Source organism: Prionailurus bengalensis, chromosome C2 (genome assembly GCF_016509475.1).
Source record: "Prionailurus bengalensis isolate Pbe53 chromosome C2, Fcat_Pben_1.1_paternal_pri, whole genome shotgun sequence".
Taxonomy (NCBI): Eukaryota; Metazoa; Chordata; class Mammalia; order Carnivora; family Felidae; genus Prionailurus; species Prionailurus bengalensis.
In genome coordinates this window covers 56,816,627-56,888,715 of record NC_057350.1, presented here as the reverse complement: position 1 = coordinate 56,888,715, position 72,089 = coordinate 56,816,627, and the positions used below count along the sequence as shown (strand labels likewise).

At 38.0% G+C, this 72,089-nt stretch overlaps 1 pseudogene; it reads left to right on the top strand.

Moving 5' to 3' along the window:
• The first annotated feature begins 23,105 nt into the window (after positions 1–23,105).
• On the top strand, positions 23,106–55,032 carry LOC122490976 (annotated as a pseudogene).
• Positions 55,033–72,089: the final 17,057 nt, after the last annotated feature.

Here is a 72,089-nt window from a genome sequence, read left to right as displayed (position 1 = left end):
TTAAATTGGGCCCACCTGGTATCTCAAGGTCAGCTGACTAGCAACTTTAATTCCATCTGTGACCTTAATTGCCCTTGCCATATAACCTAGCATCATCACACTTTCTGGGGATTAACATGTAGACATCTTTTGGGAGGGAAGGTAATATTGTACCTATCACAGTAAGTTTTTAAACGTGCTAATTATGTTATCTACTGCTATTAGGCTTAAATTAAATTACTCTAGATATTACGTATAAGGATTACCTCACTCACTCTAAGAATAACATCTGCTCAAACACTGAATACTCTCCTTGTGAGCTGACAGTACCAGAAGCTGCCATCATTGAGAACTTGTGATGTGTCAAGTATCTGATACACTAAGTGATGATTAACAGCTACAGCATGGCCTTCAGAATCATACTGGTCTGGATCTGAATCAGTGCTTTGCCACCTACTAAGTGGATTTGACTTGGAACAAGTTGATTAGCCCCTCTGAATCTTGTTCTATTGAGTGTTAAAGAAACAATACACCTCTTTCACAGTGATGAGTTGGTCACTTTATTAGTTTAATAGCAGATACCAGAATTCCTCATTGAAAGGGTTGTCATTGTTGGGAAAAAATGAGAATATTTGATTATATATAGAATCACCACAAAATTCATTTTAATCTGTCCAAAATTACACCGAAATGACAGATTAAATAATTAGCAGGTTATTAACCCATAACATAGAGAATAAGAGAGAAGGAAACAATGAGAGGAATTATTTCAACAATATTTGAAAAAGAAAAAGTAGATGGAAGAGTGATAAGTGACATGTCAGAATATAGAAAATTAAAGCCTACATCACGTCACAGGACACCAAAACAGAAACCAGCCAGTGAACCTGACAATACACCTGCAAGCTCAGCTTCCAAAATCAGCACTACAAGAACAGGAATGAGTTGGAATGAACATGGAGAAACAGTTAAAGGCCTACACTCATAGCAAGTGGAGATACGGGACTTTCCCACCCAGATTCCCTTTCTTTCTCTGTGCACCCAGGCAACCTCAGCAATGTGAGAGGCAGGATATGTTTTCCTCTGGAGAAATGGGAGTCAATAAGGCCCCTACTGGGAACAACAGACACACTGAAAAAGGGGTGATTCGTGATACTGAAAAGGCAGGAATTATATATAAGTTCACATACTCAACTATAGGTTTCTCAGAACTCCATCCCTATCAGGAATTAAACTACAGAATTTTTGTGTAGAGTAACTAAACTTACACACACTAACATTTGGGTGACACTCAATAAAATAACTGGCTCTATGCTCAAGGCCATGAGATGACAAGTCTATCCACCCTTAAACAGAACTTCTGATTGGAATTTTGGTGACATAATTTTTAATATAAATGAAACACCAAAAATTACCAGTCGTTTGAGAAAAATCTCCAAAGTGAAAGATCAAAACAAACAGAAACAAACAAACAAGAGGATAAAGGCAATGATGAAGAAAATTAACCCCACAGATAAATGTTGAGAAACACTGATCTTTCTATAAAACTAGAAAATGATGCATTGAAAACAGAACTGTCCTACAATTAAAAAAAAGAGCTCCTGAAAATTAAAGATATTATAACAGATTTTTTATTTTTTTTTTTCTCTTTTTTTTTTTTTAATTTTTTTTTCAACGTTTATCTATTTTTGGGACAGAGAGAGACAGAGCATGAACGGGGGAGGGGCAGAGAGAGGGAGACACAGAATGGGAAACAGGCTCCAGGCTCTGAGCCATCAGCCCAGAGCCCGACGCGGGGCTCGAACTCACAGACCGCGAGATCGTGACCTGGCTGAAGTCGGACGCCCAACCGACTACGCCACCCAGGCGCCCCTAACAGATTTTTTTAATCAAAAGTGGAGATGGAAGTTAAAGTTGAGAAATACAGGAAAATAAGCTAAAATGTAAAAATAAGATAAAATATAAAAAAGACATAATAACAAAAAGAGAACTTCACTCTGCTTTCCAGCATCTAACAGAAGTTCCAGAAAACCTGAATATAGAAATTATCAAAAAAATAATATTAGACTTCTCCGAACTGAAAGAAATAATCTTCCAGAAAGAGAGTGTTCAGGAATACCCAGAAAAGTAAGCAAAAAACGTCATTAGAAATTTTATCAAGAGGTAAGAGAAGATTCTAAAAGCTTACAGGATAACACACACACACACACCCACACACACACACACACACACACACTCACTCACACACACATCCTTGTAATATAATAGGCATCACAGGACATCAGCAACACTAGATAATCACAGTGAAATCAAATATCTAACTTCCTATGCAAAATTATTCTTATCTAGTATTCCATACTAATTGTATCAGTCTTAAATGCAAACAAGAAAAGGCACACTGTAGGCTAAGAAAAATTAATTTTCTAAAGTACAGAAGAAAATTCACTGAATCACTGGCAGGCTAGAAAAATAAGCTCAAGATCACAGTCCCAGTACCAAGGTCCAGAACCACAATGCAGAACCACTGTGATAGGGAAACTGTTCTATTTTATCCCTCCACCAACCATGCACTGGGATTCATTGCAACTACTCCTGCCACCAGCACTGATGACACCACCACCCCTGAATACCACAAGCCTCTGAACTTTGACCAGAAAAATGGTTGCTTCCTATAAAACCCAAAGCTACTTGCTTCTGAAAGGAAACTTTGTACTGGTTTATCTCATAACATAACTACACCTATAGTTTCAAAGGAGAATGGCGAAAGGAGTATTCTGGCCTGTACCTTGGAAAGACAGAATTCACAAGGTAAAGAATCATGAAAATACAGGGAGATGTTTGAGTGATACTCAATGGCCACTATTCCAATCAAATGGTAGATGCACACTATTCTAGTTAAACTGTCAATCAAATGTGAAGGTAGCATAAATACATTTTCAGACATGCAAGGATTCAAATAAACTGCTATGTACCCTTTGTCAGAGAGATGCTGGAAGGTGAGCTTCAGCAAAATAAGGGAATAAGCCAATAAACAGGAATACATGGCAGCCTAGACATAGGACCAAACACTGAAGAAGACCGAAGGAAGCTCCAGGCTGGACATCTGTCCATGAGGCCTAGAGGGTAACCGGCTGAAGTTGAAGAAGGTAGAAGAAGGTTGATGGGGTTTTCACATGAAAAAATTTAAGGTAAGGAAATTAATTTGCTATCTTTTATATTTTAACATGTGAAAAAATATTATTGTTGACAGCTTTATTGGAACTTTTTAAAAAATGGAAAATGGAGAATGTAACAAAATAATAAAAATAGTAAAATAATACAGGCACCTGGGTGGTTCAGTCGGTTAAATGTCCGACTTCAGCTTAGGTCATGATCTCATGGTTTGTGAGTTCGAGCCCCACATCGGGCTCTGTGCTGACAGCTCAGAACCTGGAACCTGCTTTGGATGCTGTGTCTCCCTCTCTCTCTGCCCCTCCCCCACTCATGCTCTGTCCCTCTCTTTCTCAAAAATAAATAAACATTACAAAAATTTTTTAATAGTAAATAATAGAGTAACTTTGGGAAAGAAAAAGCAGAGTATACTATTAGTCTCAACAGTAAATTGTATTTCACTACTCAATAATGTGGAAACTGAGCGGTGAGTTAATTAAATATGTGCTAAACTATACCTTGAGAACAGCATGAGGGAACACATATGTATGTGGGGGGTGGGGAGTCTGTGTTAAGAATGATAAATCCTAGGGCGCCTGGGTGGCTCAGTCAGTTGAGCGTCCGACTTCAGCTCAGGTCATGATCTCACGGTTTGTGAGTTTGAGCCCCGTGTGTGACTCTGTGCTGACAGCTCAGAGCCTGGAGCCTGCTTTGACTTCTGTGTCTCCCTCTCTCTCTCTGCCCCTCCCCGCCCCTGCTCACATTCTGCTTTCTCTCTCTCTTAAAAATAAACATTAAAAAAATGTTAAAGAGTGACAAATCCTGAATTACAAAACAGGAAGTCTAAATAACGCTAAGATTGATAAATTAAGAAATACTAGTACAAATATAAATATTTATAAACAGTTGAAAATTGTAGAATAAACCTGTAAAAGAGATGAAGTTGATATATTAGGAGAGCAGGACTTGAGAATGAGGAAGTATAGGAGAGGAGACGACATTTTATTCAAAATACACTCTTTAGACCTATTTGACTTTTAACTATGTGAATGCAGTACATTGATAAATATAGGATTGTTTTCAAAAAAGAAATCTACCTTGGCAACTAATAACATAGAAAGTGGGATCTCAAGAGTCTGAATATCATATACCAAAACTAAAAAAAGGATATTTAGTTTTGCATGATAGAAGACAATGAATTTGAAGTTCCCCGAAAATCCTAAGCAGAAAGTAAGTAAAAAGAAGGAGGTAGGGGAGAGAAATTATTGGCAGTAGCCAGCAAAAAGGTGAAATTTCTCACCACACATTATAGAATTCTTTCATACTACAAAACCATCAGGACTCATAAATGATTGGTGTGAGTAAATCTCTGCAAGGAGACTGAAGAAGAACTTGTCATTCTTTCAAACATAGTTTGTATCCAATGAAGAAAGATCCAGTGGGTTGAGTTAACGCTTAGAGAATACTCCTTGAAAGTCAGTGGAAAACCCAGAAGGATTTTAGATTTACAGATTTGATTTTTCTTGGAACTTAAGCAAGGTACCCAACTAATAACTGATTTATTATGAATCACACATAAAACAATGTATCTGATAAGCTTATCACACTGCTGGCACATAGCAAGCATTTTGTTTAACATAAATGATATATATAATCTCCTGTAATCTTCACAACAACCCTTTAAGGTACGCAATAATAATTCCATGCTTCCCAATGAGAAAAAAAAAACTCAGAGATGATTTTTTCACGATCACACAGACAGTTCATTGTCAAAGGTCTTTGTACAATGACAACAGAATTATCCAGTTCTTCCTCAGGTAGAGGTAGAACCGCACATGCTAAACAGATCATTGGCAACTTACTCTCTGTGTACTATTTTTAAATGAGTATGGCAAAAAGATGAGGAAATATACTCCCTTTTGCTTTGAAACCTCAGATGCTCTAAACTAACCTTAAACAGACTGACTAGGAAAAAACTGAGTAGGAGTGGAAATGATCGTGATAATGTAGAGAAATTTTTAAACATGTCCATATTTTATGTAGGAGAGTTGTTTTGTTTTGTTTTCTAACGACAGCTTTTTGTGGGAGGTAACTTATATCTTTACCCTGTTTTAAGAAACTCACTGCCCAAATCACTTAATATATTAGATCATGAATGTTATTCTGATTCCGTTAAGAACACTAGATCTTCAACTACAGAAATAGAAATTCTGAAATACCAACTAAAATTAACAAATTAAAAAACTGTCATTCAAGTATATTATTTAGAAAGATGCCAGAAAATGTCATTTGGACATGACTCATCAGTACCATCAATCACTGACAGACATGTTGAATAGGTTATACCCTGACAGAATCTTTTAGTGTCTACTGTCCCAATTTACTGAGTTTTTCTACTACATACTGCCAAAGAAAGGAGTCTGTTGGAAACTATTTGCCCTGTGTCTCAGAAATCACTCTTTTCTTCATTTTTTTTTTACAAACCATTCATCTTTGCAATGATGTATTCTAAAACTTTGCATAGGATCAATGTCAACAATCTTTTGGACTCTAAACCACAAATGCTTCCAAGAATTAACCAGGGAATAAAATTGGAGAACACAGCAAAAGCAGGTGGAAACTGTGATAAACTATATGTCCCATAAAAGTATTCAGATTCAATAACTTCTTCTGTACCAGACAACAGATTTTGTGCTAGTTTCATTTGTCCTATTGCTACCCTGTGACTTCTAATTGAAAATGTCCCCATTTGCCATCAACATCATTTTCAAAATCAGAGTTGTTATTGGCCTCTTCAGTTCCCGCTGAGTCCTCAAAGGTCACCTACAAAAATTCAGTGAAACCTCTTCATTCCTTGAAGGTGTGCTAAGCCCCAGTTACGTCCCAGGGGCTATGCTAGTCACCAGGGGAACAGCAGGAAGTCCAACAGACATAGAATCTGGATAGAAAATTAATAACTGATATGACCACACAAATAAATATATGCTTACAGATCATAACATACACTCTTAAACAGGGTGCTATGAGAATATAACAGGAACATTGATCTATTTGAGATTGTCTTAATCTTCAAGGGCATATTTCATCTAGTAGGAGACCTGAGCTCATTTAGATCTGTTAGGTGCTGTCTCATAATACATTCACCCATATAGATTTAAATTCCCCTGTAACCAATGTTTGTTTTACCGTCTTATGGTCTGAAGATCACTCTATTTGACAGAGAAGACAAAAGCAAAACAAAAACTGAGAGTTTCTGCTTCTCCATATTACTCATCAATATTGTAACGTTGGCCTTAATACACATGTGGTTCCTTCACTGATCTTTTGCCTCAAACACAGCTTTTTAAAAACGCATTTCTGACAGTCTGTATGCTTGCTCTAGTCTCAGATCAATTTGGATTTTAAACTTTTGGATACTATTTTTAACAAGCAGCTTAGCTTAGTAAAAAGACAGCTTTGGTTCAGATTTGAATCCTTAAGCACTAACACGTTGTTTTAATATAACAAAATTATTTTGTATCTCTAAGTCTCAGTTTCCTCATTTCAAAAGTGAAAATAATAATTCCTACTCTGCAATTCTATAGTGAGGATCAAATTAGATCACAGAAGCAAAATACCTAGTACAATGCGTGGCACAGAACAAGGAACCACCAAATAATTGATGGCTATTATTTTTACAGGTCCATGCTATACACAGTGTTTGTTCTCACCTACATTGTGGGTTTCTCAGGGATGGAGACTGAGCCTTATACTTTTTTTTTTCTCTCCCATATAATGTCTACGCACAAGGTGCCTAGCAAGTAGAGCAGGTAGGTATGTCAACCATTAATAACACTGGTAGAAACTTAAAAGGAATTCCACAATTGACAATATTCTTTAGTTTAGCAGGGAAGAATAACTTTTATCTTGTGAATACTAAATTACATGCTCCTTTTCCAGTTTAAACACATAGTTTGTTTACAACTAATTGTCACCTTAGTGGCTTCTGCTCCAATGGATGTTCATACACTGTGTTTATATATTTACACTTCTAGTATCATGGCCCTGTTCCCATAGAATACATACCCTGCATGGCAAAAGCTTATCTCCCTACACCAAACAACCCTCTGCCTGGATGTTTTACTACATCAATCAAAGTGTTCAGTTATTTCGATGCCTGCTGAGCAAAGGTAAATTTCCTCAAACACCATTAGAATGAGGTATAGAAGAGAAAATCTAGTCCTACATATTACAGACTGTTTGTCTACGGCAATGAATTCCTAACTCTAGGTGGGTCTATCAAAGAAGAAAGAAGAGAGCTCTTAGTATTATCCAGTTATTAAAGTACTCCTGTAAATATGTGTAACTGTTAAAGGGGAGCCTCACTTTACAAAATAGAAAAGCAAACAGTCTCTATTTTATCAATCAGGTAAGTTCTAACAGTTTGGTCTAGCAAATATTTCTCTTGAGGTGCCAGAAGAAGACTATGTTCCATATACTAACTAAACTAAACTTGTCTGGGGCTCTATCTTAATAATAGAGATGAGTCCATTCATCCCCATCCCCTGCCATACCACTTCTGTGCTGACACCAAGAGCTCTGGGGTAGTGGACCCTGTGGGTGTTCTGCTCATCTCCCTCCAGTCCCTTTCACAGTCCCTGTGTGCCTCACCCAGGACTGCTATGCCCCTTTGCATCTAGAACCATGCCTGGGACTCTCTTTGGGGAATCATACATTGCTAGTTTATACTACTACTATTAGACCTAAAATATTTAAGTGCAATTTTAAATGTTACTTATTAAAAAAAATTATATTTGGGGCGCCTGGGTGGCACAGTCGGTTAAGCGTCCGACTTCAGCCAGGTCACGATCTCGCGGTCCGTGAGTTCGAGCCCCGCGTCCGGCTCTGGGCTGACGGCTCGGAGCCTGGAGCCTGTTTCCGATTCTGTGTCTCCCTCTCTCTCTGCCCCTCCCCCGTTCATGCTCTGTCTCTCTCTGTCCCAAAAATAAATAAAAACGTTGAAAAAAAAATTTAAAAAAAAAAAAAAAATTATATTTTAAATTTAAGTGCTAGATATACATTTAACCTTCTAATCCAGAGACTATCCACACTGGTGCCAGAAAAGAGGCTCCCCTACCCTCATAATAATAGTGACAAGAGCTCCATCAGTGATTTGAACTATCATATGTTCCTACAATATGGCCTTTTGGATCAATGCTACAGATTCCTCAGTAGTACTTGGATCTGAAACCGTAGAAAATCTATACATACAAACATATATACAAATATTTAACACCTCATGTAACTCTAATGTCCACAGCAGTGACCATTTTATAGAAGGAACTCAATACATGTGAGACAAATTAAAGAATAAGTGACCAAATGAGTACACAAATAAAATAATGAATTTAACGGCTTCTGTTGAGTATCTTCTATGTGTCAAGAACTGGACAAGGTTCTAGGGATACCATGATCAACAAAAACATTCATAAACCCCATCCTCATGGAGTTTACGTTCTAGTGAGGCAGAAATACAGATTCCTCACACATGTGCATGCACACACATACACACACACAAACACACACACACAAACATACAAACATGGAGAACCAACCGAGTTCTAGAAGGGGATACTGGTTTATATGGACAAGGAAGATCCGATATGGAATCCACCAGCAAAGACAAGAGTAAGCAAAGCTTCTGCCTAGTTTGGAGCTTGCCCTAGTGGTTCCTGGAGCTATGGACACCAATTCATATACACGTATCAAGGATGGGCAGTATTCCCACAAGTGTATAATCAAAACAGATGGCTTTACAAAGAAATTCTATTTTCAATAAAGTCTTCAAAGTCATTGTATAGTGAATATTCACACAAAGTAAAGAATCTTCTCTAATTAATTTTGATAATTATCTTTATGGTTTACTTAGAATAAGATGAATCTGCAATGTGATTAAATAATAATGTAGCAAACTGTTAGAACCAAGAATGGCAGGAAAGCTCATAATGAGCTTCAGCAAACGTTGGGAGACTTTGGCTCCCTCCCCAAGAGGCATTTCCTCCTCACTCTTTTGAAAGTATGAGAGCTTCTGCACACTGTGGAATAACATGCTAGTATTAGCCTGAATATGTTATTTTATAGAATTATGATAATTTTTCTGAAAGAATAAAAATGGTTTAATTCTATTAACTATTTGTTTACTTTAGTAAAAACAGCATTTAGTATGATGCTATGGGAAATTACTTCAACTCCCCTGCAGCTGCACTGGCAAAGCCTATCAACAATTTTACTCATTCTTAGAGAATTTCCTAAATTCAATAGAGTCAGGATTGCTAAAGTAAAGACACCGTGAGTACCATACACAATAACAGCTCTACTGCTGCAGAAGAAGTGGCTTTGGCAACTCTTAAAAACTTACTGAAAAAAAAATTACGAAGATAGAAAATAGCAAATACCATATGCTAAGGAATGAGCTTTACATCTGAAAGCTGTATATTGTTGCTGCAATAATTTCTTACATTTTAGACAAAGGTTGTTCAGATGCCTTGATCCTAAAGCATGAAAACACTGCCATCAACCTGCTGTCAGTCTTCATGGAGATCTGGGTAACAGCTTATTTTCGACATGTCAAAGATAGGTATTACTCATATCTCTTAAAAAAAGGAGAAGGTACGAGAAAATCTTTAGCCAGCTTTGACATCTTGATTACAGACTGGCTTGTATGGTCCTCTAGTGTCTCTATCACTCACTGAGTCTTCAAACATGAAGACACTATATGTGACAGGCAGTGTGGCATGGTATAGAGAGCACAAGCATCAGATTCAGAAAACTCTGGTTTAAGTTCTGGCTTGGCCACAAAGAAGGTATGCAACATTGAGCACTTAACATTTTGAATATGACTTTCCTCACCTATGAAAGGGAGTAAGAATACATACGTTACACATGGTTAAGAGGGCTAAATGTTATTATGCACGTAAAATTCCTTGCATGGCTGCATGGAAGGTGTTTAATAAATGTTCAAATAAATACATGGTTGCCTTCATCTCACTAAGGAATGAAGAATGGAGATGTGTACAATTGCGGTGACTCCTTGGGGTATAACACTCACCAAATTCTTCCAGCTTCCCTCCTCTTACTTACTTCCAAGTTAGAGAATATTTGGGATCCTCCCCATCTCTGTGGGGATCTGTTTTAACATCAATCCAGCTGTCCAGCTGTTCATAGCCTTTCACATGTGCCATCTACTCTTCCCTTTATAATCCCATGTACCTCCAGATTAATCTCCATAAAGTTCTATTACATTCTTAATTATTCTACACCCCTAGTGACTACCAAATGTCCACAGAAAATATTAAAATACCAAGCTAGGACACTGAAGACCCTCCATTCTCAATGTGCATGTTTTCATGGAATAAAAATAGAAAATCTATCATTAAAATGACTATAAAAATCTAATACCAATTACAAACTACAGTGCAATATGTTATGCTGAAATATATTGAGAATCAGTTATACAAACATATAGCTAGTCAGTACCAGATGTCTTTGAATCCTGCTCTGTTAAAACTGCTAGAATGTCTCTAGCATTTTATTCTTTTTATTATGAGCATTTTGTTCTTTTATAGCAAGTAGAGAGGTTATGCTGGGCTGCACAGCAAGGTGGTCTGAAGAATTTAGTGACTTGTAGAGTCTCAGGTAGGTGGAAAAATACCAATAATAATACCAACTATTCAGTAATGCCTATCTCTGCCTAATTTCCCTAGAAAGACTAACTGAAAAATTCATTGCCAACATCTTACTGAGAAGAGCAATTCCAGAGAATCAGGGATAAAAGAAAAAGGTATAAATGAGGGAAAGAACATATAAGGGAGTACATTATTGAAATGCCCATTGCTTTGTAGCAAGGTCTGTTGATTATTTTGTCTCCCTAGATGGCTTTAAAGAGATGTGAAGGACTAACATGTTTCTAAACAGTCCAGTGAAAAAGGAAAAGGAAGTAATTTATTTGCTGGCTCCTTTTTATCCTGGTGCATGCCCCCTAAATAGTCAATGTTCACACCATGAAGAATTAATTCCCTACATCTTGGTGGGTGGTAGGTAACAACTGAAAGGTTTGCTAAGGATGCCATAGGATCCAAGCCCCTCAACTCGGTGCTTTGAGGCCAGAGTTGGTGAGAGAAGCCAGATCCCTGTTTGAGGTGATGGAGGCAGACTCACTGAGGCCTCATGGAAATGGTAACTAAAATAATGGAATTTTACTAAAACAGGTGGCTAAATTAAATCCATGGTGATGGGCCATAGGATCTCCTCTGTGTCTGTTCAGAATTCATTGGACTTTTTTGTGATAATGTTCATGAATGATAAAGTGGGAGAAACCACGGGAAAAGTCTTCAGACCACTCAGCAGATTCTTGCCTATAAAAGGAAAGAAGGAAGAAAACAGGCTTAGGTCAGGTGAGCCTCAGGCTGTAATGCAGGTCCATAAAGCCCAAGCCAATCTGATAGGATTCACTGTAGAAAAGACTACTCAGTAGAGGAGTTCATAGACAAATGGCCAGATCCTAATACCCCTACCATGTTCAGTGATGTGCTAAGAGTCACTTGGGAAAAATGCCTGAATGCCATGAAAGATCTCAAAAGTTCTATATTTGGATGCATGTCTTACAGCCAAAGAATAAATTCCTTTTTGAAGAGAGAAACAAGCACTGCATCTCGATGACCCCACACCCACAGAGACATTGTTTCAAGAGCCCTGGACTGAGCAAATTGAGAGTCTGATGAGACTGATTCTCTAATTGTAAAATTCAATCCATAGTTTTCTTGTTTCAACTTTATTTTTTAATGTGTATTTATTTTTGAGAGAGAGAGAGACAGATTGCAGACAGACAGAGAATGAGAGGGGGAGGGACAGAGAGGGAGATCAGAATCCAAGGCAGGTTCCAGGCTCCAAGCTGTCAGTATAGACTCCATTGCAGGGCCCAAACCCACGAACTGTGAGATCATGACCTGAGCCAAAGTTGGACGCTTAACTGACTGAACCACCCAGATGCCCCATCTTGTTTTAACTTTCTGATTTGCGAACTGTGAACCCTGTCTGGTATCCAATAAGTATAGTACTTCATAGCAGTAAATGTGGCAGGGGAAAAAATGGCCAAAGTCATTTAGAGGCAATATCAAAACAATATTCAGAGGTATTCACAGATGTCTATAACTGAAGAACCAAAAGTTTCTCATTCTCTTTGGACCAGATCAGTAACACACAGCAGGTGACAGGAAAGTGTTCCAAGATGACCAATGGTGATGATTACAGCAAAAACTGATTGATGGAAAAAGGAAAAAAAAACCATCCATTTGTACAGCCAGTCTGTACAGTAACTGAGAAGGACCAAAGAAGACAGCAAATACTTAGGATATACAACAGGAAGGGGGAAAATACAAGTAGGACAAATGCAAGGGATGTAAGTCTATGCAAAGGAATGAATCTTTATATATAAATAATGAATGTTTGTGCTGAGTAGCAAGAAAAAAAAACTTCCTGATCTAGAAGAATCTTATAAAATTCTATTTAAAAGTGGACTAGAAAGAAGCCCAGGTTACAGTAAACAATTTTGTACCATCCCATAGGGGAGTCAACTTATTGGATTTTTCCCATTTCTCGTTTATCTCCTTGTATGTCTATACCACAACTTTCCAGAGACTTTATTAGTGCTCTTGGCAACTCTAGGCTCAAATGGATAACTAATGATTTCCCTGTGGAAGGATCAAATGTCCCTGGAGAATAGGCTGAACTGGAATTTTTTAGGCAACTACCACATTATCTCCTAACGTGGCAGCTGGTCTGTTGGAAAGAAGTACAGGAAGGCCCCAACCAAAGAAAAAGGTGTGTTCTAAAAGCTGCTGAGTGAAAACTCATAATTCAGTTCCCCGTGGAAAGACTTACAAATAATTAACCATCATTAGAAAAGTACTACCTGGATCGAGCTTGTTTAACCCCTTCTGTACCAAAAGTGCAGTGGTAATAATTTAACTAAGTCTAACTTCCTATTCACTTGTACCATTCCTCAGTACTTGCTTCGAAACAGCACACCTGAATCTTTTGGATAAATTCCTAGTAGCACTATTGCTGGGTCATAGGGTAATTCTATTTTTAATTTTTTGAGGAACTTCCACAGTTTTCCAGAGTGGCTGCAGCGGTTTGTATTACCACCAGCAGTGCAAGAGGGTTCCCCTTTCTCCACATCCTCACCATCTGTTGTTTCCTAAGTTGTTCATTTTAGCCTGACAGGTGTGAGGTGGTATTTCACTGTGGTTTTGATTTGTATTTCTCTGATCATGAGTGATGTTGAGCATCTTTTAAAAGACTCTTAGGACAAGAAGATTAGCTTTCTAAGTGCACAAGGCATAAAGGATCATAGTCAACTTACCAAGGTCTTTGGTTTTAGGGGAAGGTTATAGCTGTCCCAATGGTGAATCTGACTAAGCTTCAAAATGATGAAAGTTCATATTCCAATGACACCCTTCCTTTTCAGATAATTGCTAAAAGTAAAAATAATATGGCAGCTTAATAATGTAGTCTAGATCACAACACCATATAGTACATAGAAAAGAGAAAAAAAAACAAGAGTTCTCAAACCATACAGACCTAGGATAGATTTCCAGTTTACTTATTTCATAGTTTCATGGGCTTGGAAAACTCATTTAGCCTCAATGAATTTTTCTAACTTTATAAGAAAATGTGAGATAACATCCACATACGTTTGTTGGTAAGCATAAATAACCTTATCATATACTGCCTGACACAAAATATGTGCTCAAAAGGAGTAGCTGTTATTATTATTTATTCCCCTCCAGACAAGTTGGCTTACAACACTTGTCTTGCCTTGAAGAGTCGTTTCTATACTGAGTTGACTTTTTTGGCCCAGTAGCCCAGAATCTACAGCTGCCAGTGGCCAAAGGGACAGGCAGCTCCTCCATTTCAGGGTAACAGAACCCATGGAGTAGAAGGGACAATAGTCCCCGTCTTATGTTTGCTCAAGCTTTAGCACCACAGCACCCCCCCCACACACACATACACAAATACATATCTTTATATGCAACTATTCTGCTGCTTCCTCCTTTTCATCCATCACCGTTTCTAACCCAACACTGGTGTGGCCAATTCCAAGACCAACTCTATTCTCAGGGGATCTTTTTATTTGAGGCACCGCTGTGCATTACAAGAGGGGAAGCATTTTAGTACTTGATTACATGCTGCTTTCAACAGAGTCATTTTGTGTAAGCTACAATTAAACATTTACAATTCATTTAAGAGCAGTAAAAGGGACATGGTTTTAAAACATAATTGTGATGTTGGCTTTGCAGAGTGTTTCTTTATATCTAAATATTTGTAATCATGCAGTGTTGATATCTGTGTAGAAGTTACCTCTGGAAGAAGAAAATACTCTATAATCTAATAAGAAGACATTTTGAAGTTTTTGCTATTGCCAAGTTATAAACAATATTTAAAAGATTTTACTATAAGGATTTAGAGTTGTTCATACTTTGAATTGTGATAATTTTGATTTCTATGTGTAAATGGTAACAATCAACATCATATTTTCCTAAAAGGACTTTCACCTTCTGACTATAAACTAATGAAATCTGTATAGCAACAGCTTAGTCACTTTGTGGTTAATTAACTATCTCTCAATATAACAATCTAAAAATCTGCCCTTAAAGTGCAAGATTTAATAGTTTTCACAAATTTTTCTAAATCCATCTGCCAACGAAGTTTCCATACTTCTGATTATGTTCCTCACTTCCACATCTGGCTCTTCAGTGTACTAGACAAGAGATTCTCAAATATTTTCAAGATGGGAAAGAAAGCCAGCATGGTAAGACATAAAGACAACAACAGGGTTAACAGTCAAAAGACATGGGTTCTATTTCCTACTTGCTACATGTTGAATGTTGATGTTCCCCCTAAATTCCATATGTTGGGTATCTCTAATGCCCAATGTGATGATGTGAGGAAGTGGGGCCTTTGGGAAGTTATTAAGTCATGAGGGCAGAGTCCTCATGAATGGGCTTAGTGTATTTATAAAAGAGGCCCTAGAGAGATCCCTTCCTTCTTCAACCATGTGAAAATACAAGAAGACTGTGACCCAGAAGAGACTCTTACCCAACCATGCTGGCACCCTGATCTTGGACTTCCAGCCTCCAGAACTGTGAGAAATGAATTTCTGTTGTCTAGTCTGTGATATTTTGTTATAGCAGTCCAAGTGGACTAAGACACTAGTCTTGAATTTACCAGCTTTTGACCTTAAACTAGACACTTCACCTTTCTGAGCCACTTTTTCTTTATTTAAACTTTAGAATATGGCCATGGTAAACTATGAGATCTATACGAGTTATAAATTCCTGTGACCCAGATTTCCTGACACATTATGTTGAGGTAAAGAATTGTTCCACCCACTGCCTTGTCTTTTTGTCTTGGTTTGCTTGCCATATAGTGGGAACAGATTTATTTGTAAATGACATTTTATAAATGTATATTGTAAGGGTACAAATATAGATTTCACACTTGATAATAGGTATAAATCAGGAACCAGTGTTGAATTCTAGTATTACAGAACCAGTTCCCTAGCTAATACCCATAGGCCAAGGTAATTTAATTTAATAATCATAAAAGAAGATAGTCTTTTTGTTAAATATATAAATAAATGTAATATGAAATGTATTATATTAATATATGTAATACAAATAATAATATTGAAGGTAGAACAATTCAGAAGTTTCCTTTACTCAACCTCAGGTATTAATTAGGTTAAATATTTTCTTTTTTGTTTGTTTCTTTGTTTGTTTGCTTTGTTTTATTTAATTTATTTTAATTTAATTTAATTTTATTTTTTAATTTACATCGAAATTAGTTAGCATATAGTACAACAATGATTTCAGGAGCAGATTCCTTAATTCTCCTTACCCATTTAGCCCATCCCCCTCCCCACCACCCCTCCAGTAACCCTGTTTGTTCTCCGTATTTAAAAGTCTCTTCTGTTTTGTCCCCCTCCCTGTTTTGATATATTATTTTTGTTTACCTTCCCTTATGTTCACCTGTTCTGTGTCTTAAAATCCTCATATGAGTGAAGTCATGTTTGTCCTTCTCTGACTAATTTTTCTTAGCATAATACCCTCTAGTTCCATCCACATAGTTGCAAATGGCAAGATTTCATTCTTTTTTGACTGCCAAGTAATACTCCATTGTATACATATACCACATCTCCTTTATCCATTCATCCATCAGTGGACCTTTGGACTCTTTCCATACTTTGGCTATTGTTGGTAGTGCTGCTATAAACATGGGGGTGCATGTGTCCCTTCGAAACAGCATACCTGTATCCCTTGGATAAATGCCTAGTAGTGCAATTGCTGGGTTGTAGGGTAGTTCTATTTTTAGTTTTTTGAGGAACCTCCATACTGTTTTCCAGAGTGGCTACACCAGCTTGCATTCCCACCAACAATGCAAAAAAGATCCTCTTTCTCTACAGCCTTGCCAACATCTGTTGTTGCCTGAGTTGTTAATGTTAGCCATTCTGACAGGTATAAGGTGGTATCTCATTGTGGTTTTGATTTGTATTTCCCTGATGATGAGTGATGTTGAGCATTTTTTCATGTGTTGGTTTTCCATCTGGATGTCTTCTTTGGAGAAATGTCTATTCATGTCTTTTGCCCATTTATTCACTGGTTTAATTGTTTTTTGGGTGCTGAGTTTGGTAAGTTCTTTATACATTTTGGATACTAACCCTTTATCTGATGTGTCATTTGCAAATATCTTCTCCCATTCTGTCAGTTGCCTTGGGTTAAATATTTTCTTTTAAGAGCTTGAAAGACTCATCAACTAGGACACAAACTGGAATTCTACTGTGAAGTATGTTCATCTTCAAAATTACGTTAATATTTGAAAGTATTTTTGAAATTTATCTGGCATTATTGCTTTCCGATTATTAAATGGACCATACCATATGACATTGCGGACTAGAATGTGCTAACTAGCATTAGGCATGTGTCTGAGACCATCTCAAAACACATTTGGTCAACATCCACCCATCATATTTTAAGATGGCTGTAGCTCACTGCATAAATGAGAAAATAACTATTCTAAGTATTTTTCAACATGGGTGGTAGCCGTTGATGCTGTTATCATAGCAGTAATCAACATGGGCATCTTTACATGGGTGAAAATGAACTTATACTCAGATGTTATAGAAAAAAAATTTAATGGCAATAAGGGGCTTATGTTCATAAATCCTTGTTCTGGTTTTGGTTTTGGTTTTGGTTTGGGTTTAGGTTTGGGTTTGGGTTTCGGTTTGGGTTTCGGTTTCAGAAAAGCCATATCCTAATTCTTAACCTGGTATTAAGACCCTCCAAAAGTATACCTCACACTTTTTCAATTTCATTTCCAAATATTAATCTCCATTCTGTCCCTCCTTATCTCTCTATTGGCCTTTTCTTTCTCCACACTTTTGTTCATGGTGTCTTCACTTCCTTCCTCTTAACCAAATTCTATCCATTATTTAATACCCAGTTTAAATTCTTCCTCTTCTATAAAATGGTACTAAAATATTTTAGCCCAATATTCACCCTCTTCTATTCCATCTGACATTATGACTCTATCTTACTACTTTTAGAATTAATTATTCACTACCTTATGAGAGATCTATTAATATTAAAGCTAGCTTCTTAGAGTTTTATTGTTTTCCTTTGCCTGTAATTACTGGAACTTTTCCGAGTGACTCTTTGTGTGTATGTGTGTATGTGTTTTGACAGGAAATTCAAACAAAACATAAATAAGGGAAGGAAAGAGGTAAAATGAAACTTTTTCATTATGTAATTGTCTATATTTATTTCTTTTTTATTTTTTGTAATGTATCATTGCTTATGTTTTGTTCCCCCACTTTGAATGAGAAAAATATATCTTTTTGGGTTTTTTTGAAGTTCCTGGTAACACATAACACAGCAATTCATCCCTATTGGGCAATCAACACTTTCGTTTAACTTAGCAGATACACAAAAACCAAACTACGATTAACACATACAAGCCTAGTGTTAGAGTTGATATTGGGGGAAAAATGAAAAACAAAAATAATAACAATGAAAATGTACATTGCTTTAGTCTGTCATATTTCTCTTGCCTTAAACCCACGTTCAAAGACCTAGGAAAACCTCTTCTTTAGATAGTCAAATAAATACCAACCAAGTAGACTATGCAAGCACATTTCCAGAAAGAAAAAAAGAAAAAAAAAACAGTTTTAACAGAAAAAGTAACTGACAAACATCAAAATGAGGAGTAGCCAAAAAGCCCACAATGTTCCCATGTCTTTAAATGTCTCACAAGTATCTCCTTGGGTCAGTCCCCAAGGAAGCTGCTTGAGTCTGTCTCCAAGATCTGTTGTACCTCCTTCAGAGAGGCAGCCCTTGGTGTTCAGCTCACATCTTTGCTGATGTCACCCTTGCCTGTACTCTCTCTATCCAAAAATAATCTTTGGATATTCCTGTGTAAGAATACTGATGGAAGAAGATGAACATTCCTGATCAGTGCTTACAGTTCCCCTTCAGATCCCCTATCTCAGACTGCAGATCTTCCATCTTAATGTGTGTCCTGTTTGGAGAGTTATTGCCTCTGCATTAAAATTTTCATTCACAATGAGGTCGTTCTGCTACTTCCTTGCATTGCCTTGTAGTTCAAATTATGCCTGAGCTGCAATAATAACCTAAAACTCTCTGTCCTGGGGTCCTTCCATTCTCTAAGCATTAGGCATTGGTTTCTTAAACTACTGCTAAATCCTGTCCCCCACATTCACAAACACGCTGAAGGGGATGGGGCTGGGGGCCGGCGACTGCATCTCCAGTAACTTTCATTAAGCTCCATATGGGAGCAATCCAATGAGCCTAAGTGAGGTGAGGCACTTTCTTCAGCAACTCCTAGACTGACAATTTTGGACTGTCCCACGACAGCATGGAAGTGCACACACAACATGGGCATCCAAGGGACCAATAAGACAGAAAGAGGTGTTAATTCAGAGTGGCCACAGAAAATATGGCTGGATAGAGAATCCAAATCAGAGACAGGGAGGAAGAGAAAGGATCACTGCTGGCAAGACAGCACCAGGACAGTCTGATGAGGTTTATTTAAAAAAAAAAAAAAAAAAAATATATATATATATATATATATATATATATTATTGGGGCACCTGGGTGGCTCAGTCAGTTGAGCGTCTGACTTTGGCTCAGGTTATGATTTCATGGTTCATGAGTTCAAGCCCCATATTGGGCTCTGTGCTGACAGCTCAGAGCCTGGAGCCTGCTTCGGATTCTGTGTCTCCCTCTCTCTCTGTCCCTCCCCCACTCATGCTCTGTCTCTCTCAAAAATAAACATTAAAAAAATGTTTTAAAAAAACCTTATCAATCATAAAGGTACAGTACTTGAAAGATAAATGCTCACTATTCATATGATGAACTTACAAACAGTAACTATTTGTATGGCACTTTTTTTTTTAAATAGAGTGCGAATGTGTGCAAGCAGGGCGGGGCAGAGGGAGCAAGAGAGATAGAATCTTAAGCAGGCTCCACACTCAGTGGGGAGCCCAACACAGGGCTTGATCTCACAACTGTGAGATCATGACCTGAGCCAAAATCAAGAGTTGGACATTTAACCAACTGAGCCACCCATGTGCCCCTGTATGGCATTTTATAATATGCACTCATGGATTTCTCACAACTTATGAAGTCAAGTGTATTATCATTGCCATGTAACATGAGAAAAGATGGGAGTGCAGTGGGAATGAGTGGCCTGGGCAAGGTCTCACAGAATGCAAGGGGAAAGGGAGGTTACTAATCTATTCTTTCTTCTTGTTCTTCGTAGTGTCAGCTGGACTCCTGCCTCATTCCCAAGAATTTTGGCCCAGTTCTGACATCTAAGCTTCAACCCTTATCCTAGGATCAAGTCCCTACCTTAATGTCTGTGTAGACTCCAGCCTCTAGGATGTCCCCCCAGGGACTGGAGCCTGATCCCTGGATTGCAACCTTAGTGGCTGAGCCTCCTACCCTAGGCAGACCTCCCTGATTCACTCTTTCTACAACTTCCTGGAAGCCACCCCAACTCCCCTGGACATGTTGGTATTCACAGGCCACCCATCTCCTCCCCTCTTGATCCTTTACACCACCCAGTACTGTTTACCTCATCTAACATGTTGTCTCAGAACCTGTGCAGTAGTGTGGAATGTTTTTTTCTTGTTTTTGTATAAGAACAAAGAGTCCCAAGTACTTGCAATGACATGCATCTCTCTGTCTGCCCCAAATGAGAACTGTATGTTCTGTTACCCAGTCTTCTGATGGTAGCTGAGCCATGCCCTGTCTCATCTGGAAATATCGCAATGGTGACATTAAAGCTTTCCTCTTAAAATTCCAGTTCCGAGGCAAGGTCCACTCCGAGCCACTTCAAAGCAATAAAAAAGTGAATCATCGGAGACTTTTTCAATGGCAAAGGTGTTCACCCCATAGTGCAATCCCTTATGATTTTGAACAATTCTTTTCATAACATTATTTCTCTCTGAGTAAATTTAGAATTTGCCTGATAATAATGTGGTAGGTGCTGGAGGATCCTACAAATATCACAGAACAACCTTTAATAAGACATAAAAATTCTCAATATGTGTTGATACTGGTTTCCCCTAAGAACAGATATTTCACAAGAAAAAGGGCAAAGCCGCCAGCTAATCTTTAGATTAGAAGTAGGTACTAGGAGTGTTCCAGCAACTGCACAAAAAGATATCAAAGCTAGCACTTTGTCTTTTGATGAAGTATTGCCCTTTTCCCCAAGTAATATCTAATTATTAATGCTCTGCCCGAGAATAGTAACATCCGTGCCCATGTGCTCATTGTCAGGGGCCTGGAGTACAGAGCAGACACTGGCAAATAATTATAAGAGCTTCTCTATCTCATGAATAAGGAAAAGGTTATTAGCAGGGATATTGTTATTAGGGTGCCATTTCCAGGTGTGCTAAATAAAAGTAGCTCTCAACCCAACAGCCACCTCTTCTAATAAATTGATGTGAGCACAACTGATCAAATGGTGTGGTTAAAAAAGAGATGGGACATCTGAAAACTAAAATCTGAACCTAATTAATTCTATTGCTTACATTGTTATTGGTATGTACTTGCTTTAAAAATATCTCTATGCCTCAGTCTCCTCACCTGCAGAGTAGGTCCATCAGTACTGCTCAATTTCTTTTTATGAGGATCAAAGGAGTAAAAGTGTACATAATGCATTGAACAATATAAAGCGTTATGCAAACATAAGTGGTTACTCTTCTTACTGACATTCTGAGATAGGGTCTACAAAAAAAGCACAGCTAGATAGGGAATTGCTAGCAGTGAGCAGTATAACTATACTCTTCCCAGAAGTCCCAGGGGTAGCACAGGGGTGACACATAATGATTCAGATAACTTCCTGTCCAAAGACACCTCAATCACAACCAGGATCTCTGGGTAGTAGAGATGTGTCACATTTAAAAAATATATATTTAAGCCCCATAAACAATGTCTATCAGAATTAAAGAGCTTGGAGTTTCTTTGTTTTTTTTTAAAGATTTTATTAAGTAATTTCTACACCCAAGGTGGGACTCAAACTTACAACCCCAAAATCAGGAGTTCCATGCTCCACCAACTGTCAGCCAGGCACCCCTGAAATTTGTTTTAATAAAATATAAATATGAGTGAAATTCATGTATTTCTTTTACCTCTTACCAAATAAATGTACCTGAATGGCTAGAGGCAGAAATATTTTTTTCTGTCACAAAGACAGAAGTTTTTACCTTTTTTAACTTCTTACTTTCCTGTTTATTTCATTTGAACCAATAAACACAATAAGCATCTAGACTGAGTAATACATTTGAAGGGAAACCATACATGTAATGCATAGATGTGTATCCAAAGACATTCAAATGATCTAATGAAGCAAAGTCAGCTTGTTAGTTCCTCTCGGTCATCACAGACACCTCTATACAGTCACTTATAGTGGCACCTTTTAACCTCAAAGTTATGAACACTTCCAGATATTGTATCAACTGAAGATTGCAGTCTGCCTGTAAGAAAATAATCAGTGAGGATTCAGTCACTTAATGGGCACCTGTTCTATGCCAGGCAGAGTGCCAATCCTTGAGAAGAGAGAAATGAACAATATAGTCAGGTTTCCTGATTGCACATAATCTCCTAACAGATCAATTCATAAGGTTCATCCTCCATCAGCGCCACCATTGTGTGTGCAGTAAGAGATGGAGACAAGCGTGTGGCACATGGAGGCTGCTTCCAGCATCTTGGCTTTGGTGATTCCAACTATGGCCCCTGTTTCCATCTCTTCTCCAGTTCCTAAAGCTTCCCTTCCAAGATGGTCTGCTTTCTGTGTCTGGAAGATCATGTCTCCAGAGATCTATTTTCCTTTTTTTTCTCATGTAAAAATATCCATGAGTACAAGTGCAAGAGAAAAAGGAACAGGGGAAGGCCTTTCCTGCCTGCTGGGAAAGATGCAGAGGAAATCAGATTTTTTTTTCATTTTTTCCATTCATTAAAACAAGAGTTATTGACCATCTAAGGCATTTCCAGACTTATGGAAATGCTAGAGACACAAAGATGGCAAATCTTTCTGCTGAAAATCTTTCTGCTGGCAAATATTTCCACTTTCTGCTGGAAAGCAAGTCTCAGTTCAGTGGCAGGATGCAGATATATAAATTAATAAGTATACTCCCTCTGGACAAACAGTACAGTTAACGTGTATGAGGATCATGGGATCATGGAGAATAATTTTATGGAATGAAGGGATAAGCCTTACTAGACTTTGCAGGGAAGATGGAAAACGGAAAGCCAACAGGGAGGAGACAGGAGTTCCAGGACAAAAAACATGTGCAAAGAAAGGGACACAGTCATGAAAGTCAATGGCACAACCAGGGCCTCCAAATACTCAACATGGCTGTGTGGGATGGAGAGGCCAGAAAGAGGCTGGGAAGGTGAGTGGAGCCATTACTTGAAAGATTTGAACAGTAGAATAATATGGGGTTTGGACTGTATTATCTGAGGAAAATAATTTAAAGCAAAGAAGTGACTAGTTCAAGCCTTAGTTTGGGTAAGATTCTTCTGAAGATTGTGTGGACAATGTTTGGACTGTAAAATAGAAAACAGATTTGGTTAAGGATTTATTACATGAATAGAAACAATGACAGAGGTGAGAAAATAAAAAGAATAAATGTACTTTCAAGGCATTTCAGAGATAAAATCAACAGTTCCTCAAAGCAAAGTGAATATGGGGAGTGAGCAGGAGGCAGAAGTCAATAACTCACAGATTTCTCTCTAAGACAACTGATTAAGTTGCAACACCATTAACTGAGATAGGAAGAAAAGCATTTCCGGGAAAGGAAGTGGTAAAGAAAAAATAATATGAATTTGGTTAAAAGTTCATCAAGTTTGAAGTACCTAAGACCATCTACCTGCCATTAAAGAGCAGTTAGAATTATAGGTCTGGGGATCTGGAGAATACCAGCTAAAAATATTAACTGTAGCCATCATTCACATAAATATTTCATGATGGAAGCCAGGGGAGTGAATGAAATCATCTAGGAAAATATAAGACAGCAAGAAAAAAAATTTCCAGGGAACCCCAAATGAGCAGCAAGGTGAATGAGGAGTAGGGGGAACTTATTCCATAGTCATAGCCAAGACCAGTGGGGTCATGAGGATATGAGTATTCCATGTCACAAGACCATTCTCCAAGAAGCCAAAAATCCTCCCAAGGAAAAAGGTAAACTGAACAAAAAGCAGGCTGCAGGATGTTATGTTTTCTTTCTTTCTCTAATCGTTTCATCCAAAGAAATTTTAAATGCACATCTATTTCGTTTGTCTTTAAAATACTTATTCTTTGATTCCTTTGTCAAATAGAAACCGCATAGTTCCACGGTACTGATATAAGCCACCATCTAGTGGCCCAATCTGGTAGCTGCATGCTTGTGCACTTGTGGGTGAAGGGAACATTTCTCCAGGTAGTTTCCTGGCAGTTGTAAGGATTATGTTCAGGGAAAAGTAGGTATCAGTCTGTAATGGAGAACATGAAGGAGCAGGTTTTTTCTATTTTTTTTCTGAGTATGAATTATAGAAAATTATAAACAATTTACATATTTTTAATGTTGTTCCTTTGAGCACTATAGGGAACTATGGAATAAGCCACAGCTTCTGCAGGGTTATCAGGCTTTAGATGATATGGCAATACTTGATTAGACTGATGGAAACATGATCAGTAGCCATAACCAGTTTTTAAAATCCAAAATCTTGGGTGCCTGGGTGGCTCAGTCAGTTAGGTGTTTGACTCTTGATATTGTCTCAGGTTACAGGTGACAGATTGAGCTCTTCAATGGGCTCCACGTTTCTTTCTCTCTGCCTTTCTCTCCTCGCTCTCTCTCTCTCAAAAAATAAAATAAACTTTAAAAAAATAAAAATAAAAAAATAAAATCCAAAATCTTTATCACATCCTCCAAATCCTTACAGGATCTAGCCCCTGGCCCTCTCCCTCCAGCCTCATCACTTTCCACTTTGATCCTTCATCATTAAAATGCAGCCATGGTAGCCTCCTTGCTATTATTACTTGAAACTAAATTCATTCCTGCCTCAGGGCCTTTGCACTTACTGTTTCAGCTCTTCCACCAATTCTACCACCTTCTCTTTCTCATCTTAGGTCTCTGTTTAAATACTTCATTCTCAGAGAATGACAACTGTAACTCTAAAACCCTCTCTAAAACCCTCTTCCCCCAGTAATTTTATTCTTGGCACTTACCACTATCTGAATTGTATCATCTGACCTATTTGCTCAAAGATAAAATCTTCAAATCTACAATGCGAATTCCATGAGGAAAGGAATTTTATGTTTAATGTTTGCTAGCACCTAGAGAACTGCTATCACATAAAAGGTGTTCAACAGTTGAGAACTGAATGAATTAACCCAGAGGGTGCCTGGGCAGTGTTTTGGTAAAAGGTGTTGTCGGGCAGATTAAAATCTACCGACAATCATATGATGGCAAGATTGAGGCCAAAGATTATGATCTATAAGCAAGAGGGCCCAGCATATTTTGAATAAATCCTGCATAAAGTTTGATAACCAAATGGGACCATGGTAGAGACAGCAGAGACCATGAACTTGAGACTTAATCAACAGTCAGGAATCAGGGTTCAAATAATAGATTGGGGGCGGGGAGGGTTAGCCTAGAGACTCCAAGCTTCATAGATAACAGGTCTTCAACTCCCTAGAAGCAATTTCCTGATCACTCAAAGACCTGAATAATGTTAACAAGGACTTACGGAATACATACTTTTTAAATTCAATAATGTAGAAACATCCTCTGAAATGAGACGTATGAAGGGCTACTTAAAAATGGGAGTCCTCCACAGAACAGATGAACATAAGGGAAGGGAAGCAAAAATAATATAAAAACAGGGAGGGGACAAAACATAAGACACTCAAATATGGAGAATAAACAAAGGGTTACTGGAGGGGTTGTTGGGGGGGGGTGGGCTAAATGGATAAGGGGCATTAAGGAATCTATGAATCTGAAATCTGAAATCATTGTTGCACTATATGCTAACTAATTTGGGTGTAAATAAAAAAAAAGTATTAAAAAAATGGAGAGTCCTCTGGGATACACTGCCATCATATCTGATTCCATATGTCTGTGGAACTCTGCAACTATATTTTCAATACATCCGGTAAGTCTGATGTGGATACCCTGGAGATATATATTTTTAAAAATATACTTGCTCTTGTCGTTTACTATTCACAAAACACTTTTACACATTATCTTCTGTGAGTCTCACCTATAACTCTGCTGAGAAAGAGGCAGAGCCAGTTTTTATTTTCACTTATTATATTTTTTAAGTTTTTTTTTAATGTTTATTTATTTTTGAGAGAGTGAGAGAGACAAATAGAAACGATCCAAAGAGGGCTCTGCGCTGACAGCAAAGAGCCTAATGTGGGGCTCAAACTCAAAGAAAGATCATAACCTGAGCCAAAGTCAGATGCTTTAACCAACTGAGCCACCCAAGTGCCCCTCACTTACTATATTTTAAAAGCTTTATTATAGAATACTTCAAATACATGTGGAAAATATCATAATGAACGTCCATGTACCTACCACCCAACTTCAACAGTTATCAACTTAGTCAATTCTTTGTTCCATACAAACATGTACAGTATATTAAGTTCTAATCAAATCTCAGAAATATCTGAGATCAGTGTGGATCAGAGGAGAGATTATAATTTTTGTTTTATTTATAGGATCCTGCCTCACAGAGATGATGATTTGTCTAAGATTATATACCTTGTCTTAGAACTAAGGCCAGAACTTAGTTACTTACAGTGTGACAGTGAGGGAGGGGATGCTAAGTATACTAACAGCTCTATCCTTCACTAAACTTTGAGGCGTATGACAATTCTTTCATTTTCTTGTGTGTGTGCATGTGTTTTAAAAGATGGTAGGCAGCTATCTCTTCAGAATGACTTCTGCTTAGTCAAACCTGGGGGCCCCTGCAGGTCTTCGATTCTAGTGCAACTAAATGCTATCCCAACCAACACAAACCCCAGTGTGCTTGGAGACCTTATGTTATGAGCAAATGGCTGTGAAGATGCACCAGAGAAAAGCAGTTAGCCAAGGGCAAGTGAGCTGGAGCTGGCCTTACAACCAACTGCACTGTCAAGAAAACAAATGCAGTTCCCATTTGATAGTGTGGCTGGCAAAACAGAGCTCCGCCTTGGGCTATTGAGACAATGACAAATGAAATGTTGGTTGATCCCCCATTTATTTTATCTTTAAAGTGTTTGCCAATACTGGAACAGCCCTGGTTGTTTTGGACTGCCATGCCTCCAGCAGTACTGCAATTCCCTTCACTGTGCTAGGAGTCCCATATGATCTCAGTTACACTGTTTCCTACCTTTCCCAGTAATGACCCAATTAGGAGACTGTCTAAAAGTGAGTAGGCAAAGATTCAGATTGGCTAAGTTGCAGGTATTACAGTGAATCCATCTGGAAAATATGGCATGGGAGCTCTCAGTGTCCTCCTTAATAAGCACATGGTTAGATTCTGTCAGGGCATTTTTGTAGTTCTAGAATTCCCTTTTTGGTCAGGTCCTCTCAAATGTACAGACGTTTGTAGTGGCCAAAGCAAAGACATATGTGCTCCTTGGTGAAAGTCTTCCCATAAAACAGTCCACAAATGAACACTGCTATGCCAAGAAAAATGAAAGCACTTAGAAGAATATTTAGCACTTCTGATGCAAAGCATTTTGTAATTCTCCATTTGCCAAACCTCTCTTGAGAGGTCAGTAATTTTCTCATTATCCTGCTAAGGAAAATAAGTCGGCTGTTCTTCCCAAAGTAACACATGGTCAATCAATATCTGGAATTAGAACACAACCGTTCTCCATCCAGGGATCATGCTCAGCCAACAAAACATTTGGGTGTAAGAGTATTGTAAGCTTTGGAGGCAACCAAAACGATGAAATCATTCCCTGATGACAGGATATGCATAATATGTGTAAAGTCAAGATAAGACAGGAATTCGCCACCACATTTTAAGCCAGACATTTGTTCATTTGAGCTATATAGGGTTCTTAATAATCATGAATTGAAGGAAATGAAGTGTACTATGTAAAAGAGAGGGGAAAAGAGACTAGAAAATATTATGTCAGAAATTTCAAAGTAAAAATAGATTCTGAAATACATAAAATTAGTTTAGTCATTCTTTAACAGCTCTCCCTGTCTTAGAAAATAGAGGTTTCAGAATACCTCGTGCAAAAACATCTTACTAAAATATGACAATAAATGTCATACCATAAATTTAGTCTCCAAAGAGAATATATCAAATAAATAAAAGCATGCTATTTTGTTGCTCTGATTCAGAATATCAAGATTGTCAGGATATTAAGTCAGAGATATGAAAAAGATTTCTATTCTTATTTGCCATTCAGGTTAAGAAAAATACATATATACCCCTACAACCATCACCACCACCACCACCACACACACACACACACACACACACACACACTAAACAATAACTTTAGAATCATTCCTGACATCACCACACTGTTACCCTTGAATGAGTCTGTATCCTTTCTTTGCCTTGTGTGTTGTCAATCTAATGGATTTCTGCTGTAATTTCACCCATTCAAATCTTATCTTCTATGCAATTTTTAACATTTCATATGCATTTTTATTAGAAACTAACTGAATACGAAACAAAAAATCCAAAAAATAATATTTCAAAAACAATCATACTCTCTTCCTTTTAGCCTAAAAAAAAGTCAAGTCCTCCAAACCCAAATAATACACATTAAATATGCACAGCTTCTTGTACATAAAGTAATTTAAAAATATTTAAACATCATACACAGTTCAAAAATAAATTTAAAAAGTTTTAAAAATCACGTGGCCTCTCTTAGTTGCAGGGTGTGGTAGGACAAGGTTTATTTCATGCGAACCCTCTAATAACTTCTTGTGTTATTCTAAAACAAACTCATATCACCTAATTCATCATTTTCAAAAGATTCATATTATTTTTAGAAGTTACCAAGTTGATTTTGGTGGGGGGGATCTTTTCAGTTATTTGGAGTTGAGAGATAATCTGTGTCTTACTTAATATTTCTTGATGCATAATAACTGGCCCCAATTTAAGCTGGTTATCTCAACAGTATCTAGGTCATCTCATGAGCAATTAACTTAGACCACTCCCTATCAAAAAAAAAAAATCTTGGTTAATGGTTTCCGTCTTAGTAGCCGGGAGTCTCACATCCAGGAATGATCTGTGAGTAGCAAAAATAAGAGATTAATTTTTTTTTTTTTTTGGCCTCTGAAAACTAAGCACTGTCTCCTTCGATATTTGCTCTCTGCTTGCTTAAAGAAGGTGGCTCCATGCATGCTAAACTAAGTGCCATTCTTCTAGATTCTAGAAGACTTAGTTGACATGATCAGGTATGCAAATAAATCCTGGCTCTGCAGCTGCTTTCCTCATTTTCACTAATCTCAATAGAGATTGACTCTGAGGCCTCAGCACCAAACAAAAGGCAATCCAAAGACTGCTGAGGAATTATTTCACAAGGCATATATTCTACAAATATAGGCTGATAATTGCATTCCCTTTGTAAATACACCCTCAAAGTGGCTAGATGTTGTCTGCCGATTTTCTTTTTTTTTTCCAATATGGTCTGTGAAGTTGTTTGATGACAGGGAAATTGCTACGGGAGATTCTAAATCTGTCCCTAGGTATCAATGATGGGTTATAAACACATGAATCACAGGTCCCACTGCTTAAAAACATGTATGAAATAAACTGTCTATCTTCAGTTATCTCTGCTCTAAATTTGCCTAGAGTGAAATCCTCACAACATGGAGAGATCGGGCAGTTCAGAATTTACCCTCCAAAGTGAATATACCAAATTAATAAGAGCTCACTTTGTTCCTTTACGCTGACCTAGAATAGCAAAATTTGTAAGACATGAAGTTAATACAAGGAAGTAAATGAAAAATCCTTCTCTTTTTATTTACCATTTTGTTTCAGAGCAACATACAGGAGTTAAGCAGTCTCTTCGGGGCTGAGCACTAAATAAACACAGCACTTTGTCGTATGCAGTGCCTGCCTAGGCCATGGGCCAAATCACGTTCTCTGAAAATAACTCCCATGAATACAGTGAGGTAGGCTCCTGGCAGCTCTGTTTTACCACATGACCCTGATGTCTCTCATCCCTGCCCATAGCTATCTGGGACAAAGGTGGACATCGATTCAAACTGCTCAGCTTCTCTCTCCTGAGATTCCTGATTTGGCCAATGAGGAAGCCACCCACAGTTCATGGAACTATAACATAGAAACATGTGAGCTGTGAGATGACCTATTTTGCCATGTGATGGACAAGGAGAGACCAGAGCACAAGTAAAGAGAGAAGCAGTCAAAACCCAGAGCTCTGCACTGATCCTGATGGCTTTCCTTTTCCTGCCTCCTGGCTTCTGAAGTCTGGCTTCATACCTGCCTTTAATTTTCACACATTATCCCCGCTTTCTTATAATAACCCTCATTTTTTTTTCTTAATCTAGCTTCAGTTGGTTTCTGATACCCTTACCTATCACAAAGGAGGTCAATGTATATTAAAAAGAAAAAAGTCCTTAAATACATATAAACCACACGGAATTGAACTAGGCCACCTTCACTAAGCCACATCATTTGGGAATTGCAGATTCCTCCTTTATCTCCACCCACAATACTTTTTCACTTTCAGGCAATCCTTCGTTCCCATTTTATATTACAGGGAATAAATTAGGAAATTCGCATTAGATTCTCAGTACTTCACTGTGCACAGAAGAACAGAGTTGGCCTATCTTATTCTTCATGAGGGACGAAGTAAACACAAAGATTTCTATTAGCTGATGAACCTGCTTTGTGTTTATGCTTTCTCTCCCTGTTTTTATTATTTTTCTCAGTCCTTAAATGCTCACTAGAACTCCCACATTGCACATTGATTTGGAGAGAAAGCTTGTTATAGGATGCATTACTATTTTTTCTTAAGTCTAAACAAATAAATTGACCTTCACAATAGGAGATTTTAAAAACCTTTTCTTTCCTTTGGAACATATCTGCGTATCTGTACCATGCTGGCACTCAGTAAATGTTAAAAATCTATCATAGATATTATACTACAGTAATGCTCATTAATAAAAATAAAATCTGAATCAAGAGAAGCAAAAGTGAGATGGCAGAGCTGACCCAAGGGCCCTGGTCCCCTCAGTATCTTGCTCTCCCGACACCTAGGCCAGTGCCTTCTTGTTACCCTCAGGGTGCTGCACTCAGTCTCCTGGAATATGTATTAACACTGCAGCTTCCAGAAAGGCTTCTTCCTGCCCCCTCTCCCATTAAATCTTGCAGTTTCTCAGTTCTAACTATTTTTATTGTTATGCCCCACTTAGCCCATCAATGATTTAAGGACACTTATGAAAGTGTGTTTATAAAACGTATTTTTAAATTAATTGTTAGATCCAAGAAAATACACTTAACTGCAAGAATTACACCTCTCCTGCAATTTCCCCATAGACCAAGGAGAAAAACAGCAACTTTTCTAAAATATCTCATCAGATCTTTAAAAGCAGCTACACAAACCTTCAAATGAAAGAGAACAAAAATGTCTCTTTTAAGCTCTGTGTTATTTTGGGCCTTTATTACTTGAAGCTTAACTTATCTCTCCAAATATTAGAGGCTGGTCTCTCACAAGATCCATCTTCTATTCCTCTGCAACACATTTATCCAAATCTGAGCCATCCAATCCGGTACAATGTCATGGAACCTCTACCATGGCAACCCAGGCTGGACACTCGTATAGTTCGGTGGATGTGGTCTTTCCAAGTCTGGTTCCTTCTGAGTACAATCTGATGCTCTGATGCTATATTCTTCTGATACCTAATAAATAAGGGTTAGAACACACATATACAAACACATGGTCTTCCCCCAAAAAAGTCAGAATTCAATCTAAAATGAAATCAACAAATATTTATTGAATAGTTTTTATGTGGCAAGCACTGCCCAAACACACTTTATTCATCTTTTCCATTATTCTGTACACTCATCTTTTCAGATTGGTACTATTTTCTTATTGTCCTCCATAGATGACCTACATTCCCAGGGTCATCTCATTGTCCACAATGGCAACTAGAAACTTTGATAATACATTTATATCCTAACAGACAGGAGAAGCAACAAACAAGAGCGTACCCACTTCCTTATGAAGTGCATGTAAGATGCATGCACTACTGCTCACATCACATGGGTATACTCACAGCAAGGAAATCTGGGGAAGTGATCTTTATTATAGGCAGATATATATCTCGCTAACTACCAAAGATTCTACTACTGAGGAACAAGACGAAACAAAGAGCAGATAACTAGCAGTCTTTGCAATGGGAATCATGTCTCAAAATTGATCCTGATGAGGAAATGATGCAGAAAAGCAACTAACACCTGAATGACTCGGAGGATGATGGAAATACTTCTCCCTTTACTGGTACATACATTAAGATGGCAAACCTGGACATGAGTAAGAGGAGCCTGATGCTTGGGTTATACACGCATAGAAGATAAAGGCTTACAAGAAAGTTATAAGGGAAAAAAGCAGCCTAAAGTTTCCATCACTACTAAACTAGTCATACCTATGGTTCCCCTTTCTCATAAGGAAACAAAAACAGTTTATCTAAGTGAACCAAGTTGTTTCCTGTTGCTGAGGCTTGGGAGATAAGAACAAATCTCCTGGTGGACCCTGATACAGGAGACACTGAGACATGTGACATCAAGTCCTTCCCAGTCTACACAATTTTCAGTGGAAGGAAATTACGTTAACTGTATTTAGCTAAGGTATAAATAAAAGGTAACCTATCTTAATGTATTATAATCTCCCCAAATATTTATATGTTGAGAGATAAATGTGGTATTACATCTAATAGGAAGATATTTTTCATATGTGATACAACAAAAGAGTTCCCTGGGTGCTTTTCAAATTATACCCTTTGTGATGTGCATCAAGTCATTAAAGTCACTATAGATCCAGAACAAGAACTTCCTCCTCATATTCTTACTGTCAACTGAAATGAGACCCACCCTTAAAGATCCAGTTCAAGTTTCACCTCCCCCAAAGCCTTATTTGACTTCATTAGCTCTCATTTATCTTCCTCTTCTCTGAAATTCCCATTATACTTAACAGCCTGTGTCAGATAATTTAACAGTTAATTATATGTTGCCTGCTAATGTTTCATGTGTGCTAAGATCCTAGAGGACATAGGTGTCTTGTGTTTCTCTGCAAACCCCCATGGCTTCTAGAGTATTGAGTACTAATAAATATGTGTTGTATATTTTATTTGCCCTTTGTTTAGAGCCTAGAATAGTTATCGAAGTGATGTGTACCTAAACCTAGTTAGGGTGGGTTCACCTGCTGAGTGTCATGGAAAGAGGGAGGTAGGATCGCCAGGAAGTGGAAAAAAAAAGTGTGTGTGTGTGCACATGTGTGCATTCACATGCACATTCCCTTTAATATGAATAATAAATAGCAAAAGACTCAGCTAAAGATTATTACTGGCATTGTGTGTGTATGTACACATTTAGAATATGCACAGTTTGAAAAAGTGACCATTTATGTTTTATAATTTGGAAGGTACTTCTTAGCTGCTATGAAAAAACAAAACAAAATTCCAGTCCCATTAGGCTTAAAGTTTCATCATTAGCATCACAAAGTTTGAATAAGAAAGCAAGAACAGGTTACTTGGGGGAAGATGGCGGCGTAGGAGGATGCTGGGCTCACCGCATCCTGTGGATCACTTAGATTCCACCCACACCTGCCTAAATAACCCAGAAAACCACCAGAAGACTAGCAGAATGGACTCTCTGGAGCCAAGCATAGACAAGAGGCCCACGGAAGAGGGTAGGAAGGGCAGAGAGGCGGTGCACGCTACAGGGACTGGCAGGAGGGAGCCAGGGTGAAGGGGCAACCTGCCAGCCAAGCAGAGCCCCGAGTCTGGCTTGCAAAAGCAGAGGGCCGGACGGAGTGTGTTCTGACAGCAAGCGGGACTTAACATCTGGGAGGTTATACGTTAACAGCTCTGCTCAGAGAACAGGAGGGTTGGAGGACAACGGGAGGGAGAGTTGTTGAGCCCCGGACGACAGAGCTCAGCTTGGCTGGGGAACAAAGGTGCTCACCAGCGCCATCTCCCTCACCCATCCCCCAGACAAAATCCCAAAGGGAACCAGTTCCTGTCAGGGAAAGTGCTTGCACCGCGCAAACACCCAACGCTGCGCTTCTGCGGATCCATCCCTCCAGTGGGTCTGACTCCCTCCCGGCCCCTCCCAAAGTGGATCTCCAAAGGAAAAGCAAGCTGAGCCTACCCCTCCCACCCCTGTGCACCTTGCCGATCCACCCCAGCTAATACACCAGATCCCCAACACCACAAGCCTGGCAGTGTGCAAGTAGCCCAGATGGGCCACGGCACCCCACAGTGAATCCCGCCCCTAGAAGAGGGAAAGAGAAGGCACACACTGGTCTGACTGTGGCCCCAGCGGTGGGCTGGGGGCAGACATCAGGTCTGACTGTGGCCCCGCCCACCAATGCAAGTCATTCAAGATAGCACAGGGGATGTGCCCCGCAGTCCCACACCACTCCAGGGACTATCCAAAATGATGAAACGGAAGAATTCCCCTCAAAAAAATGTCCAAGAAATAACGACAGCTAACGAACTGATCAAAAATGATTTAAACAATATAACAGAAAGGGAATTTAGAATCATAGTCATAAAATTAATCGCTGGGCTTGAAAACAGTATAAAGGACAGCAGATAATCTCTTGCTACAGAGATCAAGGGACTAAGGAACAGCCAGGAGGAGCTAAAAAATGCTATTAATGAGCTGCCAAATAAAATGGAGATGACCACGGCTCGGATTGAAGAGGCAGAGGAGAGAATAGGTGAACTAGAAGATAAAATTATGGAAAAGAAGAAGCTGAGAAAAAGAGAGATAAAAAAAATCCAGGAGTATGAGGGGAAAATTAGAGAACTAAGTGATGCACTAAAGAGAAATAATCTATGCATAATTGGTATTCCAGAGGAGGAAGAGAGAGGGAAAGGTGCTGAAGGGGTACTTGAAGAAATAATAGCTGAGAACTTCCCTGATCTGGGGAAGGAAAAAGGCATTGAAACCAAGAGGCACAGAGAACCCCCTTTAGACGTAACTTGAATCGATCTTCTGCATGACATATCAGAGTGAAACTGGCAAAATACAAGGATAAAGAGAAAATTCTGAAAGCAGCTAGGGATAAAAGTGCTCTAACATATAAAGGGAGACTTGTAAGACTCGTGACCCATCTCTCTACTGAAACTTGGCAGGCCAGAAAGGAATGGCAAGAGATCTTCAATGTGATGAACAGAAAAAATATGCAGCTGAGAATCCTTTATCCAGAAGTCTGTCATTTAGAATAGAAGGAGAGATAAAGGTCTTTCCAAACAAACAAAAACTGAAGGAATTCGTCACCACTAAACTAGCCCTACAAGAGATCCTAAGGGGGATCCTGTGAGACAAAGTACCAGAGACATCGCTATAAGCATGAAACATATGTACATCACAATGACTCTAAACCCGTATCATTCTATAATAACTATGAATGTAAATGGACTAAATGCACCAACCAAAAGATATAGGGTATCAGAATGGATAAAAAAGACCCATCTATTTACTGTCTACAAGAGACTCATTTTAGACCTGAGGACACCTTCAGATTGAGAGTGAGGGGATGGAGAACTATTTATCATGCCACTGGAAGCCAAAAGAAAGCTGGAGTAGCCATACTTATATCAGACAAACTAGACTTTAAATTAAAGGCTGTAACAAGAAATGAAGAAGGGGATTATATAACAATTACAGGGTCTATCCATCAGGAAGAGCTAACAATTATAAATGTCTATGCGCCGAATACAGGAGCCCCCAAATATATAAAACAATTACTCACAAACATAAGCAACCTTATTGATAAGAATGTGGTAATTGCAGGGGACTTTAACACTCCACTTACAGCAATGGAGAGATCATCGAGACACACAGTCAATAAAGAAACAAAGGCCCTGAATGATACATTGGATCAGATGGACTTGACAGATATATTTAGAACTCTGCATCCCAAAGCAACAGAATATACTTTCTTCTCCAGTGCACATGGAACATTCTCCAAGATAGATCACATACTGGGTCACAAAACAGCCCTTCATAAGTATACAAGAATTGAAATCATACCATGCATACTTTCAGACCACAATGCTATGAAGCTTGAAATCAACCACAGGAAAAAGTCTGGAAAACCTCCAAAAGCATGGAGGTTAAAGACCACCCTACTAAAGAATGAACTGGCCAACCAGGCAATTAGAGAAGAAATTTAAAAATATATGGAAACAAAGGAAAATGAAAATACAACAATCCAAACGCTTTGGGATGCAGCAAAGGGAGTCCTGAGAGGAAAATACATTGTAATCCAGGCCTATCTCAAGAAACAAGAAAAATCCCAAATACAAAACCTAACAGCACACCTAAAAGAAACAGAAGCAGAACAAAGCAGAAGCAAAGACAGCCTAAACCCAGCAGAACAAGAGAAATAATAAAGACCAGAGCAGAAATAAACAATATACAATCTAAAAAAACTGTAGAGCAGATCAACGAAACCAAGAGTTCGTTTTTTGAAAAAATAAACAAAATTGATAAACCTCTAGCCAGGCTTCTCAAAAAGAAAAGGGAGATGACCCAAATAGATAAAATCATGAATGAAAATGGAATTATTACAACCAATCCCTCAGAGATACAAGCAGTTATCAGGTAATACTATGAAAAATTATATGCCAACAAACTGGACAACCTGGAAGAAATGGACAAATTCATAAACACCCACACACTTCCAAAACTCAAACAGGAGGATATACAAAGCTTGAACAGACCCATAACCAGTGAAGAAATTGAATCGGTTATCAAAAATCTCCCAACAAATAAGAGTCCAGGACCAGATGGCTTCCCAGGGGAGTTTTACCAGACGTTTAAAGCAGAGATAATACCTATCCTTCTCAAGCTAGTCCAAAAAATAGAAAGGAAAGGAAAACTTCCAGACTCATTCTATGAAGCCAGCATAAACCAGACAGAGACCCAGTAAAAAAAGAGAACTACAGGCCAATATCCCTGATGAATATGGATGCAAAAATTCTCAATAAGATACTAGCAAATCGAATTCAATGGCATATAAAAAGAATTATTCACATGATCAAGTGGGATTCATTCCTGGGATGCAGGGCTGGTTCAACATTCGCAAATCAATCAACATGATACAGCACATTAATAACAGAAAAGAGAAGAACCATATGATCCTGTCAATCGATGCAGAAAAGGCCTTCGACAAAATCCAGCACCCTTTCTTAATAAAAACCCTTGAGAAAGTAGGGATAGAAGGAACATACATAAACATCAGAAAAGCCATTTATGAAAGCCCACAGCTAACATCATCCTCAATGGGGAAAAACTGAGAGCTTTTTCCCTGAGATCAGGAACACGACAGGGATGCCCACTCTCACCACTGTTGTTTAACATAGTGTTGGAAGTTCTAGCATCAGCAATCAGACAACAAAAGGAAATCAAAGGCATCAAAATTGGCAAAGATGAAGTCAAGCTTTCGCTTTTTGCAGATGACATGATATTATACGTGGAAAATCCGATAGACTCCACCAAAAGTCTGCTAGAACTGATACATGAATTTAGCAAAGTTGCAGGATACAAAATCAATGTACAGAAATCAGTTGCATTCTTATACACTAACAATGAAGCAACAGAAAGACAAATAAAGAAACTGATCCCATTCAAAATTGCACCAAGAAGCATAAAATACCTAGGAATAAATCTAACTGAAGATGTAAAAGATCTGTATGCTGAAAACTATAGAAAGCTTATGAAGGAAATTGAAGAAGATATAAAGAAATGGAAAAACATTCCGTGCTCATGGATTTGAAGAATAAATATTGTCAAAATGTCAATACTACCCAAAGCTATCTACACATTCAATGCAATCCCAATCAAAATTGCACCAGCATTCTTCTCGAAGCTAGAACAAGCAATCCTAAAATTCATATGGAACCACAAAAGGCCGTGAATAGCCAAAGTAATTTTGAAGAAGAAGACCAAAGCAGGAGGCATCACAATTCCAGACTTCAGCCTCTACTACAAAGCTGTAATCATCAAGACAGCATGGTATTGGCACCAAAACAGACACATAGACCAATGGAATAGAACAGAAACCCAAGAACTAGACCCGCAAACGTATGGCCAACAAATCTTTGACAAAGCAGGAAAGAATATCCAATGGAAAAAAGACACTCTCTTTCACAAATGGTGCTGGGAGAACTGGACAGCCACATGCAGAAAATTGAAACTAGACTACTTTCTCACACCATTCACAAAAATAAACTCAAAATGGATAAAGGACCTGAAGGTGAGACAGGAAACCAACAAAACCCTAGAGGAGAAAACAGGAAAAGACCTCTCTGACCTCAGCCATAGCAATTTCTTACTTGACACATCCCCAAAGGCAAGGGAATTAAAAGCAAAAATGAACTACTGGGACCTTATGAAGATAAAAAGCTTCTGCACTGCCAAGGAAACAACCAACAAAACTAAAAGGCAACCAACGGAGTGGGAAGGAAAAGATATTTGCAAATGACATATCAGACAAAGGGCTAGTATCCAAAATCTATAAAGAGCTCACCAAACTCCACACCCGAAAAACAAATAATTCAGTGAAGAAATGGGCAGAAAACATGAATAGACACTTCTCTAAAGAAGACACCCAGATGGCCAACATGCACATGAAAAGATGCTCAACGTCGCTCCTCATCAGGGAAATACAAATCAAAACCACACTCAGATATCACCTCACGCCAGTCAGAGTGGCCAAAATGAACAAATCAGGAGACTATAGATGCTGAAGAGGATGTGGAGAAATGGGAACCCTCTTGCACTGTTTGTAGGAATGCAAACTGGTGCAGCCGCTCTGGAAAACAGTGTGGAGGTTCCTCAAAAAATTAAAAATAGACCTACCCTATGACCCAGCAATAGCACTGCTAGGAATTTACCCAAGGGATACAGGAGTGCTGATGCATAGGGGCACTTGTACCCCAATGTTTACAGCAGCACTCTCAACAATAGCCAAATTATGTAAAGAGCCTAAGTGTCCATCAATTGATGAATGGATAAAGAAATTGTGGCTTATATACACAATGGAGTACTACGTGGCAATGAGAAAGAATGAAATATGGCCCTTTGTAGCAACGTGGATGGAACTGGCGAGTGTTGTGCTAAGTGAAATAAGCCATACAGAGAAAGCCAGATACCATATGGTTTCACTCTTATATGGATCCTGAGAAACTTAACAGAAACCCATGGGGGAGGGGAAGGAAAAAAAAAAGAGGTTAGAGTGGGAGAGAGCCAAAGCATAAGAGACTATTAAAAACTGAGAACAAACTGAGGGTTGATGGGGGGTGGGAGGGAGGAGAGGGTGGGTGATGGGTATTGAGGAGGGCACCTTTTGGGATGAGTACTGAGCGCTGTATGGAAAGCAATTTGACAATAAATTTCATATATTGAAAAAAAAAGAAAACAAGAACATTGTCTCCCTCCAAAAGTCCAAGGAAATTCATGTTATTTTGAAACTAACCTTAGCTCTCTCTGGAAGGTGATAGATTATTAGAATAACAGGCAAATGAAAGTAAGGCCGGACTGCTGTAAGGGAGTGCCAGGAAGGAACTGGTTTCAAAAATGAATCCTGCCTTCCTCAAGACATATTTTGAACCAATTCCATAAGGTAAAACATGGTATAAGACTAAAGTAGAAACACTTCCCAGCACCAAGAAGAAACTCTGCATCCTTGGCATTCCCTTACCCCAGAAGCCAACCCTGCTACCCCTCTACAGAATCTCAAGGTGAATAGGAGCAGAGTATGAACACCACAGCTCCAGTTCGAACCTTTCACTTCACACATTAACAACTTATTCTCTGATTTTACAGGTCAGAAGGCAACTCAGTAGAAACACCAGAAGTAAATCACGGTTCTTTTCATTCTCAGTCAAATGCTTTTTCCACTGTGTTCTTGATTCCTGAGAGCACAAGTGACCTCCATTACATTCAGGGTATACACGAGTGCAGAAGTGTAAGTGTCTGCAGTTTGGCCCTCCATCTTTCGCCGGCACAATGGTCAACTTTTGAGAGGCAGATTTGTATAGACATTAGCAAAGGGAGCAGTAGCTCTGAATCCTGCCACTCAAATTCTGAGTTCAAATTCAAGCTACCTCTACTTTTAGTTGTACGATTTGGGACAACTTACCTAAACTCTGGTTTTGGGTTTCCAACCTGCAAATGGGTAAAATAGCATAGAGTTATTGCAAGGTATGTATTGCGAGGTAATCTATGTAAAGGATTTCTGGCAGTATAGTAAATAGAATCTAAGCATATACTAACTGTTCTCTTTAATCATAGAGATACATGAAAAGAGTATCAAGTATAACTAAACTTCAAAAATCTTTAAATTAATATATCCCAGCTTCCCTAATGAGCAATGTCTATGTAAATGAGTACTGAGTATTGAGCACTGAGTACTTAGTATTAAGCATTAACTTTTAGAGATTAAGAAATTTAAATCTCTTGGCATGATTTTCATTTCAGAGGCATACAGCTAGGGAGAAATGAGTGACCAGACAGACTCCCACCACCAAAAAAAACATGCTTTATATACCAATGTCTTGCCAACTCTGATCAATATCCCAATTAGAAAAGTTGGTCTGTATCAGTGGGAAAACTTCTGAAAAGCCCATAAAGTTTTCTTTCTGTAGGGCATTAAGGATTAAAATGCCCATCTGTCCCAAAGCAGATACTTCTTCTTCTGTCTTGTGATTTCTAAACAATGAAAATGATACCAGTAACAATGACCTCAATGCCAAGGTCTTCCCCTATTAAAATTGGTGGAAATGAAGTGGTACCATTCATCATCCCTAGGCAAAAAGGACAGTGGGTACCCTGAGGGTGTGGGGGTTATTTTCTTCAGTTTAAGGGTGGCAGGTGGCAGCAAAATGGGTCCAGTTAAAGTTGCAAGTCAGAAGGGCACCCCCTCATAGAGGAACAGTGAGTTAGCAGTACAGGAAATAGTGAGTGGTCCAGGTTCAGAAGTGGCCATCATAAGGGAGCCACCTTAGAGTGATGAGCAAGAGCTATTCACCTAGATTCTGGTGTACCCTCTGTATAGGAGGTCTTATAGGATCATGTGTGTTTATTCCAAAACCTACTATGACTGTCATTTATAGCTTTTATCAAACTCATCATTAATAGCCAAATGGTAAAAGAAATCTTATGGAGATTCTAAATGCTTATAATAATAAATACTCTCATAAGATAAGGTTTTGTTTTTTGTTTTTGTTTTTTGAGATCTCATCTCTCATTTCAACACTACAAGAGCGGTCTTAAAAATAATGTTTTGGGAACAAAACAGTCTAGACTTAAAGGCATAGATCATGTCAGTCTCTACAACCTAGACTCTACCAATTTCTAGAGTCAATAACATCAAATTAAAGTTCTGGGGATATCTTTAGATTTTCCTCCAGGAAACTGACAGGCATATCCTGAGCTTCAGACTACAAGCCTCTCACCACTATGGGTAGGTATGGTTTCTCCTCTCGAGCCTTATGATAGATACACAGAGAATGGGATGAAATTAAAAATAAGACTTCAATCACAAGTTCTTAAATTAACTTATATAACAACTCACCCTTTCATTCATTTATTCAAATAAATTGTTATGCCACACACTATACTGTGTAGTTGTGAACTACATAGGTTCATCCAATTGTTAATTCAACAAATGTGTTCAATTGCTACTTCAAACCATACATTTTTCCCGGTGCTGGTAACACAGCAAGAGGAACTAAAAAGCATGACCTTTTTTTTTCTCAAAGCACACTTTTTTTTTAATGTTTATTTATTTTTGAGACAGAGGGAGACAGAGCACGAGCAGGGGAGGGGCAGAGAGAGAGGGAGATACAGAATCCGAAGCAGGCTCCAGGCTCTGAGCTGTCAGCACAGAGCCCAATGCGGGGCTCGAACCCACGAACCGTGAGATCATGACCTGAGCTGAAGTCAGACGCTTAACCAACTGAGCCACCCAGGTGCCCCTACAAAGCATACTTTATGATACAGGAGAAAGAAAATAAATACATAACATTTCATACAGTATGTATTATCAAGAAGAAAAAAACATAGTATCATAAAACAACTTAAGACAGAGTGGTCATGGAAGAGCTCTCTGAGGAACTAATTTTTATCCTGAAACCTAACTAACAAGCACAACTTAGTTACATAGAAATCCAACAGATCAGGCCTAGCATGAAATGACCATGAACCTGGTATCCCAGGACATGTAAAGCAGACATGGGTGGTGGGACTATAGTGAGTAAGTGAGATGGATAGTGGAAGAAACAAGAGTATGGGGTAGGCTGAGGTCAGAAACTCCTAGGGTCTACAGGATCCAGTAAGCAATTTGGATCTTACTGGACATCACTATAGACTTTAAAGAAGGAAGATGACATAAGATAATTTATATTTTTTTAAATATCACTTTTGCATCTATATGGAGAATGAATTATAGTCTGTGGTGTACTAATAAATGTTTAACAATTAGCTCTCTGGAAAATATACATTATAAAAAGTCCTGATTTGTATAGCATATTCCAATTTCTGTGCTGTAAGTATTCCCACTATGGCCAATTTCAAGCTACCAAGGTGGAGGTGAAGTTGGAAAGTGATGGGCACAGCTGGCTCTTGATAGCCCAAACAAGGCAGCCCTAGCACACACCACTGACTAAAGGGCAGCAGCGTGTGGAAACAGGAAAAACAGCCATGAGGCTTCAGCAGCCATCCAGGCAAGAGAGATGGCAGTCTGGTACCACAGACTAGGCAACCGTAGATGGTGTTAAAAGAAATGGACAAAGGTGTTTATGAGAGAAAAGAGGCCAGACTTGCTCATGGCACACTTGAGCAGATGAGTCTCTGTCCATGTTAGCATCAGTGTGAGCATGGTTGGTGTCCAGGCATTTAGAAAAAAGGAGAAGAGAGTGTTAAGAGACAGTCATCCTCTTTCCCAGCTGATCTCTAAGTCTACTATTTCAAATGTGAATCTGGCAAGGAATATTGAAGTCTCCTTCATTATCCCCAATTGTATGAGAAGATAGTGGACTGTTTGATAAAAATCCATTTTTAACTAAGCACCTTTCCATGGTGTTTTAAAATCTGTCACCTACCATTTTTAGTTTGCTGTGCAAGTTTTTTAATCATTGTGGTCACTTTCCCACAGTCTATGATCAAGTTTTGCATTACATCTCTCATGTTTCAACCAGCTATCTCAAGAGAAACAAACTGTGAGTTTTCAAATACTTTAATAAGTACATTATACTGGGTCAACCTTATAAAGGGACTCCCTCTCTCTTAATGTGACTGACTGAACAACACTGAGTGACCCGGAAACTGGCAGAACATTTTATCAATTAAGACTATTTGTCATCACAGCTTTCAAAAGAAACAAGAGGACCAATGAAGAGCTGAATGTCAGAAATAGTGAATGTCACTCTTTTTTATTGCAACGGATAAATAGGCACATCCAAGGTATTCTTTCCATCAAACCATTTTCCCTTACTTTCCTGTTGTATATTTATGAGACAAGTCCACTAAAAAGGACTTTATTTTTTGCCCTTCAGTAATGTAGATACCGAATTTATTGTTATAATGATTTATTTTGTCCAGACATAATTGCAGATTGCAATGCCAATAGAATTTCCAATACAATGTTGAAATTCATCACTGGCATAGTAACATAGGGGAAAGGTCATTGAACTATAAGCAGAAGATCTGGGTTTCAGGTTTTCTAGTGATTTGCTGTTTGACCCTAGGAGATACACCACTGGTCTTTCCTGACTTTACCCATTTACGTGATGAAGCACTTTTTTAGTGGCATTTTTAAAATTCTCCTTAGGTATTAAGATAGTTGAAACATTCTTTTTTTTTTTCTTTTTTTTTTCTTTTTTTAGAAACCTGCGTCTAGCATGTACAGGCTCATACAAAGTACCAAATCATTGTATGCTACCTCTTTTTACTTCTGCATTACTCAACTATGCAGAATAATAGTAATATACTATTACTAGTGTATTACTGCCTGCATGTTAGTCAGGACTCAACTGCAACTAGCTTATGAAAAAAAAGGAGGGGAGTGGGAAAGATATTGGCTCATATAGCTGGGAAGGACAGCAGGGGTCCAAGCACCGAAATGACACTCTCTGATCTTTTACTCTCTCATCCTGGCTACTCTTTGGATTTTGACTATTGTCTCCTACTTCAGATGGCTTCCGGCATGAGAGCAGATGGGTGGCATATAACCAGAAGTAACTCCAACTTTATATCATCCTAGATTATAAGCCAGAGAAGGAGAGATTTTTGTCACCAACTTTTGCATATAAAATCCCAGGAAGACTCTTAACTGGCTCAGAAAGGAATCTACCTAGCTCAATCACTGTGATCAGAGAAATAACTGGTCATAATCACTTTCCTATGACTCAGAGGGTGATAAGAGGGCACAGTTCACTGAGTTGCAGCCCCATCTCAGATATTACATGTAAGAGAAGAGTTCCTCAGAAGAAGGTGGTAATATTCTTTCAGGAACCAAAAGAAGGATACTACAATGAGAAAAATTGGCATAAATACCAGAGTCCGTACTGCAGGTTTACCCTCACAACAACAAAGAATTTTCTTTTGATCTTTAGTATGGACCTTGGTTCTTTCTATTGATATATGCAAGGATGTTAAAAGTCTAACTGGATTGTCACATCACCTGGAGAAGAGATTGTGCAATTTCATTATTTGCAACCAATGTACCTTATTCAAGTAGCTATTCAATAAATATTTGGTGATAATTAAGAAGCTCTAGTTGCTATAAGCCAGTTTCATTTTACATGTAACTTTTTATATTATCTACTTCTGCTATTTTTGGCTCATTATTGTGGAAGAGTGTACTGTTCCTAGACACTTAATCTGTGTCAGCTTTAGCAAGCTTTTTTTGTTCATTAGGCAGTGCTTGATCTCTTCTGACAGCTTCAATCCTATAATGCTCTTCCCCAAAGGCTGTACTTAAAGTCTAGATATCTCTATACATCATAGAGGTTCAAGTTCATGACTTCACTTCTTATTAGACTCTTACTGAAACTCCAAGGATCCTAGATATTTGTTACATACCTATCATCTATAAGCACTATTATTAAAGACTTTGCAGTACCTGGCCAGAATTTTTAAACCTGTAAGGTCACAGAATGGGTTTAGTAACTGAATCATTATATTCCTTTTCTTTCCATTGATCCTCAGGAGTGAGAGATCATATGCATAAATCCATATTCCTCCACCTAGCCTGTGATTTATAAATAAAGTGAAACAATTTTACTGATGGGGAGTAAGCTCTATATAAAACAAAAATGATGGTTATTGTTTCTTTGCCTGACAATTATCCTTCATTTAATTAAATCAGGTTGAGTTTATGATAATAATATAGAAAACGTATCTTTCCATGCATCAAGTGTGCTTTGTTCTATACCTCTATCACATTTGAATACATCCATAGAACAATAATTAAAAGGTATTTACTAGGTCAATGAAAATTTCCCCCAAGATAATTTTTACACAAAATTTAGTACATTACAGTGCAGGGAAGACCTGCAATCTAACTATATCCACAAATTTTTTTCTATTTTTTTTTGTTTTATGCCAAATGTAGCTAATTTTCTTAGATGTCTGTAACACTTAACACAATAATCTTTGGTAATTGTTATGCTTCCCACAAGTTACAACTATATATATTTTTTAAGACATGCTTTTTCTACTATATACTGGGCATGACTGGCAAGACTATTGTAAAAAACATTTAAAGTCGAAGGCTGCAATAGAAGAAAATAGGCTTCATGGTTATACATTATGCTGCAGCACATCTTCCCTGAATCCATGCTCCTTCTGGTTACTACAGTATTTCTATTAATATTTGTAGGGAATGTCCTTGAAAGAGTGTTGGGTATTCCTTTCTTACTTTGAATTTTCTGCCTTTAATTCCTGTATTTCTATTCTCTCATAAATACACTCTAATTAGGCTTTTTCCTCACTACTCTCCTCAACACATTCTTTTTTTTTAAGTGTTTATTTTAATCACCGGTACTCATCACAAATGCTCTCCTTTATCCTCATCACCTATTTAGCGCCGCCAACCCCCCCCCCCCCGGGAACCATCACTTTGTTTTCTATAGGTAAGAGTCTGTTTCTTAGTTTCTCTCTTTTTTCCCCCTTTGCTAATTTGTTTTGTTTCTTAAACTCCACATATGAGTGAAATCATGGTATTTGTCTTTCTCTGAGTAACGTATTTCTTTTGCCATTATATTCCCTAGCTCTGTCCATATTATTGGAAATGGCAAGATTTCTTCCTTTTTTCTGGCTGAGTAATATTCCTTGGTATATATATCACATCTTCTTTATCTGTTCATCTGTCAATGGACACTTCGGTTGCTTTCACACTTTGGCTATAGTACATAATGCTGCTATAAACATAGGGGTGCATATATCCCTTTGAATTAGTGTTTTTGTATTCTTTAGGTAAATACCCAGTAGTACAATTGCAGAATCTTAGGATAGTTCTATTTTTAACTTTTTGAGAAAACTCCATGCAATTTTTCACAGTGGATGCACCAGTTAGTACTCCCAACAGTGCACAAGGGTTACACTTTCTCCACCTCCTTGCCAACACTTGTTTCTTGTGTTTCTTGTGCCTCCAGCTTTGTTTTTCAAGATTACTTTGGTGTGGATCTGCTTTTGTTGATTTTGTTGGGCATTCTCTGTGCCTCCTGGATCTGGATATCTGTTTCCTTCCCCAGATTGGGCAAGTTTTCAGCCATTATTTCTTCAGATAAATTCTCTGCCCCCTTTTCTCTCTTTTTCTTCTCGTGGGACTCCTATAATATGAATGTATTGTTCAAGGGAGTCTCTCAGTTCCCTAAGTCTGTTCTCATTTTGAATAATTTTCTCTCTCCTTTGTTCAGCTTGATTACTTTCCATATTCTGTCTTCTAAGTCATTAACTTGTTCCTCTGCTTCTTCCAGTCTGCTGTTCCTTCCATCAAGTGTATTTCTCATTTCATTTATTGAGCACTTTATCACTATTTTATTCTTTATCTCTGTGTTAAGGATCTCATTCATGTCTTCCACTCTTTTCTCAAACCCAGTGGGCATCCTTATGATCACTGCTTTAAATTTTCCATCAGGCATGTTACTTATATCTGTTTCTTTTAGGTCTCCAACACTGGCCTTGTCTTGTTCTTTCATTTGGACAAATTCCTCTGTTTTCCAATTTTGTCTAAGTCTCTGTGTCTGCTTCTGTGTGTTTGGAAAGTGAGCAGCATCTCCTGTTCTTCAGAGTAATGGTTTTAGGAAGAAAACGTCCTGTAGTGCCCTTCCATGTAGGGTCCCCTGTTCCCCAGGGCCTGGCACTTCTAGGAATGTCTCCAATGTGTGCTGTGTGTGCTCTGCTGTTGTGTCCTAGATACTTTATCCTCAGGTTAGTCATCTCCAGAGGTTCTCCTTGCCTATTGTGGGTGGTGCTTGGTCCCTGGCCTGAATGTGACTCATTTTAACTAGGTGTGCTCTCTGGTCTACTTGTGAAATGAGACCTGTCACCATCATCACTGGAACTGAGGCCTCACAAAATTCCTGGGTTGAGATATGCAATGATGGAAGGGGGTTAGGCCAGTCTTCTTGGGGAGGGAAACTGCCATGTTGCCTGAGGCAAGTGTGACTAGGAGCAGCAGTTCCACCTGGGCTTGGTATAAGCAAATTAGGTACCAAGTATTGGCACTACGCTGGTTCCCACAGGTGGCTCTGTATTTATGTTGAGGGGCAGGGGAAGGAAATGACACCTGCCAGTTCCTTTGTTCATGTAGTGAATGCTGCCTCTTTGGGACATGCTCCAAGATGAGCAACTAACCTCCTCACTGTGTCCTCCAGGCACTCTTCAGATCACTGTTTCCACACAGTATGTCTGCGGGCTCTAAGCCCTGCCTTCTTTCCAAGAGGAGCCCCAAAGTCCTCCAACCTCTCCCAGAGACAAGCACTCTGACTTTCAGAACTCCAACCTTAGGTGGCTCAGTCAGTTGAACATCTGAATCTTGATTTCAGCTCAGGTCATGATGCCAAGGTCATGGGATTGAGCCCTGCATCAGGCTCCACATTGGGCATAGAGCCTGCTTAAGATTCTCTCTTTCTCTCCCTCTGCCCCTCATCCATGCTCACACTCTCTAATAAAAATTAAAAAACAAAAAATAAAAACAAAATACATACAACATACAAAATATGTATTAATTGACTGCTTATGCTATCAGTAATTCTATCAGTCAACAACAACCTATTCGTAGTTAAGTTTTGGGAGTGTCAAAACTTATACATAGGTTTTCGACTGTACAGGGGGTAGGTGCCCCAACCACAGCATTATTCAAGCATCAACTATATACCATTTTCCTGCTCAAAATTCTCTAATGGCTTTCCATCATAATCAGGATAAATTCCAAAATCCATTCCATCATTTACAAGATCCTCTGGGATCTGATTACTGCTTCCCTCTATGAATTCACTTCTCATCACTCTTTGCCCCACTCCAGTCCCTGACTTGAACTCTTTACTTCCAGTACTTCATTTGGCTTTCTCTCTCACTTCATTCAGACCTCTACTCATATATTACTTCCTCAGAAAGACTGTCTCTGACATGCTGCCTACAAAAGTAACTCCTTTCTTATATTCTATCTATAAAAAAAAAAAACTTGCACTTGTTTAAAATGGTATTAAGTGCTTATAAACTTATTTATTAATTGCACCTTGCACAAGAATATTACCTTTGTCATAAGGAGGCTCATTCTCTCTGTATGTCTTTATATTTGCATCTCAGTGCCTGGGATAGATCTTATTGGTGTATAAATGAAAAAGAACTGATTGATGAATATAAGGGAAAATGACCACAGATTCTTGCACATAGTAAGTTTTAATAAAACTGTATTGAATCTCCTATTCAATATATGCTAAGGTTGTTCCTCAATATTCACTTTGGAAAATCATAATCCATGGGCTGATATGTTTATCAATGAAGACCTTGAATACTCTGCATGTATTACTAATGTACTTTGTATTTTATAATTATTCCATTTAGAAAACCACACGCATACACACACACACACACACACACACACACACACACACTTAAACACATACATAAACACTTCAAACATTTGATTTTCCCAGCCTGCTGAAATGTTTTATTAGGCACCATATTTAAGATCATTCTCTGAAACTTCTGGTGATAAAACTGTAAGTTTAGTTTTAATATATGTTTATATTTTGTTGAATACTTATTATTACAGAATATATCTATATATTGAATATGTATCATTGCAAAATGATTTTACATATATTGAAAATTTATTGATATGTATTATTGTAGAATAGTAAGTCAACTTCATTATCTTAAATATACTTAAATGCATTTATCTTAAACATAGTCAATTACATTATTCTGCAATGTCTTTTCTAAAGCATGTGATTTTATCCTACTTAAATACTTTATTCTTTAAAGTTTTCATTTTGTATACTTTTTTTAAATAAAAAGGAAAAACATAATTTTCAAAAATTACAAAGGAGTAAAATGACATTAGAATATTCTATGAATGAATTACATCAGGCTAAAGAACAGATACAGACAATATTACTGTTATACTATAAGCTTATTCAAGTATTTCACATATTTTTTTCTCTTTTAATGCATTATCCTAGGACAAGATAAAAATAGTGTACTGGGGAGTGCCTGGGTGGCCCCATCAGTAAAGTGTCCAACTTTGGCTCAGGTCATTATCTCGCAGTCCGTGAGTTCGAGCCCCGCATTGGGCTCTGTGCTGACAGCTCAGAGCCAGGAGCCTGCTTTGGATTCTGTGTCTGCCTTTCTCTCTGTCCCTCCCATGCTTGCACTCTGTCTCTGTCTCTGTCTCTCTCTCTCTCTCTTAAAAATAAATAAACATTTTTTTTAAACAGTGTAGTGGATATAAGGTGAAATCTCAGCAAACCCAGATGACAAGTTTTCTCTCTTCATAAAAAAAAAAGTGCGATGAAAAAACTCATCTTCTCTTGTCTCTGCCTTCAACAAGGCTGAAAAAGGTGAAGTTCAGGCCAAGGGCAAACACAGGGCCTCCTCCAGGCAGCAGATGTTCATGGATCCACATTCAAGAGGATCCAGACAATTGACTCTACCTTGAAAAAGCTGCCCTCCCTCACCAGTTTTTTTTTTTTTTTAATTTTTTTTTTTTTCAACGTTTATTTATTTTTGGGACAGAGAGAGACAGAGCATGAACGGGGGAGGGGCAGAGAGAGAGGGAGACACAGAATCGGAAACAGGCTCCAGGCTCCGAGCCATCAGCCCAGAGCCCGACGCGGGGCTCGAACTCCCGGACCGCGAGATCGTGACCTGGCTGAAGTCGGACGCTTAACCGACTGCGCCACCCAGGCGCCCCTCCCTCACCAGTTTTGATCCCTGTCCTTTCTTCTCCCCATATCCCAGGAGATCACTGAACAACTTAAATTATTCCAATAAATAATTTATCCAAGTGGGGAAAGAATACTAAAGAAAGAAGGAATAAAACAAAGACAAGACATTTACTTGGGCCCCAAGCTTTGGCTGAGGCTGGAGCTGGCCACCCCCTATCGAAACAGGTACTAACTTTGCTCCCAGGAATAGGAAAGAGGGTAAAAGAGGCCTGTGCCCTAACTGGTACAAAAGATGGCCAGAGGTCCCTTTCACATGGACCAACCTAAGGAAGAAGAACAGGTGTAATCAAGAGAATAGAACAAATGGAGAGGTCTGAGGCAGAGTTACCACTCTGTTTTCTCAGGTTTGGGGATCCCACTGGGAGAGGGGAGTGGGGTTAATACTAGCTATAGAGACCTATTCTGCTTCATTTTTTACCTCAAATTTTGTAAAGTTCTCATTGAGTTTTTACATTTTCATATTTTCCCCCTTCATATTCAACAGCCATGGCTCTCCCATTGATCCCACCGTTTCTACCCTAAGTTCTACAAATAGCATTCAAAGTCCTCCAGTACCTTTATAGCCTTCACTTCATTCTTCTAGAGCCAAACCATAACCACTGTCTCTTCACCACACACACTACGTTTCCCTGTCTCTTTGTCAATATTCACATCTTCCCTATAGACTGGACACTCCTTCCCACTCCTTCCATCCACATTCAGTTGCTACGTGTAAAAAAACTTCCACACGTTTTTAAGTGTTCCTTTCTGATATCCACCTCATCAGAAAAAAGTCTCCTCTAAACTCTTCAAAATACACTTTATCTGTATTGTCTCTAAATGCACTCAGCACCTTACTGCATTTTAATTTTTGTGTATGTATATTATCTTCCCATCTAGATGTGAATTTCTTAAGGGTAGGTTCTGTTTCTTAAAGATCAATATATATCAACACCACAGTCTTAGACAAAGTAACTTCTCAATAATGAATTAATAGTTATATATTGTAACTTAAATTGATTCATGTTGAAAGAAAACATTTTTAGCATATTTCATAACTATGGATATTTAAACTATTATTTTTAAATATTTTTTAATGTTTTATCCTATATTTGAGAAAGAGAGCATGCACATGAGCATGAGCAGGGGAGGAGCAGAGAGAGAGGGGTGAGAGAGAGAATCCCAAGCAGGTTGCACACAGTCAGTGCAGAGCTGGACACAGGGCTGGAACTCACAAACCGTGAGATCATGACCTGAGCCAGTTAACCGACTGAGACACCAAGGTGCCCCTAACTATTCTTATTTAATATATTCTGTTGACCAATCTTTCATTTACTGCCTTCTATCCAATATTTTTGCAGTAGTTCACAGTGTGGCTGAACAAACAGTAACAATAATAATGATAAAAATAACAGGGGCACCTGGGTAGCTAAGTCGGTTGAGTATCTGACTTCATCTCAGGTATGATCTTGCAGTTTGTGAGTTTGAGCTCCACGTCAGGCTCTGTGCTGACAGCGCAGAGCCTGGAGCCTGCTTTGGATTCTGTGTCTCCTCTCTCTGCCTCTCTCCAACTCAGGCTAATGCTCTCATTCTCTCTCTCTCTAAAAACTAAAATAAACATTCAAAAAATTTTTAATAATAACAACAATAACAATAGTAAAACAGAACAGAGAATGGAAGGTTGACACTTGGAGCCAAACTGTCACTAAGTGCATCACTGAATCTGAAGGAAATATAGGTCACTCGGGAAAGCATAATGTTGGGAAAATGCAAGCAATATTTAAAATGGTGTTTGGGTGTGCCTGGGTGGTTCAGTTGGTTAAGCATCCAACTCCTGATTTTGGCTCAGGTTATGATCTCACGGTTTGTGAGATCGAACCCTGCATCAGGCTCCCTGTTGATAATGTGGAGCCTGCTTGGGATTCTATTTCTCCCTCTCACTGCCCCTCCCCTGCTTTTGCAATCTCTCTCTCTTTATCTCTCTCTCCTTCTCTGTCTCTCTTTCTCTCTCTCAAAATAAATAAATCAACTTTTAAAAATAATAATAATAATGGTGTGAATTTATGTAAAAGTGGCTACTAAACATCTCAATCTTGAAGTCCTCACTGTGTCGAGAGATAATTCCTCATGAAAGACCCTTCATGGGTCTTTCATGTTCTGCATTCTGCACACCATGTGAGCAGAGGACCCAAATGATTTTTCATATGGATATTTTTTTTCAAAGATGTTTGGATACAGGCATACCTACTGCACTTCACCATATTGTGCTTAGCAGACAGTCCAGTTTTACAAATTGAAAGTTTTTGGCAACCCTGAGTCAAGTAAGTCTATCAGCACCATTTTTCCAATAGCATTTGCTCATTTCTTGTCTCTCTGTCTTATTTTAGAATTCTCACAATACTTTAAGTTTTTTTTCATTATCATTATATTTGCTGTGGTGATGTTATCAGTGACCTTTAATGTTACTGTAATTGTTTAGGGAAGCCACGAACTGCACCCACATAAGAGAGCAAACTTCATAAATGTTGCGTGTGTGTCCTACCTACTCCACTGACCAGCTGTTCCCTACCTCTCTCCCTTTCCTCGGGACTCCCTATTCCCTGAGACAAAATAATATTGAAATTAGGTCAATATATAATCCTACAAGGTCTTCTGACTGTTCATGTGAAAAGAATAGTAGGACTTCTCTAACTTTAAGTCAGAAGGTAGTAATGATTACGTTTGGTGAGGAAGGCAAGTTGGAAGCCAAGACAGACTGAAAGCTAGGCCACTTGTGCGAAATAGTTACCCAAGTTGTGAAAGCAAAGGAAAAAGTCTTGAAGGGAATTACAAGTGCTAATCCAGCACACACACAAATGTTAAGAAAGCAAAACAGCCTTGTTAATGATACGGAGGAAGTTTTAGTGGCCTGAGAAGATCAAACCAGTTATAATATTCCCTTAAGTCAGAGCATAATCCAGAGCAAAGCCCTAACTCTCTTTAAGTTTACATAGCCTGAGAGAGGTGAGGAAGCTGCAAAAGAAAAGCCTGAAGCTAGCAACGGTTGGTTCAAGAGGTTTAAGAAGTCATCTCCATAACATAAAAATGCAAGGTAAAGCAACAATGCTGATGCAGAAGCTGCAAGTTATGCAGAAGATGAGACGTAGTGAAGATAATTCATGAAGTTGGCTACACTAAACAACAGATTTTCAATGTAGACAAAATAACCTTCTATTGGAAAAAGATGCCATCTAGGACTTTAATACCTAGGGAGAAGAAGTCAATGATTGGCTTCAAAGCTTCAAAGGACAGACTGACTCTCTGGTTAAGGGGTAATGCAGCTGGTAACTGAAAGTTGAAGCCCATGCTCACTTATCCCTCCAAAAATCCTAGGGATCTTAAGAATTATATTAAGTCTACTCTGCCTGTGCTCTATAAATGGAACAACAAATCCTGGATAACATCACATCTGTTTACAACATGGTTTACTGAATATTTTAAAACTTAACAGAAGACCGTGGGGGAGGGGAAGGAAAAAAAAGTTAGAGAGGGAGAGAACCAAACCATAAGAGACTCTTAAAAACTGAGAATAAACTGATGGTTGATGGGGAGATGGAGGGAGGGGAGGGTGGATGATGGGCATTGAGGAGGACACCTGTTGGGATGAGCACTGGCTGTTGTATGGAAAACAATTTGACAATAAATTTCATATTTAAAAAAAAAACAGCTGTAAGACCTTTTGTCAGAAGAAAAGATTCCTTTCAAAACATTACTGTTTACTGGCAATGCACCTGGTCACCCAAGAGCTTTGATGGAGATGGACAACAAGAATTATGTTGTTTTCATGCCTCCTAACACAACATCCATTCTGCAGCCCATGGATCAAGGAATAATTGTGGCTTCCAAGTGTTATTATTTAAGAAATACATTCTTTAAGACTACAGCTGCCATGGACAGTGATTCCTCTGATGGATCTGGACAAAGTACACTGAAAACTTGCTGGAAAAGATTCACCATTCCAGATGCCTTTAAGAACATTTGTGATTCACTGGAAGAAGTGACAATATCAATATTAACAGGAATTTTTAAAAAGTTGATTTCAACCCTCATAGATGACCTGGAGGGGTTCAATGCTTCAGTGCAGGAAGTCATGGCAGATATGTTAGAAACAGCAAGAGAATTAAAATTAGAAGTGGAGCCTGAATATGTGACTGAATGGCTGCAATTTCATGATACAATTTTAATGGACAAGGAGTTGCTTCTCATGGTTGAACAAAGAAAGTGTTTTCCTGAGGTGGAATCTACTCCTGGTGAAGATGTTGTGAAGACTGTCGAAATGACAGCAAAGGATTTAGAATGTTATGTAAACTTAGTTGATAAAGCAGTGACAGCGTTTGAGAGGATTGCCTCCAATTTTGAAATAAGTTCTACTGAGGATAAAATGCTATCAAACAGCATCACAGGCGACAGAGAAATCATTCGTGAAAGGAAGCCTCAGTCAGTGTGGCAAGCTTCACTGTTATCTTAAGAAACTGCCACAGCCACCTCAACCAGCAGCAACCACCACCCTGATTAGCCAGCAGCCATCGACATCAAGGCAAGACCCTCCACCAGCAAAAGATGACAACTCACTAAAAGCTCAGATGGTGTTAGCATTTTTTTAATGAATAAAGTATTTTTTAGTTAGGGCATGTACTTAGGGGGGTTTTCGATATAATGCCTTTACACACTTAATAGACTACAAGGTACTATAAACATAATTTTTATATGCACCGAGAAACAAAAAAATTCATTTGATGGCTTTAGTGTGATACTTGCTTTATTATGGTGGTCTGGATCTTAATCTACAATATTTCTCAGGTACGACTGTAGTGAACAGCTTTAGAAGACAATGTCTCTCTCCAGAGCACAGGCAAGTTTGTTTGCTGCCTATCATAAAAGTTTCAGGTTTCCTATACTCAGGGTAACTCAGCTGTGACATACACCTATTGTGACTGTAGCATCTAACTAGGTATCATCATGTTGCTTCTTTGGGACTTGAGGGGCAAGGTAAATTGACACAAATAGGATACTCATGATGTTTCTGTGTCATGCGTAATAAAGTCATTTGTCACAGAATCAGAAGGTTCATGTTACTTTGTTAAAAATACGTGAAACTAATTCTAGTTAAGGAAGTTGGAGGGTGCTGTACTTATTAGAAGCACACAGTGGAGAATTCACAAAATTGAAGAAGAGTTGAGCAGTTAAATTTCATGAAAGAGGAGTCTGGGGATCTGAATAGCATGGACACTTGAAGAGTCATTTTCTGATTCTGACACATAATTTATCAGTATTAATGAGCCATTTCATATCCTACATGTTTGAAAAAGCAAACTCCTAGAAGAAATTATATGATTAGGTTGGTCAGAGGAAGTGGGACCACATAATTCACATGCCCACCAATCAGACTGAGAGAAGCAGTAAATCAATAACCAATCAATGAACAATCAATTGATAATTAGATCAATAAATAAACAAAACAGAGACATCCCCTTCTCCTTAAGCAAAGGATTTTCTCATCTGAAGAAACTGCAATTGTCTCTTGGGAGGACAATGGATGGCACAAAATTTATTATACTGCCCTGTTTGTTTTGACTACCAGATAACCAAAAATTCAGCTGAATGTTAGTAACTGTGTAAGACCAAATTCTTTACATTTCTCTTGTCCTTCCGCCCTGACATTATTTTCTTGATGTAATCTTTAAGACAACTGCACACTTTATATGTGGGAAATAAACAAACAACACCATGTAAAGATCCCCAAATAAACATGTTCCACTATTTCACTCTTCTACAACTTTGCGTGTGTTGGTCCTTTTACTAACATCTCTTCTCCATTTTGTCTACCACTCAAGTCTACTTGCTGGGAAACACAGTTGCATATAGCTTGTTGCCCCTTGCACAGGTGCATAAGAGTGGCCATGAGCCTAGAACGTTTTTTTGCAAAGAAATAAGGAGCCATCACAGCCTCTGTTGGATATGTCTGTTTGCTTGGAAATATCTTCCCCTATTCCAGACTTGGTGTGTATGTCTTTGCTCTGCTTAAGCCTGGGTGTCATAAAATACCATGTGGTACCCACTGCCATATCTGTGGGGAGAGAATGGAGTCCTTCACCTGCAGTATAGAGAGACATATGCAGACCATCTCTTTGCATCAGCTGTGAGTTAGACCCACTGGCAATGGGGACAGACACTCATAGTTGAAGCTGATCTTGCTCTGTCTCTTCTCTTTATCAGTAAAGTGTTGTTGCATCTAGTGTTTGTGTGAGTTGTGTCTTCCTTACCTGACACCTGAAAACCATGCAGCGGGCTGACATCGGGGACTGTGGCTCCTGTGGGCAGCACCTAAAGCTCTTTGCTGTCCCCAACTCAGAACTCCTCCTCTGAAGGCAGTAACAGGTGTTGTTCAATAGAATTCATCATTTAGATGTAGGCAAAGTTATCTACCCTGTTCCTTCTGCTCCTGATGTACTTTTACTTACCTGTGGAATCCAACCTATCTTAACATTACCTGCATTCTTTGTTTAAATATCTATATTTGCTAGTAGATAGACATTTCTTTGGATAGATCTGTATCTTACTCATGATTGTATCCCTAACACCTATTCTGTTTCCTGACATTTAAGAGGAGTTAAATGAAGCCTTGTTATTTAACTCGGTTAATAAATGGACAAATGAATTAGAGGCAGCAGAGAAACAAGGAGATCTGAGTGCTTCTCGGAAGGAGGTACCATAGACTCCATTTTGGTTTTGTTTCAGGTTTTTCTTCTTTTCATCTATCTCTCTACTAGTCTCCAGAACACTGACCTTTTCTTGCTCTTCATAATATAATACTAAATTTAATACTCAACTCCTCTTGAGAAACTATATAGTCAGATTTTCACTGTAAATGCCGATTTATCCCTTTTCTAATATTGAAGAGTCTATCATGCTGTTTCCACAGTTCTATTTAATTTCGTTCACAACACTTTGGGAATGTATATTCCTCACTACAGTCAAAGCCCACATAACTCACCTAACCAGTTAGCGGTAGGGTGAGACTTTCAACCCATCACAATACTACCTAAAAGGTTTCTTTTTCCACTGGACTAGATATTATCCCACAAGCTCAAAGAAGTAACATCTCTTCCCACACTGCATAAGTTCAGGCAAAACTGGGGTTATCTTCTTCATTATATAAGCAAATGCCCAATATTTCTCCTAGGATTTTAATAAGCAGAACAGGAAGCATGTAAGTTTAGGAGGTGTAAGACACGTTAATACCCATGAAAAACCTGACTCCCTATTAATGTCATTTGAGAATTCTTCCCTGAAATTTTGTTTCAAATCACTTTGCCAATGCCAAATAATGTGTTTTCTTGCTTTTAGTTGCTTTCTTTGAAACCACCGCCCCCCAAAATTATATGCTTACAATGTCACCTCACTTTCAGAACTCCTAAGGAAAAAAATGCTTTCTTCTTTGTTTGCTTTTTTTTTAAATGATTGAAACACTGTCTCTCTCTTGCTAATTGAGCCCATTCACCTGTGACAAATGCAAGCTGTGCTACCGTTAGGACAATACAAGTTTGTCAGCAGGGTCACTCACAGAATGCCCTTTGCCAGGGCAAAACTGCTGATGTTCCAGTTTATTCTTAGTTGTTAAATTCTAACAGATGAGCAAAAACAAACAGCTCCATTTATTCAAAAAAGGGAAAGAGTTGAGAGGGGAGTGGAGATGTGACAACTGCTATTTCCACCCTCTTGCAAAGTCAACCAGATTCTTTACAGCATAATAAATCCATTATACATGATATATCTATTCAATGGCAGAAACAGACTAGTTTAAAGCTTCTTACACATTTTTTTAATTTAGTTCTCTATGCTGTTCCTTTATGTATGCTCATCTAGAGCAACGAACTGAGAAGGAAAAAAATCAAGTAAAAATATAATGACACCATAACTATTCACTATAACGACACTACCTTTCATATATTCATTCCCTCATTCTCTGTATACCCCTTATTTCATAGACGGCTCAAAGTGAGGTGAACTGCTAAAGCACTTAACAATTTGTGCTACTTATTCATCACTTACAGTTGCATCTTCAACACATATGATCATATGATTACCAATACATCAGAAGGAGTTGAGAGAGCTTTGCTACTTCAAGGAGAAAACAGATGAATAAATGAATAAATGAATGTGAATGAATTACTTCTCCCTAACTAGCACTTTAATGTTAGTTTCAAGAGATTAATTTTTCCTTGTATTTCTATATAAATTAGCAAAACATGCTTCCTTATCTTTCCTTTATGAGACACACCTCTGAAAACAGTAAATTTGAATAAAAATGCATTGGTTGTATTAATTCTAAAAAGCTTTATTAGTTATAAAAATCCTATTGGGTCACTACATAGTCAAGACCTCAAAGCCTTTGTAAATGTATTTCAACTCCTTCTGAGAAGCCAGTGACACACCATTCTGTCCTTTAGAATAGCAAATGAAAAAGGCAAAAGTAATCAAGAGAACCTAAATCCTCCCATTCCTCTCCCTAATAGATACCTGGAAACTCCAGGAAAGAGTTATTACTTCTTAGATTACATTATTTAGATATATGGGGGAAGCCCTTATGAAGAGTAGTATGTTGTGCTGGAGTTCTGCTTTCACTCCCAACCCTAGCCACCTCTACTGTCATGGTGCCCTGACTTGAACTTCGCAGTCCTGGATCTCCCTAAGTTTCAGCTATGAACTTGTTCCCAAAAGAAATAACGGGGATTATGTCACGGGCAAATCTATTCCAGCATCTGGAATAGAGAGAACTGTTCCCAGAGCTGAAGTGTTCTTACAATCTATACTCAAATTAGCACAATTTTTAAAACACTGTTCTTGTCAAAGACATTTCTTTTTTTTTTTAACGTTTTTTTTTTTTTTTTTTTTTTTTTTTTTTTGAGACAGAGAGAGACAGAGCATGAACGGGGGAGGGGCAGAGAGAGAGGGAGACAGAATCGGAAACAGGCTCCAGGCTCTGAGCCATCAGCCCAGAGCCCGACGCGGGGCTCGAACTCACGGACCGCGAGATCGTGACCTGGCTGAAGTCGGACGCTTAACCGACTGCGCCACCCAGGCGCCCCAAGACATTTCTCATGAGGCTTCCTCAAGACCAGTGAGGTGTTCATAGAAGTTGGATATAGAACCAGTAATGCCATTAAAGGGGGGGGGTGGAAGAAAGAAAAGAAAAACAGTTGTCCATGAACTTGATCTAGGCTAGTGACTGAACATCAGATTTCTTTAATAACTCTGGCATGCAAATATCTAATATTGTTGGATGATGTGTTGAAATTAGATTTGCCTTCCTTTGATAAGACAAGGTAAATCTGCCTTACCAGGTTTTGTTCCCTTCTTCAAACTACTGCTATATAAAACTGTTTTAGATGTTTTACTCTTATCTTCCAAAACATTTTGTCAGTCCTCCAATTGGTTGCAAACAAAATATGGTCCATGATGGAGACCTTTTATTAATCTTCAATTGTTAGTGCTTACAAAAATTTAATGAAAGTCATAAAAAATGAGTTCAAGGGGCGCCTGGGTGGCTTAGTCGGTTAAGCGTCCAATTCTTGATCTTGACTCAAGTCATGATCTCACAGTTTGTGGGATCGAGTCCTATGTCTGACTCTCCACTGACAGCACAGAGCCTGCTTGGGATTCTCTCTCTACCCCTGCCCTCTCACTGCCCCTCTTCCACTTGCAGATGGTCACTCTCTCTCTCTCAAAATAAATAATTTTTTTTTAAAAACGTAAAAAAAAAAAAGAAGTTCAAGCTTCACCCAAGGAAAAATCCAGAGTTTTAAGGATAGAACACAAGAATAGACCAGCATCTACAAATTTCCAAGAACAGGATGGGATGGTCTAGAAAAATCAAGACACTGTCCACTATCTTTCAGTTGAGAAAAATAAAATCAGCTGTTGGGAGGTACATATTGACTGTTCATTATGATACCAGAAAATTTTAGTGCAGCAAATAAAACTGAAAAGTTTCTAACAAAGGTAAATTGTAGAGACAACTGGGAGCCTGGCATGGAAATAAACTTAACTTCATTAAGTTACTACATGGTTCAAGACAAAGGAATCCATTTACCTTAGCTATCCACAAAGCAGAACTTTCTGAAGTCAAGAAAATAAACAGATTTTATGTTTTCACAATAGTTAATGAGAAGACCCAACGCTGTATGCAACAGACACAGTGAGTATTTTATGTGATTTTTTTATTGTTGCTTTTAGCAGGACTATTTCTTATTTTGATTCTTTAAAGAAATAAAATTGTTGTGTTTTTATAGTAAGTGCTACATACATATATCACTTGGCATGATTCAACCCACATATATTAACCTTCAAGTTCTACAGACACAGATAAAGTCCCCTTGTACATTTCAGTTCTAAATTTTATCTGTATGAATATGTTAAAAGTCTACTAGTTTCAACTATAATAATGATAGAACTTGCCCATTGTTGGAAATATTGGCTCTTATCTTCAAGTGAGAAAAAAAAATTATTTTATTGATCATACTGTCACTTGCATATGGCTTCCTTTTTTTGACATTCACTTAGTCAAATAATTGTTAAATAGTTCTTTGCTCCTGTTTGCATCTCTTTTATGTCTGTCCACTTCATTTCTATTTACTCCTCTTTGCCCTTTTCTTGCTTAGCTATTCTACAACGATCATGGAAGGCCTTGACTAAGAGATCAGAAGACAGTATAAGCCAGAACTTAACTGTACTTAATCATGTAGTTTATTTTCTCCCTGTACATATTTACTGCCTGTAAAATGAGGAGGTCTGATTTTGACTAAATCAAAATTGAATGTAAAATTCTGTGTTTACATGCATTTTTCTTAAGGAGAAGAGTCATCATATATCAGTTTTTCAGAACAGATTTTTAAACCATAGCTGATTTGCTACTTAGACTAGCCAACCAACATTCTGTTCTCTCTTATGTCCTAAAACAACCCAGGCAATAAAAGAGTCATTTTCTCCAATACAGTCTCAAAAAATGTTCATATGTTTCTGAAGAATGAAAATTCCCAATGATGTGTGTGTGTGTGTTTATGTGTGTTTTTCTAACTCTGGTTTTAAATTATTTTAATGCTATCAGGTAAAGGAATTCAATGGGTATCAACAATAAAACTTACTAGAAACTATGCTGTTTTGGGTTGGATTTTTTTTGTTTTTGGGGGGCTTTGGGGGTTTTTTGTTGTTGTTGCTGTTGTTGTTTTTGAGAGAGAAAGAGCGCATGAGCAGGAGAGGGAGAGAGGAGGGGAGAAAGAGAGAGAGACTGAGAGAGACAGAATCTTAAGCAGGCTCCATGCCCAGCACAGAGCCCAACGTGGGGCCTTATGACCTGAGCCTAAATCAAGAGTCTGAAGTTTAGGGGCACCTGGGTGGCTCAGTCGGTTGAGCATCCGACTTTGGCTCAGGTCATGATCTCATGGCTCATGGGTTCAAGCCCCGCGTCGGGCTCTGTGCTGACAGCTCGGAGCCTGGGGCCTGCTTCAGATTCTGTGTCTCCCTCTCTCTCTCTACCCTCCTGTGCTTATTCTCTGTCTCTCTCTGTCTCAAAAAATAAATAAACATTAAAAAAAATTTTTAAAAAGAGTCCAAAGCTTAACTGACTGAGTCATCCAGGCATCCCTGGAAACTACTTTTAAGTAAAATCTGGGTGATGTTAAGAATACCACTAATGGCCTTAAATAAAAAATGTAATAGGAGGCAGTTCACCATAGTGGTGTTAAGAAAAAACTGAAGATAGCTCCCCCAAGGGATACAACAAATCTACAGCCATATATGGAACAATTCCCTCTGAAAAAGACCTAAAAACTAGCTGAACAGCTCTTCCACAACAAAGAATTTTAAACGGGTCACACAGAAACATATATGAAGGACAAAGATATGGTCTTACGAAAACTCCACCAACAAGTGCCACAATCAGGCAGGATCTTGTGAACACAGATCTTCTCTCTGAGGATCAGGGGATTTGTGCCCCACATCAGGCACCCCAACATTTGCAACCAGTACCAGAGAGACAAGCCCCAGAAATGTCAGGCTTTCGAAATCAATGAGGCTACATCCAGGAGAACCACAGGGCTGTAAGAAATGAAGATTACACTCTTAAAGGGTATATGCACAGACTCACTTGCCCTAGGAACCAGCAAAAAAAAAGCAGTTTGAAAAGCACCTAAATCGTATGTGAATAAAATTAATTTGTTAAACTAAAAGTATCTTCTGGGGGTGCCTGGGTGGCTCAGTCAGTTAAGCATCAGCTTCGGCTCAGGTCATTCATGATCTCACAGTTTGTGGGTTCAAGCCCCGCGTCAGGCTCTGTACTGACAGCTCAGAGTCTGGAGCCTGCTTCAGATTCTGTGTCTCCCTCTCTCTCTCTCTGCCCCTCTCCTTCTCATACTCTGTCTCTCTATATCAAAAAGTAAATAAACATAAAAAAATATAAAAGTATCTGCTGGAAGGGCAGAAGCCTGTTGTGACTGGCTACAGAGATGGAAGAACTGGCAGGTGCCATCTTGAGGTTTCCTTCCACCTTGTTGGTGCCAACACGGGCAGGAGCCATACTGCACTCTCCCTCTAACCTCCTAGAACGAGTGGGCATGTTCCACTCCTGCTCCACTACTATTGCCACACCAAAGCCACTCCATGTTGATAGCTCACACAGGAGATGCCCCAAGAGTGCCTCACTCTAGTTGCCAGGGGGATTACATTTCTGAGCCAAACAGATCTGAAACAATCAAAGAGACAGTTCTTGGTAGATTACCACTCTCAGGGCACTTCATAGAGGGCAGACTGAAACATATTAACAGTCTTCCTGTGAAAAAAAGGCTTATTCACTTTGTCTGTAAGCTTCAGCCTGAGGGGCAAGCCTCAGGTTTACCATGTATCCACAGGTTACAGAGGTACTCACAGGGAACAAAGATCAGAGGATGTATCTTTGCACTCCCTCATGGCCTTCCTTCAGGTCACCAGTACCTCCCAGAAAGGAGTTCATATACTTGTCTAAAACCCTGCTTTTGGGGATGCCTGGGTAACTCAGCCAGTTGAGTGTCTGACTCTTGATTTTGGCTTGGACCATGATCCCAAGGTTGTAGGATCAAGCCCCATGTCAGGCTCTGTGCTGAGTGTGGAGCTGCCTGAGATTCTCTCCCTCTCCTTCTGCTCCTCTCCCCACTCACGCTCTCTCTTCCTCTAGATAGATAGATAGATCAATCAATCAATCAATCCCTGCTTTTTACAACTGTTGCCAAGGAAATACCTGCAGATCACCCGGTCAGGAGACCAGCAGGGTTTACAATTGCAGAACCACAGGACTATATATTTGCATACTTCAAAAGCTTCTACCTGATGGACTAGCTTCCAATTAGCTTGAAACTAGGTGCTGACTGAGAAACCTCCCTCTGGAACACAGGTCTTAGCATATCCTCAACAACTGGGACCTATCAATAATAAATCATGCTGCTTAGACAATCACAAAGGTTCAAAAGACAACCAAGAACTACAGCAAGGTTCAATGTTATGGTTCATCTCCTGTACAAAGCCACTCCTTCAAGACTGGGAGAGAGAGCTTTCACCTAACCCATAGAAACAAACACAGAGAATCAAGAAAAATGGGGAAATGGAAGAATATGTTCCAAATGAAAGAAGAAAACAAAACCCCAGAAAAAATCTTAGTGAAACAGAGGGAAATAATGTACATGATACAGAGTTCAAAGTAATAGTCCTAAAGATGTTTACTGAACTCATAAAGAGAATGGATAAATACAGTTGAGAACTTCGACAAAGAGATAGAAAATACAAGAAAGTGCCAAACAGAAGTCACAGAGCTGAAGAATACCGTAATTGAAATGAAAAATACAGTAGAAGGGTTCAAAAAAAGACCAGATGAAGCAGAAGAAAGAATCAGTGATCTAAAAGACAGGGAAGTGGAACTCATTCAAACAGAGTAGAAAGGAGAAAAAAATGAATCTTGAAAAGTGAAGATATGTTTAAGGGACTATAGGACAAATGCAAACAAACTAACATTTGCATTATAGGGGTCTCAAATGGAAAAAAGGAAGAAAAATGGACAAAAAAAACATATTTAAAGAAATTATGGTTGAAAAAGTCCCTAACCTTGGGGAAAAAATAGACATTCAGATAGAGGAAACTCAGAGAGTTTGAAATTAGATGAGCCCAAAGAGACCTACACCAAGACACATCATGACTAAAATATCAACTTAGAGAATCCTAAAAGCAGCAAGAGGAAAAAAAAAGTTATATACAGGGGAAGAAATCAATAAGATTACCAGCAGATTTCTCAGCAGAAACTAGGCAGGCCATAGGGAAGAGAATGACATATTCAAAATGCTAAAAGGTAAAAAAATTCAAACCAAGAATACTCTACACAGCAAAGTTATTATTCAAAATTGAAGGAAAGATAAAGAGTTTTCCAGATAAGCAAAAGCTAAAAAAGTTTACCACAACTAAATCTGCCTTATAAGAAATATTAAAGGGATTTCTTTAAACTGAAAAGGAAGGGCAAGTAACAAGTAACAAGAAAACATGAAGGTAAAAATCTCATTATTAATCTCACTATTTCATAAACATAAAGGGTAGAGGATTAATCACTTGTAAAGCTAGTATGAAGATCCAAAGACAAAAGTAGAAAAAATAACTACAACTACAATAATTAGTTAATGGCACAAAAACAGATACTCAGATCAATGGAACAGAATAAAGCAAGAAATAATATCCATTGGAATAAAGACAGTCTCTTCAGCAAGTAGTGTTGGGAAAACTGGACAGCGACATGCAGAAAAATGAACCTAGACCACTTTCTTATACCATACACAAAAATAAACTCAAAATGGATGAAAGACCTAAATGTAAGACAGGAAGCCATCAAAATCCTCTAGGAGGAACCAGGCAAAAACCTCTTTGACCTCGGCCACAGCAACTTCTTACTCAACACGTCTCTGGAGGCAAGGGAAACAAAAGCAAAAATGAACTATTGGGACCTCATCAAAATAAAAAGCTTCTGCACAGCAAAGGAAACAATCAGCAAAATTAAAAGGCAACTGGCAGAATGGGAAAAGATATTTGCAAACATCATATCAAATAAAGGGTTAGTATCCAAAATCTATAAAGAACTTATCAAACTCAACACCCAAAAAACAAATAATCCAGTGAAGAAATGGTCAAAAGACATGAATAGACACTTCTCCAAAGAAGACATCCAGATGGCCAACCGACCCATGAAAAAATGCTCAACATCACTCATCATCAGGCAAGTACAAATCAAAACTACAATGAGATATAACCTCACACCTGTCAGAATGGCTAACATTAACAACTCAGGCAACAACAGATGTTGGCGAGGCTGAGGAGAAAGAGGATCTCTTTTACACTGCTGGTGGGAATGCAAACTGGGGGTGCAGCCACTCTGGAAAACAGTATGGAGGTTCCTCAAAAAATTAAAAATAGAACCACCCTATGACCCAGCAATTACACTACCAGGTATTTATCCAAAGGATACAGGTATGCTGTTTCAAAGGGACACATACACTGATGTTTATAGTAGCACTATGAACAGTAGCCAAAGTATGGAAAGAGCCAAAATATCCATTGATGGATGAATGGATAAAGAAGACGTGGCATACACACACACACACACACACACACACACACACACACAATGGAGTATTACTCAGCAATCAAAAAGAATGAAATCTTGCCATTTGCAACTACATAGATGGATTTAGAGAGTATTATGCTAAGTGAAATTAAAGAAAGACAAATATCATATGACTTTATTCATATGAGGACTTTAAGATACAAAACATATGAACACAAGAGAAGGGAAGCAAAAAGAATATCAAAACAGGGAGGGGGACAAAACATAAGAGACTCTTAAATATGGAGAACAAAGGGTTACTGTAGGGTTGTGGGAGGGGATGGGCTAAATGGGTAAGGGGCATTAAGAAATCTACTCCTGAAATCATTGTTGTACTATATGCTAACTAACTTAGTTGTAAATTAAAAAATAAATTAAACAAAATGGTAAACATAAGGTAAAGGTTCTATAAGGACCCTTAAGGACACAAGGAATTAAAAAAAAAACTTGGAGTATAAGAAATATAAAAATAATGTAGTAAAATATGAACTAACAAGGATCAAGCCCTTAAAAATAGGAACCCTATCTTGGGAGTAACATAAGGATAATCTACAAAGAGCTAGAGTTAAATGAGAAATATGGGGACATTGCACTAAAACAGTTGTTTATATTAAATACGGTATGATGTGATAGAGTATTAAAGAAGTGAAAGAGAGAAAAAATAATAATTAGTTAAGGAGTATATAAAATTAAAACGTGAAATGTGATATCACGAACATAAAACAAGAGGGGTGTTAAAAATATAATTTTTTAAATATGTTGAAACTTAACTTGATATCAATTTAAAATATGTTTATATAGACACACACTGTTGTACGTAACGTTCATGGCAACCACAAAGCAAAAACCTACATTAAATATACAAAGGATAACAAGAAAAAAAATCTAAGCATAATAATACAGAAACTTATCAAAACACAAGGAGAAAAAAAACAAGAGAAACTATAAAACAGCCAGCAAACAACAAAATGGTGATAAATACATAGCTATCAGTAATTACTTTAAATGTACATGGATAGAATGCTACAATCAAGACATAGTGGCTGAATGAATTTTTAGAAAAAAGGTATATCTATATGCTGCCTATAAGAGACTCACTTCAGATGCAAAGGCACACATAAACTGAAAGTGAATCGATGGAATTTTGTCTTCATTCAAATGGAAACCAAAAGCTGGGGTAGCTATAATTATATCAGAGAAAACAAAATTTAAAACAAAGACAGTAACAAGAGAGAAAGGTGAATATTACATAATGATAAACAGTCAGTCCAACAAGATGATATAGTATTTGTAAATCTCTATGCACCCAACATAGAATCACCTAAATATATAAAGCAAATATTAACAGCCTTAAAGGGTGAAATTGGCAGCAATATAGTAATAGTAGGGTACATCAATATCCCACTTACTAAGTGGATAGATCATCCCAACAGAAGATCAATAAGGAAACATAAGCCTTAGATGACACTTTAGACCACCAGTATTTATCAGACATATACATAATATCCCATCCAAAAGGCAGCAGAATACACATTCTTCTCAAGTGTACACAGAACATTCTCTAAAATAAGTCCTATGTTTGGCCACAAAGCAAGACTCAATAAATTTAAGACAATGAAATTATATCAAGCATCTTTTCTGATCACAATGGTATAAAACTAGAAATCAATTATAGAAATAAAAGTGGGAAAATCACAAATATGTAAAGATTAAACAATATGATACAAAACCACCAGTGCATCAACAAAGAAATCTAAGGAGAAATCAAAAAACAACCTGAGACAAATGAAATGGAAACACAACATATCAAAATCTATGGGATGCTGCCAAAGCATTCTAAAAAGGAAGTGTGTAGTGATACAGCCCTATCTCAAGAAAAGACAAATCTCAAATAAACAGTCTAACTTTCCACCTAAATGAACTAGAAAAGAGAACAAATGAAGCCTGAACGTAGTAGAATCAAGGAAATAATTAAGATCGAGCTGAAATAAATGAAATAGAGATTTAAAAAAAGTAGAAAGGATCAATGAAACATTTTTCTTGAAAAGATAAACAAAACTGACAAATCTTTAGCTAGACTAAGAAAAAGCTCAAATAAAATCAGTTTTAAAAGAGAAGTTAAAACTGATACTATAGAGTACAAAGGATCATAATAGATTATATGAACCGATATATGCCAAAATATTGGAAAACCCAAAAAAAATGCATAATTTCCTAGAAACATACAATATTCCAAAATTGAATCATGCAAAAATAGAAAACATTCAGACCAGTTACTAGTAAGGAAAATGAATCATTATTCAAAATCTTTCCAAAACAAAAGTCCGGTACCATACGGCTTCACTCGTCAATGCTAACAAACATTCAAAGAAGATTTAATACCTACCCTTTTCAAACCTCCCCCCGCAACCCTCCCAAAAAATAAGTAAGAGAGAATACTTCTAATCTCATTTTATGAGGCAGAATCACCCTGACACCAAAACCAGGCAAAGATCCCTCTCTCTCTCTCTCTCTCTCACAGAAAGAACGAAAAAGGAAAAAAGAAAGAAAACAAAAAGAAAAAAAGAAATTACAGGCCAGTATCCCTGATGACCACAGATGCAAAAATCCTCAATAAAACACTAGCAAATGAAATTCAACAATACAGTAAAAATATCATATACCATAATCATGTGGGATTTATTTCAGAAATCCTAGGATGGTGCAACATCTACAAATCAATCCATGTGACACACCACATGAACAAAATGAAAGATAAGAATCATATAATCATATCAATAAACGTAAAAAATGCATTTGACAAAACTCAACGTTCATTTAAAAACTCTCAACAAAGTGGCTACAGACAGAACGTATCTCAATAAAGGCCATATTTGGTAAGATTTTATTTATACTCAATGGTGAAAGCTGAAAATTCTTCCTCTAAGATCAAGAAGAAGACAAGGATATCCACTCTCTTTTACTCAAAACACTATTGGAATACCTAGCCAGAGCAATTAGGCAGGATAAATAAATAAAAGACATACAAATTCGAAGTAAAACTATCACTACTTGAAGATGACATGATTTTATACACAGAAAACCCTGAAGATTCCATCAAAAAACTTTCAGAATTAGTAGCAAAAAATAAACAAATTCGGTAACATTGCAGGATATAAAATCAATATACAAAAATTTGTTGTATTTTTATATACTACCAACAAACTATCAGAAAAACAAATTAAGAAAACAATCCCATTTACAATTGCATTGAAAAGAATAAAACAACTAGAAATAAATTTAACCAAGGAAGTAAAAAACCTATACTTTGAAAACTATGATACACAGATGAAAGCAATTGAAAAAGACACAAATAGCCTGGGTCGGTTAAGCATCTGACTCTTGATTTTGGCTCACAGTTATTGGGATGAAGCCCCATGATGGGCTCCACAATGACAGCATGGAGCCTACTTGGGATTTTGGGATTCTCTCTCCCTCCCTCTCTGCCCCTCCCCTTCTCATGTGCACTCTCTCTCTCTCAAAATAAATAAATAAACTTTAAAAAAGAAAAAGACATAACTAAATGTAAATATATTCTTTGCTCAAGTATTGGAAGAATTAATATCTTCATCATTAAAATATCATTAAATGTCCATATTATTCCAAGCAATCCACAAATTAAGTGCAATCCCTATCAAAATTCCAATGATTATTTCAAAGAAATAAAACAGTCCTAAAATGTATATGGAACCACAAAGGATTCTGAATAGCCAACAGCAATCTTGAGAAAGAACAAAGCTACAGGTATCACAATCCCAGATTTCAAATTACAGAGCTACACTAATCATAAGAGTATATATTGTCATAAAAACAGACATATAGATAAATGGAACATAACAGAGAGCTCAGAAATAAACCCATGCATATATGGTGAATTAATTTGTGAAAAAGAAATACAATGTCAAAAGAACAGTCCCTTCCATAAATGGTGTTGGGAGAAGTGGATAGCTGCATGCAAAAGAATGAAACTGAACCACTATCTTACACCATATACAAAAATTAACTCAAAATGTATTTAAGATTTGAATGTAAGACCTGAAACCATAAAACTTCTAGGAAAATGTAAGCAATAAGCTCCTGACATTGGTCTTTGCAATTATTTTTGTACCTGACTCCAAAAGTAAAGGCAAGAAACACAAAAATAAACAAACGGCACTACATTACACTAAAAAGCTTCTGCAAGGTGAAGAAAACCGCTAAATAAATGAAAAGGATACCTACTAATTGGGAAAGATATCTGCAAAGCATATGTCTGATTATCAATTAATATACAAAATATACCAAGAACTCCTGCAACTCAATTATAATAACACAAACCACTCTGATTTAAAAATGGACGGGGAACCTGAATAGTCATTTTTCAAAGAAGACATACAAATAGCCAAGAGGCACATGAAAAGACACTCAGTATCACTCATCATCAGAGAGACAGAAATCAAAACCACAATGAGATATCACCTCACACCTGTCAAAATGGTTATTATCAAAAAGACAAGAAGTAAGTGTTGTGAGGATGTGGACCAAAGGCAACCTTTGTGCACTGCTGGCGGGAATAAAATTTATAAAGCTGCTGTGGAAAACATTACAGAGGTTCCTCAAAATATTAAAAATAGAAATATCATATGATCCAATAATTCCACTTCTGGATATTTATCTGAGGAAAAGAAAAAAAAATAATTCAAAAAGATATATACAACCCTATGTTCTTTGGGGGATTATTTACAACAGTAAAGGTATGAAAACAACCTGGGGCACCTGGGTGGCTCATCAGTTGAGCGTCTGACTCGTCATTTCAGCCCAGGTCATGATGTCACAGTTCACGGGATTAAGCCCCACATTAGGCTCTGCACTGGGCATGGAGCCTGCTTGGGATTCTCTCTTTCTCTCTCTCTCCCTTCCCTCCTTCCCCTCCTCTTTCTTTCTCTATAAAATGAAAAATAATATGGAAACAACCTAAGCCTCCAGAAATGGATGAATAGATAAAGAAGATGCAGTAAACACACACACACACACACACACACACACACACACACACACACACACCAGAATACTATTCACCCATAAGAAAGAATGAAATCTTGCCTTTTATGACAACACAGACCTGGAGGGTATCATACTAAGTAAAATAAGTCAGACAGAGAAAGACAAATATAGTAAGAGAAATACTGTATGATTTCACTTATATGGAAAATCTTCAAAAAAATTAAAACAACAACAATAAAATAAGTGAACAAACAAAACAAAATGAAACAAAGCTCAGAGATACAGAGAACAGTTGCCAGATGGGAGAGGGTCAAGGGGGTACCCAAAATGGGTGAAGGGAATCAAGAAGTAAAAATTTCCACTTAAATAAGTCATAGAGGTGCAATGTATACAGTGGTCACTATACTCAATAACATTGTCTTGTATATTTGAAAGTTGCTAAGAAAGTAGACCTTGAAAGTTCTCTTAAGAAAAGAAAAAACTGCAGGGTGCTTGGGTGGCCCAGTTGGTTAAGCATTTGATTTTGGCTCAGGTTATGAACTCACAGTTCATGAGTTCGAGCCCCATGTTGGGCTCCACACTGACAGATTGGGATTCTCTCTCTCTCTCTCCCTCTCTCTCTCTCTCTGCCCCTTCTGTGTTCTCTCTGAAAATAAATAAATGAACTTTAAAAAAAGAAAAAAAACTTTGAAACTACATGTTGACAAATGATAACTAGACTTACTATGGTGATCATTTCACAATATGTACAAATATTGAATTATTATGTCATACATCTGAAACTAATACATGTAAACTATAATGTTAAAAAGTAAAAAAATATTAAAATAAGAAGAATGTAATATATAAGAATACATTTTAAAAAAAGGAAACAGTGTCTTGAGGTCATGGAATAGTACACCATAATGATTTTTCATCTAATTACTTACTGATGGTTTCAACTATATTATTATTAATGTTGATTTGAAAAAG